We start from the raw sequence: 72,089 nt of genomic DNA, 5'->3' as shown, positions 1-72,089 counted from the left end.
TTTGGGCTCCTAATTCCGTCCCTTTAATATAAATATAATAAAGGGATAAATATAATATATTTATTTTTAGTATTTGTTGTTGTAGAGGCAACAGAATATATAACACAATTCCTGAAAATTTCAGAAGTCTAGCTATAGCGGTTCTCGAGATAGAGCCTGGAGACAGACAGACAGACGGACAGACAACGAAGTTTCAGTAATACGGAACCCCTCAAAAAACATATTTTTCTACAGTTTCAAGCAAAAAGAAGTGATATGAACGTTCGAGATCCATTTACTATTTGAGATCCTAATACCGTCTTGGGGACGATATTAGGAAATTTTAATTTTTTTTGTTCATCTATTTAAACAAAAAACGTGTTTTTTTTTAATGAAATAAGGGGGCAAACGAGCAAACGGGTCACCTGATGGAAAGCAACTTCCGTCGCCCATGGACACTCGCAGCATCAGAAGAGCTGCAAGTGCGTTGCCGGCCTTATAAGAGGGAATAGGGTAATAGGGGAGGGTAGGGAAGGGAAGGGAAGGGAATAGTTGAGGGTAGGGAAGGGAATAGGGTAGGGGTTAGGGGATTGGGCCTCCGGTAAACTCACTCACTCGGCGAAACACAGCGCAAGCGCTGTTTCACGCCGGTTTTCTGTGAGAACGTGGTATTTATCCGGTCGAGCCGGCCCATTCGTGCCGAAGCATGGCTCTCCCACGTATAGACATGACACACATATCGATTAAGTAACACGTGTTTCTCAACATGTTACTTAATCGATTAACATCTGAGGTAATAATAATTAGTTTTACAAACAAATTGTATCAATAAGTCAGGCATCTCAATATTTTATGGTATCCAAGAATATTTCAATGAAAAACTGACTTTGAAAACTTTTTTTGATTTTCCAATTCCTACCGGCACGAAAAGCGTGATGCCCTCACTTCTTCACAATGACCGACTGATGCAACTAGCTCCTAGCTCGTGCCACTTATGGTAGATGGCAGTTTTTAAATAAGTAGATATCGAAGGGGACGGAATTAGGTTTGGGGACGAAATTTTGCGACTGTACCCCTATTATTAAAAAAGCCGATCAAAATTGTACGTAATTGAGAATTAAAACTCTATCTCATAAACTACTTAACCGATTTTGATAAAACTTGCCACATTCCCTAAGTTGAACAATACACAATAAAAAAAGACTTATTTCTGGAGACCTACGAACAAAAACATAAAAACATACATACATACACTTTTGAAATTGGCACATTTATTCAGACGCTGATATAGACTAACATATACAAAAACTGAGCAGTTCTGAACATATTACATACATACGGATCGAATTGATAACCACATTTTTTAAGTCGGTTAAAAAGTACCTTCTATCGACAACCCTACTTCGACAATAGCTGACTTGTAACACGTTGCCATAGTAATAACCAAGTTGAGAATGAGCAAGTTCGAGTCCCCTGGGTCCGCTTCGAGTCTCAATTGTCCGGACTTAGAGATTGTTTTACATACTACAAGCAGGAATTGTATTACCATTCTGATAAATTTCATCGGGTTTATACTAACGAGAAGTGTAGTGTGAATCATATTGTTAAAACTATTTATCGCTACTAGATGTTGGTATATAGACTATATTAGTAGTTGTTGGCAAATAAACGATTTCTATTCTATACTATTCTATTTTATAGTTATTTTCTATCAATTCAGTTAAAGATAAACTTATGATATTCGAAAATGGCAACAATGAAATCTGTATCTTCTATCTAGCTGGTATTCTCTTTAAAAGTAGTTATTTTAAACTAAAATAAAGTTTTTCGTCATACATAGTAAATTTTAATCAGTACAAATAACTAAGCCAATTTGCAGGTCATACAGTACTAGATGACGATAAATAATAGTTTATCGTGCGGGAACTGTACATTTTTCCTGGGTTAAAAGTATCCTTTGTTTTTTCCCGGAATTCAACCTAACTCCATACAAAATTTCAGCAAAATGCGGTAAGTAGTTTGGTCGTGAAGAGGTAACAGATAGACAGACAGACTTACTTTCGCATTTATAATATTAGGTCTGGATGCAGCATGTAATCTTTTCAATTTACCTTTTTATTTAAGAATTCTCTCAAGTCTCGAGCCACATCGGCAGATTGTGTTTTTATGCAAATTATTTTGATTGATCCTCGGGGAAACCAAAAAAAAATCTGAGGACATTTTTCAGAGTAAATTAATGAAGTCGTTAGGAAGGAAAAGTAATTTAAAGTAACTTACGCTGTCAGTTAATAATCGTTACTTTGCTCACCGAATGAAGTTAATAATTATAACATTGTAATATTGTACGCAATAATTACTGTACAATATTATTAACTTACACGCATGAAACAATTAAACTATACAATATGACAATATCTATCCGGTTAGTCGAAATAATCATGAACGCAATTTGAAACTATTACATAATAATTGGATACATTTAATATCCAATAGTCCATCGTATTCAACGGCTGGTGTTGTACAATATTGTTTGCACTAATCACGACCTCGATAAACGTTTTAACCCTCAAAGCAGTTAGTCTGTCTCATTTGTTCCCGTCGATTGAGCGTGAGCGAACTGACGGCCGACAGCCTATTATTGGGAACTAAAACACCGCGATAGCCATCTCGTCAATTCATTATGCAGCCGATTCGTTTGGCTCTCGCTAATTTTTTAAAATATCGACTAAGCCTACTTAGTAAGGATTTTTGACAGTCGAGTATAAAATATATTAATTCGTTAAACGGTTACGCCTTTGAAGTTAACTAATTAAACGAGCTATTTAGTAATTCACCTTCTGTTAATAATAATTTAATTTTTTAAATTATTGTTATTGATCTCACAAGCTGGGATAATGCCTGTTGCAAACATGTGTACTTGCATATTATTATAATCGTTTTAAATACTTTAGAGAGCAGTTTATGCAATAACGAAATATGAACAATTTTAATCTTAACAATTTGCGTTATAGAATCCCAATAAAGCTGAAATGAAAAAGTCACTACAAATAGCAACAGTATAAAGATTTTGATCGTGCAAACTTTATAAGCCCTGTAGTAATCAGGCGAACTTACATGTGTGTTTCCGCAGGGTCTGGCGAACCGCTAATTTCCTCTGAGAAAACAACTTATCGACCTTAGGGGATGTAAGATAAAGAAAAGAGAATTCGTAATGTCGCACGACAATCATGTTTGATAGGAAATCTCGTAAAACTTTATTTGTTTTTCTATTATTTTATCCGACCGCGTCGCAGCGGTGTGCCAAAAATGTTTATAGACTTGAATTATTGTGGTTTATTTATGTTCGTAATGTATTGTTGATGTCTTCATTCTGTTACGAAAATAACTAGGCGTTATGATGGTCTTCTTTCCTTTTTATTTATGTTTGATAATATTATGACGTATTTATAATAAAACATCTCCATTTTGTCAGCTATCCATCATCATCATATCATATCAGCCTATAGTCGTCCACTGCTGGATATAGGCCTCTCTCAATGAACGCCAAGATGACCGATCTCCTGCTACTCGCATCCAACATGGGCCTGCAAATAAGCGAAGATCGTCGTCCCACCTAGTTGGAGGTCGACCTACACCCCGATTTCCCAGCCTTGGTCTCCATTCCAGAGTAAGTTTACTCCAGTCAACATCAAGCGCAGTTAGTCAACCGAAGGATGGCGGTAAAACCATCAACGATAGGGTCAGTGAAGAAATCCATGGTCATCAATGGGCTGCAGCATTGATGGTTGGTTTTTAATGCACTATTGCAGGCAATGATATTCTATGTTACTAGAAACTCATTGATTGCAGGCAATGATATTCTATGTTACTAACGTAACTAGATTGGAAGTTTACGGTAGCAACGCGTTGCCACTTCGAAGATGCCTGCAGGCATATCTCACATACATAATGACATAACGAATATATGACTTGACATTGTCTTTTGAACAAAAAAGTGGTTACGCATTTCTGAGAATCTTTTGTAAGACATTGCTACTCTAGTACGGTATTTTAGAAACTCATTTATTTGCATCATTTCCAAATAAATATTAGGAAATGATGCAAAGTGGGAAAAATATTGGTAAAAATGGGGAAATGGTGAGACAATTCTTGAGTCACGCGCTGTGAAATATTTTGACCAGAGATTCACACAACAGTTGCATACATCAACTTTCATTTTTGCAGCTCAGTCATATAAGAAGACACGAGACGCCCTAGCATACGAGCATATTATAGCATAGCATATTATCCTACGAATATGAGAAGCACAACACCCAATAAGGTCGTAGATGGTACTGTACACAACTATAACGTTTGATTATACAAATGAAACAGCGTTTGAGCAAAGCGCGAGACAGAAAGTCTTACACGAAACAAAACAAAAATAAAAAAGTAATAATAATAATAATAATAATCTTTATTTAAAAACTTTTAGCATATTTGTTACATTGTGTTGTTATAATATGACCTAGGAGTACAATACAGTTGTGAAACAAGTGAAACGAAAAAATAATTGAAATATCTACATCAGTTCTGTCTTTATGTTTGTTCCTAAAATGAAGACACACCTAGATCTTTGCAACTTTCTTTCTAAAACATTTCTTGCAAGAAGGCATTTTTGGTTCTTATAAAAATACTTGTACATCTTGTACTGACAACGTTTTGTGGCGTGTAACAGATAGGTTATTCGGTCGGCCATTATTTCCGAGGCTCGCTTATACGTGATGAGAAAAGGTCGGAAAATATTTCTGACGTTTCAATAAAATCTAGTTACCGTACTTAACAATGCGGATCATGATTTCGGTTTCTATATAACGTCTCTTTGTGGACTTTATCATAATATAAATAATGTATGAATCAGCTCGCTCAAGAGGTTTTACATTGGTTTTTATTATGTTACTCTATTTTCTGCTCTGTGAGTTCTGTGACGAATCTCTTTAAATTTTCAACGAGTAACTTATAATTACAGGGACATTGTCGCGTTACTGAGTTTTATTTCTGTTATACTATTTTATTCTTTTTCCTTTATAATTGTGAGCTATTTTTTTTTATGTATCATTATTAGTGTATAATTTGAATTCAGTACATACAGTAATTTTTTTAATGATATTTTCTTTTTTTAGGATTCATAATCAAATCTGAAGTCATAAAAATTAAAAGTGATCAGATTATGTAGAAGTAGCCAGTTGTATGCGGGTTTGTTGAACGTTTTGCCACATTCTGCCCCACTATTTCAAACTTTGGACAATAAATCGGAAATAAAAAAGGAAAAATCTTATTCAGCAAGCATGAAACCAGTCAACATGATAAATTATGCAATTTGCAAGCTACTCTCGCCCGGGGCGACCGCAAAAATGAAACCACAAATGCGAAGGCAGCGCCACTGAAAAAACTAACGGCCTGATATTGAAATGTTGGTATTTTGAATATGAATATTTTGAACAATATGACGATAACAATGGATACCCATTCTGTTATAGCAGCAACGAAATGTAAAATAAAAACAACTTATTTTCAAACGCAATTTTACTGCCCCGCAAAACTGCAGTGATTAAACTATCGAACTAAGTAAATAATTTTACTTGTTCGATAGTTTTACTTTATTCAATGTGCAAACCTGTACGTACAAGTGCGCAAATGACTATATTTTGGTATCTACCAAAAAAAATTCAGTGACTGATATTTTGTTAAGATTCCGACCCAAAGGGTAAAAATGTGACTCTATTACTAAGATTTCGATGTCTGTCCGTCTGTCTGTCCGTATATGTCTGTCCGTCTGTCTGTCCGTCTGTCTGTCCGTCTGGCTGTCCGTCTGTCTGTGCGTCTGTCTGTCCGTCTGTCTGTCTCCAGGCTGTAACTCAAGAAAGGAGACTAGTGAGTTGATTTTTTTACAGATTATGTATTAATGTTGATGTATGATATAATATACTAAAAAAATAAATAAATAAAATATTTAAGGGGGTTTACATACAATAAACGTGATTTTTTCGGCATTTTATGCTCTATAATCTATATCAATGATGACAACAAGTAGGCACCTAAAATATCCATAAAATGCCTAATTTTATTTACACTTTAATAATATAATAATAAAATTTAAATAAAATTAATAATTAATTATTTCCCATACAAAAAAACAAAATTTGTGCTTCATAATGTTGCGGAACCCCTAGTGCGCGAGTCCAACTCGTACTTGGCTATTTTTTTGTAAATAAACACTTAGAGTTTGGAATTTTAGTATATAGTAATATTAGTAATATATTCATGGTGCAGCTATAGCTGGCAATAAAAATATTTACTGATGAGAGATGACACATATCTTACAAACATAGTCATAATATTATAATATTATGTAGCACACGGCGTAGCTCGCAGCGTAGCTCACGACGTAAAATGCATCGTAGAAGCGGCGTAGATCTTTTATTAACTTAGCTTGTGACGTAGCACGTGGCGAGCAGCAGCGTAGATCTTTTATTACCTTATCTCGTGTCGTAGCACGTGGCGCAGCAGCAGCGTAGATCTTCTATTACCTTAGCTCGTGACGTAGCTCGAGGCGTAGCAGCGGCGCTGCAGCAGCGTAGACATAATATTTTTATTATCTTAGCTCGTGATGTAGCACGTAGCGTAGCAGCGGCGTAGCAGCAACGTAGAACTTTTATTATAGCTTGGCTTATCTAACTACAAGGCTATAAATGCAATTAAAATATTGTGCTAGTATAATTTCACAAATAAAATAATATAGCAGTTTCAGATATTTGAAGCTCATCATTCTGAAATGCCGAAAATTTGAAACGCAATAATTCTTCAATGCAAAAATAATGCGTCATATTACGTCATACAATTCAAGAATATAACATATCTTAATATAACATCGATATATTCTCTCATAGCTTAGCATATTCAATGTGTATAATTAGACATTTCGATTCATTCACTATATGTTAGATGGCTTAATTGCTAGTGACGTCGAAGGACGAATTAACGTCGTACTTATCGTATTTAACTTTGATTACTTATTTAACTAACATAAACATACGTAATGTCTTTGATCCTTTGAGAGTGTAAATACATCCCAATTCTTATGTAATATTGCACTAAACATTTAGTTTCTATAATCCTTACTTCCTCACTAATAATATAAATGCAAAAGTGTGTCTGTTTGTCTCACTCTTAGCTCTTAACGCTTAAACCTGTGAACCGATTTTAATGTAATTCGTTTGGTATGCAGTTACTTTGACTCCCGGTAAAGGACTTAGATGTTCGAATAAAAAATGTACGTTTCGAAGTTCGAGTTCTAATCTCTCTATTTTATATATTATATATCTATTACTAATACTAAGAAAGAAAAGTTAAAAGAAAGTTTGAAACGGTTGTTCTTTCATGAACAACCGTTTTAAATTTATTTTAGGTTGTAGAAATGATATAAATGGAAATTATTAATTATTAAATTATTATCATATCTAATTTTTTTCGCTTCCCTGTGATCTCCTACTTCTCTTCAATATCTTTTGTTTTAGAACCACATAGAGTCCTTGGGTGGCCAACACGCGGCCCGCCGTCTGTTACCTTGTGGCCAGCGGAGCCGAGCACATTATTTTAGAGTAAAAAAGTATTACTAAAATCACCTTATCATACCTACTATGAAAAGCAAACTAAACAGATATTATTTTCTTTTACTTTTAAAATCAACACAATATGCTTTATCTACATAAAGTGGGGCTGACAGCTGACTTTAAAATAACGTACTGAGCGCGTGACTGGGGTGTTTTCTTTTCTTATTACGTTACATTTTTTTGTTCTTAGCTCTAACTAAGTTCTAATAGGAAAAAATAGTATCCCATTTTGACTGTGTGTAGACTTATCTGGCGCACACTTCGAATATACATAAAATTTGGTAGTGCGGCCCGGGGTAAAATTCTAATTCCAAATTTTGGCCCAAGTACCGAAAAGGTTGGCCTCCCTTGACTTAGACCAAAACTAAGGAGAACTTTGTTAAACCGCATATGTCAGCAGGACGATGCACATTATTCTCAAGAAATTAAAGTAATAGTTTAAAAAAAAAATTGTCACAATACTCAGTACAAAACTAGAGGTTCATATTAATTTTGTTTTTTTCTTCAATCTCTTTTAATGAATCGCCGTTTGCTTGGAAAGTCATTTCCTTATCTTGATCAGCCATAGCGAATGTTCCATTCCACTAGCAAAGGCAGGATTGAGATTTTTCCAATTTTTCCAACACTGTAATTAAAACGTTCTAGGAAATCTCCTCGAAAGAATAGCATTTATTTTAATAAAATGGATCCAGCGTTCAAGTAATGAACGCAATATTTAATCTCATAATTGAAGTATGCTATGACTAGTATAAATTACAAGTATTTGCAATTAAAGTATTTGCAATTTTAATTATTTTAATGTAAACAAACATAAGGGCAGATTCACAATATTAAGGTGACGACTAACCAAATTGTCGATTTTATAATTCATTTTTATACTTGAAAATAAGCCCCGAAATGTATCATTTTCTAAACATAGACACTACATTATATTTCCGAGGATTCGACTTAGCGAAAACACGATATGTTAAAATTTTCTCGATAGAAAAAATCACAAAGATGCATCTAATTTTTCATATATTGCCATAACCATGCATTAAACTTAGTTAACATTTTAACACATTGTATAAAATTCTATCATTGAGAAACTGACCTAGCGGATTTTTAAAATGTTGTATATTTATCGAGTTATTGAGAAAAAAACAAACCCTGGCATATGAAACACGGTCATGAGTGTGAAGAGAGGATGATGTTTGATTTTTTGGGTTAGTCGCCCTCTTAATGGTAGCAGTAAAGCTATATATTACTGTGACTCATTAATATTTTTATGATTAATTTTTAGTTTTATCACAAAGCTTGATTCATAAGAAGGTGGCGGACCTGCGTAATTGGTAGCGTTTATGTCAAATCCAACTTTTGATGACGATTAATTATAGTGAATTGAAATGACGTAGATACGCCATCTATCTATGAATCAATTTTATCGATGGTACACTTAAATCGAAGTCGATTGCAATGAACTTCAGTCTTAACTTAAATTGTGATTCCATACTTCTTTGCAAGTTTATTCAACAAAATGAACGAAGAATTTGCTTGCGATTTATAAAGATAATACTTGCGCATAATAATGTATGAGGAGCGAGTCTACACCTCTCATTTTCATATAACTTGACTGAGACAAATTCTCAACCTAATGACTCTCTGCGTTTGACGCTCTCATATTTTCTTAAACTAAATCCTGAACGCTAAAACTAATCATAAATTTATGTTGAACGATAAAACATGCGGTAACAGTTTTCAACAAAAACTTTGTTGCAACGTGTACCTAAAGTTAATGAAAACTCTAAAGTTAAAGTTATGACAAGACTGTTTAATAAGATTTGATTTAAATGCGGTGCTTCTACTTAAATTTATAACTGTACTGTATACTAAAACTTTACTAAAATTAACTGGCTTATAATTTTTGGGAGCTACTCACATAGTAGAAGAAGAGATAGCAGAAGCATACAATATTATTTTGTAACTACGTGTTACCTGCTACCACACCAAATTTAACTTCAGATCTAATGAATGAATGAATCTGTTTAATAATTTAAGCGTAAAGTTATAAGTAAGAATGTGTGCTGTACTCATAAATACCTAGCGGAATAGAGCAACAATCTCGAGCTGTCAAACGAAACCAAAATTGGTTTTCATCTGTGTGAAAAATATGTGTACGTATACACTTACACAAGCTTGATTGAACATGATTTCTATGAGATTAAATTGTCAACGTGCAGCACGTGGCGACTGGACGTCGAAAAAAGACTTTTTTTACCACGCAGTGTTACTGATAGTGACATCTCGCTTGCTCAGGCCTTTGTTTCTCTATTCCACTAGGTATATTAACTTTATGGTTGTACTTGATGCACACAACGCGTGCACTGCTGCGAGCTTAATCTCAATAAGCAGAAAATCACTAGCAATTAGTAACAGAGAATGGTAATGTTGCAGTCTACAAGACCAGTTGATTAATTTGTCTCGGCAAAACTTTGGCGTACACATTAATTTCCCTCGTGTGGTATTTAAAGCTAGTGTGTGTTTGCTAAAACTGATTTAACTTTGGGCGAGATTCTTTACTTATAGTTTATGTGGTCAAAGTTGATTTTGATAACATCATGCATTATACATATTATTATACAGTGGGAGAGCCATGAATGGGCCGGCTCGACCGGAGAAATACCACGGGCTCACAGAAAACCGGCGTGAAACAGCGCTTGCGCTGTATTTCGCCGAGTGAGTGAGTTTACCGGAGGCCCAATAAAAGAATAGGGTAGAGCCCTATTACCCTATTCTTAAAAGGCCGGCAACGCACCTGCAGCTCCTCTGATGTTGCGAGTGTCCATGGGCGACGGAAGTTGCTTTCCATCAGGTGACCCGTTTGCTCGTTTGCTCGTTTGTCAAAGTAGTATTTAATTTATGTTGTATGATGTGTAGAATAAGGTACAATTGGTTCAGGGCCTGTTTCACCACTACCTGATAAGTGCCAAATAGGCTATTCACAACTTTTTTGACAGATTTTCCATACTTTATCTGTCAAGTTAAGTGGTGGATAGCCTATTCGGCACTTATCAGGTAGTGGTGAAAGAGGCCCTTAGGCTGGCCGCATACACACGTTTTCCGCATTTGATTTCCCAATTCGTTTTCCGCATTTGTAAATCCAAACGCATGGAATTCGTAGTATTTTAATCAACTGTTACTTAATGCTTCTTTGTAAAATATTTGTAACACAATTTTGTGATTTGTACAGAATTACATGTTATTTAATTTGTTTGTGTGCGTTTTCCTATAGGAAACGAATATAATAATAATAATATGGGAAGGACTGGTACCTAGATATAGTCTTGATTTAAAGAAGCTCGCTCCTCGTAGTCCACTCAAAGATCTCTTCAGACTTAAAATCTGTTCAGTAATTTTGGAGTCTATTTTCCGCAATGATATTATTGAATAAAAATAGTGAATTTTTTACACGTGTACTATGTGGAAAACGTTGATCATTTAATGAATTCGTATCTTGTATCTTTTTAAGCAATAAAGTGACGCTAACAGCAACCGATTTATAAGATTAAGACTGCATTATTTCGCTTAAGCATGTGTGTCACGTGCCATTAATACACTGAAACCTTGTGAAGGAAACATCAAGGGTTAATTAAAGTAATTAAGTTAAGCGTTACTGTTAGGGCTTCGTGACAAATACACTGAAGGCGCTAAATGCCCTACCCAAGGCGTTAAACGGCAAATACGTTTGTAAGTATTTGAGTCAAATGGTGTTGTGTTAAATACTCGTGACAACAGTATTACTTTGAATATGGTGTATACTAACGGCCATTCCCAATATTTGATCTATCTCTGGTTTTGCCCTACTAGAGATAGGAATAGCTCACAATTGACATAAAATATATGTCTCTAATGTCTAATGTGAGCTATTCCTATCTCTAGTAAGGCATAGATCAAATATTGGGAACGGCCGTTAGAGTAAAGCCAAACGAGCGTAATTTGTGAGTTGTGATTCGTAGAATTTCGGTTGGCTGAAATTCTGCTCCGTTCGTTTAAAAAATATTCACGCGACTGAATTTCTGCGACTCACGACTCACAAAATTACGCTCGTTTAGCCTCATCCTTATGCTTAATACTAATAATAGGTGTTAGATATAATTGCGAAGGTGCAGGTATCTGCTGCTGCCATATAGATGTTTGACAGATTATTATGTGTTTTTGTAACATCCTTACCTCTAAATACAAGACTTTTTACACGCCAGCGTGCTATATTATGATATTGATAAAATATTGACTGTTGGACTAAAAAGTCACGGGAGTTTCCTTCATCAAAGGCAGTTTCTTTACATTTCAATCCAACATAAGAAGAAGCTTAAGAACAAGCCAAAATCAAGTGCATCCGTGACTGCATGTGTACAATTATAGAAAGCATTGTATATAATAATAATATATACTTATGTGGTCGTTTTCACAAAATCGTATTAGTGCGTAAACACGGCTCACAAACATTATAATTTATCGCAGCCTCATTAACAAAAACGTTTCTCCAAGACAAAGAGTAATTAATGATCTTTGTGTATTTAAGTAAGTCTAACATACCTCCGCGTTAGAATTTAATTTGGACACAGGTTGATTTAACGTGTACTTAACAAAATAACAGGTATTTTGGAAATAATAAATGAGCGGATATTTAATTTTCCACAGAAAATTTTGGGAAAGTTATTACATGCTAAATTGTGCTTTAGTAGACAGTAAAGCATGTTTTATGAAGGCAATTATTTAGGTCTGTTTTTGAATAAACACTTTTGATTGATTGAATAATGAAGACATGAGTGGAAGAAGCAGGTAAGTAAATGTAAAAAAACCGTTTTTTTATAAATACCTGTATTATACTGTATACATTCTCAGTATCACCCTTGGTTGGTTGGTAGAGAATGCCACAAGGCGTTAAGGCCGCCTTTGTAAAATGCATAAAGTGTGAATAAATAAATAAATAAATGGAGGCTTTCGGACCGGGAAAATTATTTAAAATAAAAAAAAATGTGGATTTTATGTTTATTCAGATATAATTTGTTTTAATTTACTGTTTGTTTTTTATTTTACTGTTTTACCAAATAAAGTTTCTTTCTTCTTCTTCTTCTTCTTCTTCTTCTTAATTATAAGGGAAAATTTGTCCTTATACTGTGAAATGTTAGTTATCTGGTTCTTCCACTCACGTCTTCCAGTATAAGCTTAAGTCAAAGTTAAATAACGATTATTTCTTCCTCGAGGACGAAATACTAGTCATTACTCTCTACAATTACATTTAATTACAGAACTAGCTTTTCCCGCAACTTCACACATGCAAAGTCGCAACTTCACTCCTGACATAATAGCATAGTATTTTCCCTGACGTCTACGCTATATCTGTATTAATTTCATTCAAATTGATAAAGTTAAATTCCAAAAAAACCAAGCACCATTTTTATGGTATCGGAATTCTAAGAGGGATTCTTTAGTTCTATAAGTCGTTTAATGCCAAGTTGTTTGCTGGCTTAACTTATTAAGAGTAAATGTTTCATTACATTTCAATCTAGTCCCATGAAGATAAAGTTTTATTTCCACTACGTTAAACTAGCGCTGCATCAGGAAGATTGCATCCAATGAATTTCTTGTTAGTACGTACGGCATTTCACTATCAAAGTAAAGTGTTGTTTTATGTTTTCTTGTAAGTACTAAGTCAATATTAAAATTGTAGATATTATACATACTTCTTATGGCAAAACATATTGTTACATTTAAAGGGTTCTGTAGTCAACAAGGAAGGTCTGTCCGTCCGTCTGTCCGTCTGTCTGTCTGTCTGTCCGTGGTTTTGCTTTGGGACTATAAGACCTACAAAGCTATAATTCGGCATGAATGAACATATTAATGATGCCGACAAAATAGTATATATTATAGGTATTATGTACATAATATATTATATCTTATTAAGATCTTAAAAAAAACATTTTTAAAGTACCTCCCCTACACATCAAGCGGGGATGAATTATTTTCGCGTCCACCCCACCGTGTGGGATGGCCTTGGATAGGTTTGTTAAAAATATTACGAGTATTCAAAGATAATTTTCCGATTTAGGTATCCATTTGTGAAATATGAAGTTTTAAAATGGAGAAAATCGTTAGAGTCCAGTGTCCCCCCTTTCTACCAGCTAAACGGTTATTTCTGGAAATGTGAAAAAATCACGGGAGTAGGAAATATACTTAATTTGAAAGGAAAACTATCATGGCTAAGAAGACTTCATACTCGTAAGTTATTGAGTAATAGTCGATCAACTAAATAAAAGATATTCGGCGAAGTATAAAGGAACTTTGCGTTCAATTCCTTTGAACATAACTGATATTATAATGTTGTTAGTAGTGTAATAAACACGTTAAAATAATTGGATGCTCCACACACGAGAGGACATTATTTTCAATTTAATATTATAGTTAACAGTAAAATACACTTGCTTGTTTAATGGAGTTATTATATTAGGTATCCAAAGAAGAATAAAAGAAAAAGTGTGATTGAAGTTTAAGAAACTAAAGCACTTTATTCTCATGAATAAAAACAATAAAAAGTTTTTGAACGAAGAAAACAATTAAGAATCGGGACAAGGTTTCAAAATTTTTGCCTTTGAAATGAACAAGACTGGTTGGCAAGGAAAATGTAATTTACATAATTACTAAAGGTTCTGTTTTCTACGGATGAAATTAAATACACTTGAAATTTGATTGAAATATTTTGTTCTACGAAGTTTAGATATTAATTAGCATATTATTTACAAGTTCGGCCATCTATCAAGTTGTTTCAAAATTACTTCCAACCTTATCTGGAATATAAATTTCAAATAAAGCTATCACGTACCTCAGCTGAAATTCCTTATTTTTATTTCGGACTTCGGAGCTTAGTACACTTTTTTCTCGTCGACGTTCAAATTATAACAATCAATAAGAAAGATCGTTATGTGTGATTATGTAAAAGGTCGGGGCCTAAAAATTAGACCTAAATATCATTTTTAGGGTTCCGTACCCAAAGGGTAAAAACGGGACCCTATTACTGAGATTTCGTTGTCTGTCCATCTGTCTGTCCGTCTGTCTGTCTGTCTCCAGGTTGTATCTTAAGAATCGCTATAGATGGACTTCTGAAATTTACACAGATTGTGTATTTCTAGTGCCGCTACAACAAAAAACACTAAAAACAAAATAAAGTTCATATTTATGGGGGGCTCCCATACAACAAACGTAATTTTGTTGGTCTTTTTGGCTCGTAATACATAATGGCAACACGTAGACACTTGGAATTTTTACAAAATGCTCAATTATACGTGTTCTTTAATATTTCATAATAAAATTAAAATAAATAATAAAGGGTAAGGTAATCCCATCCAAAAAAATAATTTTTCCATACTTTCGCTCTATGGTACGGAACCCTTTGTGCGCGAGTCTGACTCGCACTTGGCCGATTATTTTACATGTGAAATGTACAAAAAAGTTATAAAATGTAAAATAAAATAAATGGAAGACGTTATTATACTGTAAAGAATAATTTATTAAAAATTGATTTATTTCTATTTCCAAATTGCATAATATTTAAATGTTTTTAAAGTAGTTACGTCAATTCGCTTACAAAGAAATTTAAAATATTTACAATTTTTTTTTACTTAATATTTATTTTTAACTAGTTTTATTTACAAAAAGCTTTGGTCTGTCACTTATCTCTTAGGGCAAACCCACACGTCCCATAACCACACCACGTGGTCGGGCGTATAATTCGTATTATAATTTGTAAATGAACTGAACTGAACTGTTCACACGTACCACATTTTACAGTCGTTGTCGACCGCGTGTGTGATAACGACATCGCAACCACGGCCGACCACATCGCAACCACAACTCGGCGTGCGCGCACACTGCCCGCGCTCTTCCCCCCCTCCGTTCCATTGACTTTCGTACGTAACCATATCGCAACTACTGGCGACAACGCAACCACGTCGAAATTTTGTCGGTACCACAACGCAACTACAAAAAGCTGCAGCGACACCATTCACACGTATTGCTTGACGGCATTTTGTCGTTGCGACGTGGTGTGGTTGTGGTACGTGTGGGTTGGCCCTTAAGAGGATACCACAGCGGCTAGAGAAATGAAAAAAAAGTACGTGTAATATCTATAGCTGTCTCCCTTACCTCAAGCCTATACCGCAGAACGCGATAGAGACAACTGCAGAAAATCCAGAAAATCAACGATTCGTTGTCCCCTGATTCCTTCTCCAAAACTTAACCGATTTAAGTACTTTTTTCATTAAAGATTTAAAAAAGGCTTGAGCTGTGTTCCTATGTTTTGCTTTTCTTGTATAATCTATCCAAATCTGTTTTCTGGACGTTTGAACACAGTGGAAAATCTGGCCATTTTTTTGGGTTTTTGAACGTTCATATCTTATTTAATAATTAAATTATGAAAAAAAAGAAAACATAGGGACATTGTATTAGTGGCCGTAGATATTCAGGAAAAAAATTATAACTCTACTAGCATTATCCAGGGAGGAAACAGGGGACAACGTTTGTATGGAAAAAATGGCGGTGTGGAATCCTCTTAATGCTATAACTTAACATAGGTTTCAAAAATGTACTGTCAGAGAATTTGATGCCGAGGCAGATGAGGGACCTACGTAGTTTGGTCGCGTTACGTCAAACCCAGCTGACAGATCACAATTAACATTGATTTAACATGATCCGACCAAATGACGTTAATGATCTGTCAACTGCCTAGGAATAAATTTCCTCGATGATACAATGATAAGTAAATGCGAGTCATGAGTTACTAGAAGACTGACACTAAGTAACAATGAATACCTGATTATAGTAGCTTTTAGAGTACTAAAATAAGTAAAGTACCATCGAGGAAATTGATTCCTAGGCGCTTGAGGGACCTTATTCGGTTGGCTTATTTTAATTCAATGTTAGCTGTGACGGTCGGATGGGTTGACTTCACGCGACCAAATTAAGGGCTTATCCTTTACTAAATTTAAACGTCTAAATTGATTCAGTAACTAAATTTAGTCAAGTGAAATAGCATTTAGAAAGCAAAGATCCTAATAAGCATTAGAAGAAATGTGGCTTCTGATTGGTGGAATCAGAAGCTTCTAATTAGTCTTGTTTTTAGGATCCTAATAAGGACGTCTAAATTTAGTGAGGTGAAATAACTAGATCTTGACTAAGGTCCACAATCTGCCTAGGAATCAACCTCTTTTTTTAATGAAATAAGGGGGCAAACGAGCAAACGGGTCACCTGATGGAAAGCAACTTCCGTCGCCCATGGACACTCGCATCATCAGAAGAGCTGCAGGTGCGTTGCCGGCCTTTTAAGAGGGAATAGGGTAATAGGGGGGGAAGGGAAGGGAATGGGAGAGGGTAGGGAGGGAAAGGAAGGGAATAAGGGAGGGTAGGGAAGGTAATAGGGTCGGGGAAGCGAAAGCGCTCTCTCAGGCCGGTTTTCTGTGAGAACGTGGTATTTCTCCGGTCGAGCTGGCCCATTCATGCCGAAGCACGGCTCTCCCACGTATAAAACTATTCGTAACGTATAAGTATTCTCTGATAGTACAATAATTTATGTGATCATAATATTGTGATCAATTTTTACAAACAATAATATTGTTACTTTTAAATCGAGAATTACTACAAAGATAACAAAAATAACAGAATTATTTTGAATGTAATAAATAAATCTTAGATGACGTGAGACACGTTTATTAAAACGTGAAAAAACCTTCATAACAAGCCTTGCTTCTAAATTTACATGCAAAAATATAAAACGAAATTGGCTTAAAAACAAACTGCTATTTTATAGGCTGGCATGGATAAGAAAATCATTTTTGTTGACGACGTGTTTTCTAAATCAGTGTTGTAAACCAATTTTCTGCTGTCCAATCTTATTAGTTGTTACACCGCATTTTTCAACATAAAATACTCGTCAAAAGCAAAAGAAAGAAACGTTTTTTGTTTCCTTAATAATTTTAATAAGTGAATGTTTCGTAATAATATAATATTAATTATTGGTATTAAAGTTTTTGTTTGTATTTTTTACTGAACAGAAAATTATATTTATGTTGGATTTATTTAAATTTTAATATTTATATAATGACAATGCCTAGTTATAAAAGTATTTTACATAAAATATTTACAAAATTATCGATATCATCCACAACTTTACATCACTAACTTAGACTATATAAAGCCTCCATCATTCACGTGCCATAATGCACATCACTAACAATCGTTGTAAGGAGCGATAGGAAACAAAGTATCGACACCGAAACGTCCAAATACGACGTAGCGCAGCTTTGTTGCATGGCGGCGGGATGTTCACCTGAAAGCGTGTAAATATTTTATGGTTCGCTCATGTAGCTCGCTTGTACGTGGCACATGGTGCCGGTGTCGAAATGCATATCGATATCGATATAAATATTGTACAACACTTTTGACACCTTTTCCTCACTGCTGTATTTTAACTACTGTGTATAAACTTAAACTATTATTGCGTATTATTTATTTATTTAACTACACAGATTAAAATATAAATAGTTTGAAATAAATATGTACGTAATATTATGACAGTTGTATCCATCGAGGAAGTTGATTCTTATGCAATTGACACACCAACGTTATTTGGTCGAATATGTCAATCCAATGTTAATTGTGATCTGTCAGCTGGGTTTGACGTAACGCGACCAAACTACTTAGGTCCCCGATTTGCATAGGAATCCACTTCTCTGATAGTATGTCTTTTGTATACGAACGTTTACAAAAGATTGTGATAGTGTAGTGTGTATTAATAGCTATTATTGAGTGACCTCTTACTTAGGCACTCTTTTGCGATGGATTGCTTTGAATTTTGATGTATCCATACGCCATGACTGGTGTCAGAGTAGTTTCTTACATTTGCTTTCTAAGAAACCAGTTCACACCAGTGCAATTCTCTGGAGCTTATCTAAAGACACTACCTTAAAGTCATCAGTTATAGACATAAATGTGTCTAAAATAATGTTTACCTGATAAAACATGAACTCTTATAGCAGCAACTGGTGCGTTGTTTGGGCCACATGTGTATACTCCGGCGTCGGACCCTCTCGCACGCTGAACAAGAAGGCGACTCGTGCTTTTGAGACCTTTCTCTGTGACTAGAGAGATTCCACCGCGTGCTGAGTCGAAGTTTATTATCTGTACGGAAAAGAATAGACATAAAAATAAGTAATACAACATTGGTACTATATACGAGTAATTATATTAATTAATATATTTAGGTACAGATACAATAATCTATAGCAAATGCGTAGCCGTACTAAACTTTCTCTAAACTAAACTTTCTCTAAACTAGATTAGGTCTCGGTTGAAAATTTTACGGTTTTTTAACCGTTACATAATAAAATCGTAATAAATATTCTTGGACATGAAAACCGTAATTAAAACGTCAGATAAATTGAGTGCCCAGTTAGCTAAATTTCATTTTCAAAGTGACCTTTAAAATCTAATCAAGTCTTTCAATGGAACATTCCAGAATCTGGGCTAAGCGAATATATCGTAATTTATGAACCAGCTTCGAATTCAGACTGTAGAGCTCGGTCAAGGAGGCTTACCGCATAGCAGCTTGATATTCAAAATTTTGTACAGAATTCAATATTATGAAGTTTGAAAGATTTTTCACACTTTCAAAAATATTTTTAAGTTTAGTGTATACTATTATACAAATAATGACTGTATTGTTCTCAGGTTTGTATAATTATCTTGTTTGTACAAATGAAAATTTTGACGACGATAAAATAATTTGTAGTGAATTTAAAATACGCTTCTTACATTTAATAGTAACATGTCGATTGTCGACCCAATGAAAAGTATTAAGATGTTTAAAAAAATATATATTTTTTTTATTATAAATATTATAATATAATAACAATGTTATCAAGGCGAGCGCAGCGAGCCCTAGTATATCCCACAACCTGTACATTCTGTGGTACACTTTACGGAAAAACTATCACGCCTACGGTGAAGAAAAACATCGTGAGGAAACCCGCACCTAGTTGATCCCAGACGTATTGACTAGCTCTTTCCTCTAGACTAGGCCGACTGTGTTGTGAGAATGTCGTATGTGCTTGGGCAACCATACAGACATTTGAACATTTTGTCCCAGGCACTACAGTTTTAATTGAGGAGTGGTTACTTCGCTCTGAAAATATTATATAAAATGTATACAATATTTTCGGAGCGAAGTAGGCAGTTAGTAAAACAGGCAGGTAGTAAAACAAGGCCTTTACTTCCGTTGTGGATGATTTAATCATCCACAACGGATGTAAAGGCCTTGTTTTATCATCAGTCAGTCAAAGTTCGGCTTTAAGCTAGTTTATTATGATTTATATTAATATAATATATTTTTGAGTACTTATAATATATAGAAATAACAAATCGGATCACTCAGCACTCAGTATGTAATTTACAAGCAATATTTTCTGCCCTTTCATCAGAAAAAAGCTATCAAATATAATGGGAACAATAGTTAAAATTGTATATCTTCCAAAAAAACCTTTTGTATGAAATTCAAGTGCTCCTATTGTCCGCTTTCAAATATTTTTATTCATGAATGTTGATAAATAAAATATTTAATATTAAAGTCGCTTATGAATAGGACGATAAAGTATTTGACTTTGAATGAATGAATATGAATTGAATGATTATAATATTATATATTGAATGTTTAAAAATTCTACATAAGTCATAGTATACGGAACCAAAAAAAACTTCCATTTTAATACTACTAAAACTTATCTTATTTTTTTTTGTGTACAATGTATGCGACAGATACTTAAAATAGCGCGGTTCGCAGTAAAATATTATTATAATATGTTTTTGCGTCTACATAAGTTTTTTGCGCAAGGAAAATCTAAAAATAGCAAATTCTATGGGTAGGATCAGGTTATCGGAAGCTCTAGATCAATAAAAGATACAAATTGTGCCGTAGATGCTCTATTTATTGAATTTATCGAAAAGTTTCGAGTATTTCGTTCACGTTTTAGTGTAATTGAAATAATATTTCTCTTCTACAAACGAATTTCGAAGGCATTGCTAATTTACAATTATATTTAATAAGATTAAGATCTTCGACAATGGTATTAGTAAGAAAACTTGAGTTTATATAAATTACAGAGTACACAAGTTTTTCTTTTAACTATAGATCTCTTCGATAGTTTCAACGACATTAGGACTACCTACTACGTTTAATTTGTAAAAAAATATTTCCTTTACCATATTTTTTTAACTCTCGTTGATCTCAGACTGGCCGTGTAAGCATTATCTAATAGTATCTAAGATTCAATAAAAAAAAAATATTCAATTTTCAATATGTCAACTTGTTGTCAACAGACTTCAACCATAAATAAAAGAGTACAATTCGTATGAATAGGTTTGTCACTCAAAAATCTGTCATCTTCTTGAGTGTGCGTATTGTAGTGTGTGTAATGTTTTATTCGTTAAAAAAATTCGATAAAAGCATATTTTCAAAATAATATTAGCTCGATGCACTCCTTCACCATATAAACTCTAAATGTGCAAAATTTCTGCATTTTTCGTCAAAAGGGATACAAAGTTTTTGGCTTGCGTATTAATAAATAGATTTCCTTCTTATTGCGTATTATCGTGTATCAAATGTCAAAATGGTAATCCAGTTTCAGCGATTCTCGTGTGTCACCGACGCGAGCCGAGTAAGTTCGCGAACTTAAAACCCGCGTATTTTAAGTTCGTACGTCTATCAGGCACTTAAGGAAGTCAATTGCTCTATCGAGTTGTGATGCATTGTCGCAACGCAACTCTTGGCAATGTGTGTGGTATTCTCATGAAACAATGGACTCGAGGTATAGTGATTGGTGAGTATTAGTGAGGGGATGTAAGACACGCTGCGCTCTTTCGTTGCGTTGCCGCAACGTAAATGTGGCTCACAATATTGTGTAGGTAACTTATTACCTACACATTGTGTGCCACATTTACGTTGCGGTTATGTATTACTTATAAGCTATAATAACACACTGGCTGTTTGACCAAGCTTTGCTCGGTATTCAATAAAACATGAATAAAATGACATTTTCTAAAAATGATTCCTAGCTAGATCGATTTATCGCCTCCGAAACCCCTTATATATCAAATTTCATGAAAATCGTTGGAGCCGATTCCGATATATATATATATATATATATATATATATATATATATATATATATATATATATATATATATATATATATATATATATATATATATATATATATATATAATAATAGTATAGGCCGGCTCGACCGGAGAAATACCACGTTCTCACAGAAAACCAGCGTGAAACCAGTGAGTGAGTTTACCGGAGCCCCAATCCCCTACCCTAATACCTTCCCTACCCTCCCCTATTCCCTTCCCTTCACATCCCCACCCTCCCCTATTACCCTATTCCCTCTTAAAAGGCCAGTAATGCACCTGCAGCTCTTCTGATGCTGCGAGTGTCCATGGGCGACGGAAGTTGCTTTCCATCAGGTGACTCGTTTGCTCGTTCGCCCCCTTATTTCATTAAAAAAAAAGTAAATACCGTTACGCCGCAACACAACGGAGCAATGTGACTAACTTGCCGCACCTCGCCAATTTCAATTCACGACCTACACATTTCACTTCCAATTTTCCACGAACTCATTTATCAGCCAAGTTAATTATCTGTCGTTGGTTATTTTGATGTACCTGGTCACCGTGAGACCACGTGATGGATGACGGTGGCTCCGGCGTGTGCTGGACCGTGCAAGTCAGATTGATCGTGGATCCCGCCTGTATGAATAATTCAGCTCCACTCGATATTGATGTTTCTGGTTCTGCAATTATGAATTTTGCATTAGCGTATCAGAATATATCAGAGATAATATCTGAATAATTCTAAAAGTGACTCAGGATACGCAAGTCATGGCTTATTTTATACTTTTGGTAGTAGCTTTAATTTCCCCATAGGTGTGGCGTTCAATTGTTGGATATTTTACTCATAATCCTACAATTAAAATTAAGTAGATAATTGTAGATTGACTGACAAAGACAATTTTGAGTCTATTACAGACGGACTGCATTTCAACTGCAATCCAACTGGAAATTGCAGTTGAAGTGTAGTTTGAATGCAGTTGACACGACTGCAATAGAATCCCGCGCATGGAATCAGTAGCAAAAACAGCGGAGCGTGCGGGCGGGTGGGATGGTGCAGTTTGGATGCAGTGGTATGCAGTTCACACGACTGCACGCCAACTGCAATCCGACTGCGCGTTTGGTTTGCAGCTCTATTACAGTCGTGTCAACTGCATCCAAACTGCACTTAAAATGCAATTTGCGGTTGGATTGCAGTTGAAATGCGGTCCGTCTGTATAGACCCTAAGACCCAATTTCACCAACCTCTGTTTGTTAAATCCTAACAAGGCATTACTTAACGGACCTTGGAAAATTAAACAGACTGTTAAAATACTTATGTCCCACAGTAAAAATTTAACAGCGGATTGGTAAATGCAACGTTAAGTGAACAACGAGTGAATAACATTCAATTCGTTCGTTCTTGTTATAAGGCGACGAAATTGCAATGTACAAGTTTAATACGACATGTTAACTGCAATGTGTCATTCTTACCTTATTCGTATAATACGTCATCTGGTAGATAATGCGACCAAATTAAAATATCACTGATCGCATACATTTGTTACACTACAATAGTTCTTTTTAATTTACCAGGTTAATAATTATGATCTGTCAAAGCTGAAAACATGAATCATGATACAAACTTTTATTTACTTATTTCGGCTTGGTAATTTTGATACAAGTCAGTGTATTTGCAATGTCAAGGAAAATCCGAGGGCTGAATTTTTGACAAAATGAAAATAAATAATTATGCATAACATGAAAAATAATAAATAATATGTAAGGATGTGGCGAAACATGGCGGCAACACTCAAAATCAAAACAGATTCTTTTATTGATATTGGATATTGTCTTTAAAAAGTTGTTGTTTTGACTATTATAACGGCCTGTTATATATTTAACGGACCTCCCTAGCAGGAATTAAAATTTAGCACCGTGTTAGGCGATTTGACATGACATTAGCGTATGGTGGAACGCTCGATAGCTCTAACAGGCCGTTAACTGATTTAACAAGTCGTTATTTATTTAACATTGCTTGATGAAACTGGGTCTTAGGCATTTAAAAATATAAAATATGATAATGTAATAAAAAAATGTATTTCTATCACAATATTAGGTATTAGTTTTCGTTCAGAAGTTGAAGTTTTAACAGATATGATATTTATATTTATACGTGGGAGAGCCATGCTTCGGCACGAATGTGCCGGAGAAATACCACGTTCTCACAGAAAACCAGCGTGAAACAGTGCTTGCGCTGTGTTTCGCCGAGTGAGTGAGTTTACCGGAGGCCCAATCCCATTCCCTTCCTACCCTCCTCTATTCCCTTCCCTTCCCATCCCTACCCTTCCCTATTACCCTATTCCCTCTTGAAAGGCCGGTAATGCACCTGCAGCTCTTGTGATGCAGCGAGTGTCCATGGGCGACGGAAGTTGCTTTCCATCAGGTGACCCGTTTGCTCGTTTGCCCCCTTATTTCATAAAAAAAAAATATATGAATCGTTTGACTCACTCCAATGTCATGTTTGAATCGGAGCTGCCGCTGATATTACAAGTGAGGAGCATTGATATTACGTATTGTATAACCACACCCACAGATACAATACAACACCTGAGGGAGACATAAACTCGAACATTCACGTATGCAATATAACTTACATATCATCGCACGCTATCACATTATGCTATCACAATTTTGTACGTGGAAGAGCCATGCTTCGGCACGAATGGGCCGGCTCGACCGGAGAAATACCACGTCCTCACAGAAAACCGGCGTGAAACAGCGCTTGCGCTGTGTTTCGCCGAGTGAGTGAGTTTACCGGAGGCCCAATCCCCTACCCTATTCCCTTCCATACCCTCCCCTATTCCCTTCCCTTCCCTACCCTCTCATATTTCCCTATTCCCTATTAAAAGGCCGGCAACGCACCTGCAGCTCTTCTGATGCTGCGAGTGTCTATGGGCGACGGAATTTGCTTTCCATCAGGTGACCCGTTTGCTCGTTTGCCCCCTTATATCATAAAAAAAAAAAAACAATCATCATCAAACGAGCACCTCTTTCAAAATGAACTTACTTCAACTCTCACGTCTAACCTTAATTTTCATAATCAGAAGACTTGCGACGAGGATTTATTTGATTCTTTATGTCGACCTGTATCTTGTTGATTCCACATACACATATTAAGTAGGATATAGTGCTAAACACATACGCTACTTTTTGTCGTAGGTAACAACGATTTTTTTATCACTAATGATTTTTTTATGTCTGTTTCGTAGCTTTCTTGAGTAAATTAGTCTTTCGTCCCATAAACGTTGGTATTTGCCCATAGTAAAAATCACAATTTTGTAATCAACGAGCTTTTGCCCGCGGCTTCGCTCGCGTTAAGAAGTATTATTATATACAAACTTTCATCCCCTATTTTAACCCCTTGGAGGTGGAATTGATCAAAATCCTTCTTAGCGGATGCCTGCGTCATAATATCTACCTGCATGCCAAATTTCAGCCCGATCGGTCCAGTGGTTTGGGCTGTGCGTTGATAGATCACCATGTCAATCAGTCACCTTTGAGTTTTATATATATATAGATAGATATCATTTGTACCATTGAGGAAGTTGATTCCTATGCAATTGACAGACCAACGTTATTTGGTCGAATATGTCAATTCAATGTTAATTGTGATCTGTCAGCTGGGCTTGACGTAACGCAACCAAACTACTTAGGTCCCCGATTTGCATAGGAATCAACTTCTCTGATAGTACATTTAACCCTCACCAAGCTTCTCTACATTCCACTTTACTAATTTCTCACTCTTCATATTACTTACGTACGTACCAACAATACTCAGAAAAACTGCGTGTCCCACAGGCGGTGTAGTGGATATCTGGCACTCGTACTGTCCGGAGTCCCGGCGCTGCGGGCTCCGTATCCGAAGCGCCCACTCCTCAGAGCGCGGCTTGTGCTGCGCCTCGAACCGCTGGTCCGAGGTGTAGGTGTAGCGGCCCACCGTCAACAAGTGTATGTCGCGGTGACGCACCCATGATACCTTGAAATAACGTTTGTTGAAAAATTGGTTCAAAAAACGAAAACGTTTGGGCAGTATCATACAGGTAATCCTACGAATAATAAAAACTAAGGAAACGTGACTCCCATACTATTATCGTTTTAAATTTGGTTCATTTCGAAGTGTCATGTAACGTCAGCCTGATACCGCTCAAGGCCACCTGAGCTTTTCCTTAGTTTTTATTATTCGTAGTATGTTACGTTATTTTTATACTATAACACGTGAAAAACTATTCTAAAAAGCGTTATATTTTGTACTATTATAATGCCACCTGTACATCGGTTATAATATAGATGGTAGCCATTGAAAGCTCATATAAAAAAACTGGTACACCAGTATTTTTATAGTGCCTAAGTGTGCAGTACATAGACACGATCTGTCTTGACTCTCATAATCCATTGGACCAAATGACTGATACGACTTTTTACATTTCCTTCCGAATAATAATTGATAATTATCTTGTCAGACAATTGATTGACAAGCCTGCGTTGTCTCTAAACTTGAAACAATGTATTTTTCCAAAGCAGGAATAAAAAATAAATAACGACGATCTCCGGGCTAAGAGACTACGCTCTAAATCACTGGGTCACTGAGGTGTCCAATAATTTGTAAACTAAATGTGATTAGCAGACATATTGTCGCTAGTTTCCAACAATGCAACTAATAGCCACACGTCATTATAATGCAAAGTAAGTATTATGAGGACGACCAACATTAATTTCTGTATCCACATTTACTAGGTTCACTGTTTTTGTAAAACGATGCCACAAATTGTTAACATAGTCGGCTATTGATGAGTGCGCTTATCTATAACTAGCTGTTCCCCGCGGTTTAAGTGATACATAATAAAAAACTATGAAAAGTACCAATAATAGGGTTAAAACGGGAAGATAGGTGCTATAATAGTTTATGGTAGTGATGACGATGATGATAATGATGAATGTAATTTTCAATTTGAATGAATGTTCTTAAAACAACGTCGAAACTCCCAAACTTGTATCTTTAAAAAGTCAGGAGTGCTCTCAGCACTTTCCGAACCATGGTATACATTGGTGCAAAATCTTACTTGTTGGTAGCATATGCTTAGAATACTGCTCACGAAACCGAAGTCACCACATATAAATTTTGAGGTGTTCCCTCGACTACTTATGGATCCCTTCATCAAGTCACCACTTTTATGAATATAATACCAAATTGGGATGATAACCTATACACCAAAAGAAACATTTTGAAAATCGGTTTACAAATGACGGAGTAATCGTTGAACATAAAAAAACGAAGATAACACCTCCTCCATTTTGAATGTCGGTCAAAATAATTTGTTAAAGTTTATCAGCCGAAAATCGAGAACACATAATATTAAGCGCTTACACCCACACATGACACACGTGGCTTATTTTATTGATCAGGTGCCACGCAAAGGACGGAACTTATGACAGGAATATATAACATATATTTCCGGAATTCTGTCTTCATACGTTATTAGCACTGTGAGTACACTCATCACATTACATGAACACGGTAATATAAAAACCGGCCAAGTGCGAGTTGGACTCGCCCATGAAGGGTTCCGCAGCAGCGATAAGGTTTATTTTTATGAAATTAAGAGGTTTTTGATTTATTTTCATATTTCAGTTGATTTAATGAAAGTTAAATTATGGTTTACCATTTATGACGTATAAAAGAACTACTGGCTAGATCTCGTTCGAACCAATTTTCGTTGGTAGTTTTTGTAGTAATGTACATCATATATTTTTTTAGACTTATCATGCCCCTACTTTAGAAGTTAGAGGGGGGGGGGGGACATACACACATTTTACCACTTTGGAAGAAAAAAATGATATTAGAAACCTCAATATGATTTTTAAAGACCTATCCATAGATATCCCACACGCATAAGTTAGATGAAAAAAAAAATTTTTTTGTTTCAGTTGTACCTATGGGGTACCCCTAAAATTTTTAATTTTTCCATTTTTGTATTAAAATCTTAAAGCGGTTCACAGTCTACATCTACTTACCAAGTTTCAATAGTATAGCTCTTATAGTTTCGGAGAAAAGTGGCTGTGACATACGGACGGACAGACAGACAGACAGACAGACAGACTTGATGAATCTATAAGGGTTCCGTTTTTGCCATTTGGCTACGGAACCCTAAAAAGAGGAAAAACATTTAATACTTCCATAAATACCAGCGTAGCCTTATTAAGTTCTTAGGAGCGTAGGAGTGTACTATGAGAAGAAAGGCGTTACTTTTTAAAATCGGAATATTTATAGGTTTAATATAATATTATAAGTGACTTAAACAATTGTAAGAGAAATTAAAAGCAAGTAACTAATTTATTACCCTTGAATACACATTACTTACAAGCTTACAATAAACTTTCTCCAAATGTAATTTTAATTGTTATCAAACTATACATTTTGTAGGATGATCATAAAAATAAATTGAGCAAGTTTAAGTGTCCTAGCGAAATGACTGTCACAAAACGAGCTCTAAGTAACTGCAAGTGAAGCGTTTATCGTATAACTGCATACAATTTGAGTTCACTACTAAAGTGCCCTATTATACTTTGCTAAACTGTCTCTGGTCAAAATAGAAATAGAATTTACAAACTTACTTATTTACACACGCTATGTTCATTATTACACTAGTAACTGTTGCATATATAAAGATAACTATATCATGCCCGCAACTTCGTTGCGCCAAAATTCGTTTATCGCGTGGGGACCGTACATTTTTCCGGGACTCAAAGTAACTACATACCAAATTTCAGCTAAATCGGTTCAGCGGTTTGGGCGTGAAGAGGTAACAGACAGACAGGCTGACAGACAGACACACTTCCGCATTTTTAAGTATGGATAGTATGGAAGTATGGATACTTAAGCGTGGGGAGCATCGCTTCGGCACGAATGCTGAATAGTCTGGCTCGAGCAGATCAATATCAAGGTCTCACAGAAAATCGTAAGTCATGGTGAGGTAAGTGGATGCCTAAGAAGGTGGGGTACAGTTGATGATGATGATGGTGGAGTACAGCAGATACAACCAGGGATGTTACTGAATATTATTTATAATAATATCTTTGTCGTTGCTATACTTTATAAGTTGCTATTGTCCATGGGCTCAGGCGAGGGCTTTGCATCAATAAAAATTTTGGATACTATTTTTGAAATATATTCTGCTGTCATTTTAAAAAAATAGAAAAAATGGCAGATTACGCAGTTATTGTAACTAAGCGCCTAACGCCGTCGTAACTTACAAAATGTAAAGTATGCCTAGACTATTTCTAATAGTTAAAATAAATCGTAAAAAAATTATTTAGATATATTAAGAAACATCCCAGAAAGCAGACGAGTAACAGGCAAGCAAAAGGGTAACACAACTTTTTAACCGACTTCCAAAAAGGAGGATATGTTCGGCTGTGGAGATTTTTTTTTATTTTTTTTTATTTTTATTTTTGTATGTTCAACAATTACTCCGCCGTTTGTGAACCGATTTTCAAAATTTTTATTTTGTTGTATTAGGTTTCACTCCAATTTGGTACCATGTTCACAAAAGTGGTGACCTGATGATGGGATCCATGAGTAATTGAGGGAACTCCTCGAAATTTATCATGATAGTGCATTTATATGTACTATCATGATAATATTTTACGATAACTGATCAAATTAAGTGACAACAGTGAGATGAAATATTAAATAATATAACGTGGACATAATCAGTCTCGTGAATTATTTGGCAAAGTGACAAAATACACAAGTTCCCGTAAAATACTCACAATATATCATTCTTATATATTTTTGTGGTATGATTTTCCTCTTGACGTTTATTATGATCTGACACACAAATATTATTAAGATGATTTTGATAACAAGCCATAAAATATGGCTATTGTGTGGTAATGCCATGACGTTATGTTATTCAATACACTATTATTTAACCGTAAAAGTTAATTTCGTAACGAGTTAGGTAGGTTAAAAGATTATACTTTTAGTACCCTATTTAGATTTTAGTATCAGTATCCTTTGTAAGTTTTCTTTCGATCAATCAGGCCCAAAGATATTAAAGGAATATCGCTAAATATTTTGTTAGACAAGGTAATGAAATTAAAAACAGTAGGAGTAGGACACTTTAAAAAGTAGTTCATCTCTCAGCTTTTTAAACTGAAGTTTAAAGGTTTGATCTTACTTATATTAAAAGCACTCACTGTAAATAGAAAACGTATTTTAAAAACATAATAATACTAAAAACCTTTTAACAAAATCTTAAAATGTTTCGTATTTGTGCCATCAATAGAGTTTGAGTGCTCACTTTAAGGCGAAAAGATATTACCTACCAACCTAATCATAAATATAAACCTCCAAAGCCTGGAATACTGAAAATTTTACGTTCCCTGTGAATAAGGGGCTTTTATGAGAAACGTTCTAACGAAATCGAGACACATTCAAGCAAGAACAAAGAGACAACTGAAATTGGATGATTTTGTTTTAAGATGTCTGATGTCAGAACAAATTACATATTATGGAGTTACAATTTTCGTCTTATTTGTTTTGGTGTTATCTTTAATGAATGTTAAGTAAGTTAATGTTGCTGAGCAATGTTTCGATGTAGATAATATTAAAACAAGGTTTGGAATGTTGTGGAGATTCTATGATTAAAAATATTACAAAATTAATATTAAACTTTGGGCATTGTGCATTATTGCCTACAAAATTAAGCTTATCACATTGATTTAAAATTATCCTTATATAGGACTCTGACAATAATAATTTAAAGGTAGATAGGTAATTGGTCGCTGTTAAGCATTAGTGTCCTTATTATTTTTTTTTTTTTTGTCCTAACCCACATTTTATTGTCGTAAAATTTTGAATGCAGTCTTGTTCTAAATCATCTAAAGAACATAACTACATTCATAACTCAATACGTAATTTTGGGTTAGTACACGAATGCTTAACAGCGTCTGCATTATTAGCAGTTAAGTATTAGGTAACATGACATAATAACATAGTAGGTTGTTTATTAAGTTTAAAACATAATATTCTTAAGACGTATTTGTAAGTCTTAACTTTATGAATACCAAAGCGCATATTTTCACTTAGAGTGCACAAACTTTAATGAATGCAATTAACAAAATGCATGAGAACTTAATGAAATAAGGATGAGAATTCTTACGTCTTTTATAAAACCCTTTGAGTTTAAAGAGAGAATTTACAATTTCCAGTGCACGGGAAAGAAAATATTATGTGACATATTCCATTCCGACGAAATGCATTTCCTTTTATGGGACCTGACGAGAGGTAACTTTAACATTCTGATGGTTGCGAGTTATAAAAGTTCGTGTGTCACAAATAAAAATATTAGCCTTACCTAATTTTATATTTCCCAGTAATATATTTTGCAGGTTTTCTTATTGTTATAACAAGCTATTTATTTTTCTTGTATGTATATATATATATATATATATATATATATATATATATATATATATATATATATATATATATATATATATATATATATATATATATATATATATATATATATATATACAAGAATTGCTCGTTTAAAGATATAAGATGTCTAGAAATAGTATCTTTATTGTAAATTAATACGACTTTTAAACTTTTGTTTTATATACAATATATTTTATCCTAAACAAATAGTTTATGAAATATACCCTGAGGTTCATTTGAATATAAAAATGATTATTTAAAAATCTTTTTTATATTTATAAATCCGTCGTTGTTCTAAGGACTTACTTTTTTGGTATATGATTTTAGTATTTAGACTGATTAAGCTTTATAAAAGTAACTATATATGAGTCAAAACTATTCTTTACTTTTTTCTGTAGGTACTTTTTTATTGACGGAATTAACCAATCGTCATTATTCTATGGATCATTTAAGGGCGTTCCGTATAAACCGTCATTTTTCTATGGATAGACGCTGGTTGGATTTGCATATCCGTCGTTATTCGTGGCACACAATTTAACATAGGTCGTTTTTTGATAAAAAATAATAAAGATATAATGACATTTTAAATTGCAATTTGATTTAACCGTTAGCATAACGCTTATTTTAATGATTTTTTTTCATTGATGTTTAAAATTTCTAATATTTATGCTTTTTGAAATTATTTTCAAAACGTACAACTTTGATAAGTTTCATCTTAAGAACCGCATTGCCTTATATCACTCTGCAATCCCAATGTCACTTATGCTTGTCTTGTATAGCATGACATATTCTAAGAGTACACAATATAACAAATTGGCTAAATAATTTTTGCTGCTTGAAGAAAAAAAGTAAGTTCTAGGTAGGCACCTAGCACTTACATATATTTTTTAGCGGAGCAGACTCCTGTAATGCAATGGCGTTATAGGTGTCTGCTCCGCTAAAATTACATACAACAAAAATATTAATAATACAATATTTCAGCAGATCCTTGTGGCAATGACCACAAGGAGCAGCTGAAATATTGTCAACTTAGCAAATGCAAGATGTATGGAATTATGCCTTTTCAGAAGACGTGTGCAAGAACTATCTCATAAAGGTAAATAATATCACCAAGACAAATTAATTTTATAAATTATAAGATGATACACATATTTAATACACATCCATGACCCGGGAACATTGAAAACTTTTTGTTCCGTTGGCGGGATTCGAACCCGCGACCCCGGAGTTGTTGGTGTTATTTAGTAAAGCAGGCCATAAACGCAAGGGTGTACCTGATAGGTTTGCCTGTGCTGTCCTCTCAGGCAAAACCTGTACAGTTCCGTAACATTCCGTAACATGCTCCGGTTTACCTGAACAGTTGTCTTGTTCAGGCGAACCTGTCAGGCACACCCTTGCGTGTAAGGCCTGCTTAAGAAATAAAAAAATACTTACAGTTCTATTCTGAAGGTTCTTAACTCTGCATAATAAACGGACAGGATGACCGACTAATCCTGTAATATTTCTCGGCGTGGTTGGGTCAAAAAAGGGCGCGTCGGCTGATCCTTGCCATTCCTGGAGGTATTCACTACGGAATTTTCTCGAAGATATATCCATCGTTGTTTTATCTAATGGTGCGTCCGTCCCATGTCCAGCTACAACAAAAACATTATTTTTTACCATTTATGTCTTACACAATAAGGTGATTCGGTGAGTTTTTGTTTATAGAGTACCATAATGAGTACCTATAATAGAAATAACTCCAGGTTTAACTATTACGATGTAAATATTGTTTATTTTTCAAAAATTGTGTATATAATGCAGAAGTTGGTTCCCCACACTAGGCAATGCCTGTTCTGTGGGGATGGAACAACAATGTTTTTTTTTTAATCTTTATTTTATAAAGGCCAATCATTAAGATTAAGCCGGCCTTTACAATGATTTTCGTTTACACAATTTTTAAATCATTACTTATTTACCTATTACTAATGTTCGGGCCACACTAACGAGAAACGCCGTTAATTATCGCGTTAATCTGACGACCTCTGTGGCTCAGTGGTGAGCGCGTTGGTAGCTCAAGCCGGGGGTCGCGGGTTCGAATCCCGCCGACGGAACAAAAAGTTTTCAATGTTCCCGGGTCTGGATGTGTATTAAATATGTGTATGATATAATAAAAATCTTATATATATGTATAGTATAAAAGTATTAAATATATTTCCGTTGTCTGGTACCTGTAACACAAGTCCTTTAGGTACTTAGCACGGGGCCAGACTGACGTGGTGTGAAGCGTCCATAGATATTATTATATTATTATAATTCTAAAACATGTTATAGCATTATCGCCTTTAATTAGTGGCTTGTAAAGGCGATAATGCTATAACATGTTTTAGAATTAACGCGATAATTAACGGCGTTTCTCGTTAGTGTGGCCCGAACATAAAACATAATATTATATCTCACTAAATAGACAAAGAAAATAGTTTTATTCAACATAGTATTATGTTAACGGTAAAACTAATAAGTACTTGATATATCCATGGATCCCTAGCAGACGAGTTAAGATAATATTGCACATCTTCAAGTACTTTTCTGCCAAGTATAACTGAGTGCTTCACAATCTCGAAGGATCAGGAAACTTTACGACCGAGTGCAAATAGTTTTCTCCTTCGAAAGGCCGTTACGAAATATATTTTAAAGGTATACACTAAAAGACATTAATACTCTTATTTTTAAAGATGAAACAATTTTCATACAAATATAGAGAGCGCTTTAATGTTTAAATTGATTTAGGTTCTATTTCCTGTCATAAAAAGTCTGTATCTTTCATAAAAATATTATTTAACGGCATTTTAAAATCCCGATCAACAACTTCGTTAGATGTACATTTTTGCCAAAAAAGAAAAATTCGGAAACCAGGCATTGGTAGGTACTCTCAATTCATGAATATCGCAAGAAAGTATGTTATAGATCAGAAAACAGGCCACATGCAAAACAAATGGAACATGACATACTTCGATTCGTTGGCATTCATAACTCTTTCATACAGTTCCGGATGATCCTGATTTGAATATGTTCTTTGTATGATCGTTTCGACCCATTTCTTAGGGAGAATACATTGAATCCGCCATGATAGGTTTTATCTAGGACTCGCGACGTCTTGAATCAGAACACCCTTTAAATATTGTACACGTATCTACTCTGTTTTTGCACCGTTATTAGTTTTTAGACATTTATTATTGATTTTTAGATTTTAGGATTTCATCACATTCAAAATTATTACAATAATTTGAAATGATTGTAATATTGCAAATGTGATATTATAGAAAAGATTGGCTAAGTGGGAGTCAAAATCGCGCACGAAGGGTTCCGTACCGTAGAGCAACAATAGGCAAAAAAGTTGTTTTTTGTATGGGAGCCCCCTACATTTATTTTATTTTTGTTAATAATAATAATTAAAGTACAAATATAATTAGGGATTAAGTAAAATTTTCGAATGCCTAGCTGTTGTCATTATTGATTACGAGCAAAAAAGGGCAACATAATCACGATTCTTGTATGGGAGCCCCTTTTAAATATTATAAACTTTATTTTGTTTTTAGTTTGTTTCTTTAAGCGGTAACAGATATCACAACCTGTGAAAATTTTAGAAGTCTAGCTTTGGCGGTTCCTGAGTTACAGCCTGGAGACAGACGGACAGAAGGACAGACTGACAGACAAGGAATTCTTAATAATAGGATCTTAGTAATAGGATAAGAAACAGTCTTATAAACTATTAAACATAACTTAAATTTTGTAAATTTATAGTGCACTTTAATTGAAACGTTCACAATTTACAAGGAAATATAGCGCCATTAGAGCCGGAGGGAAATTTCACGGGGCGTCGGATTAAGTGGCCGTGAAGGTCATTTGATTTTCATTACAAACCAGTGAATTATCTTACACTTTGTTCCTTTATTCTTCCGCTTCACTTTCATTTTCCCTTAGATTTGCTTTAATTGTATTGCCTCGTTTTTGAGCTAAGTCCGCATTTGCAAAAATATTTTGTACCTTTCTAGTTTATCGTTATGAAAATATTATTTAGGTACTATTACTATTTATAATTACTAAGGGCTACTACAACTTGTCTGACACATACTCTATTTGTCAGATAAATTGTGGATAGCCTATCCGAAACTTATACAGACGGACAGACAACGAAGTCTTAGTAATAGGGTCCCGTTTTACCCTTTGGGTACGGAACTCTAAAAACATACATACGCTTTTGAAATTTGGTACATATTTTGTTCAGACATTTAAATAGACTAACATATACAAAAGCTGGGCAGTTCTGAAAATATTACATACATACGCGTCGAATTGATAGCCTCCTTTTTTTGAAGTCGGTTAAAAATTTGAAATTCTATCTATGTTCTAACACGTATTTTCAAAAGGGCTCCTTCTGTGTAACAATTGTATGTTGTTGTTAAAACATCGTTTGGGGATAATTCTTAATAAAGTCGACTTTATTTTCATCGCGATCGCAGCACGTTAAAGACGCCCCTCGTTAATATTCTAACAAAACGAATAAAGACATTTTATCCTTTCTACGTGAAATAGTATTTAATATTAAAGACATCGCCATAAAGTCAGCTCGGAGTTCGAGACGTTTTGTCCGAATAACTTATATAATGCAAATGAAAAGCACTTAGCGAACAATAGGCGTTTTCGAGCTTGAAGCCCGTGTTTACATCATAATACCGACAGCATTTATAATGCAAAAAATGAAAATGTTAGGAAGTCTTCATATGGCTCTTTAAAAATTAATATCCCCAGAGTCTTATAAAAGAGACAAAAGGCCGCCGACATGCTTCCCTTCACTTTCGCCGTTGCTATACATTTCGAATCGTGGCTATTCAGTAGCAGTGGATCGTGACGAAATAAACATAATATATAAGTACAGTCACAGACAAATATTATAATAATCATAACGATTTATGTGCACAGAAAATGAGAAACTTTTTCTTTCATAAACGTCTTAGTTACATCTTTGCTTACCTACTTGAAACGGACAGTTTGATGTGCTCATTGTACCATCTAGGCAATTGATTCCTAGGCAGTTGACAGACAAACGTCATTTGGTCGGATCATGTCTTCTTCTTCTTCTTTTTAAATATGGCTCCTTGGATCATATCAATTCAATGTTAATTGTGATCTGTCGGCTGGGTTTACGGGTAACGCGACCAAATTACGTAGGTCCCCCATCTGCCTAGGAATCAACTTCTCTGATAGTACATGTGCTTATTCATTTGTAAAAATAGAAACCAATAAAAATTTCATGTTGTATTGTTCAATACTATTAATTAATAATATGAAATACGAAGTTTCAGAGTAATTTTGCGGCACAATACCACAGTAAGTTTCGTGAAACTTCTATGAGGTTATGCGGTTATATTTAGGTTATAGTCATAGTTTTCAATTGCTGAATTTTAGCTCGCTTAGGCTACCTAGGCTGCTCCTAAATTTAGTAATAATGTATAAATATAATAATACATTAATTTTATTACTAAATTTCATAACTAAATATATTATCAGCACGGAAGTAAAAAAATAATAAATAACTATATTATAATATTAACTATTGAATAATTTTGAACGCAATACTTCTAACATCTTTAGTTAATAAAAGTAAACCTATATGTATTACCTCATTAATGCTTTTATGTAACAACATGTGAACATATTTTGTAGACATCAGTCCTTCGGATGATAAAAAAACGTTTTTATTACTTACCGATTAAGAAGAGGCATCCGTGTAGAAAACTCAGCCACAACGCGGATCGCACTCCACTCGCCGCTTGACCCATTTCGACCCTTCAGCCGACAGCCACCGATCAGTTTTCTATAAACAAAAAATAAAAGGTCTCGTCTCAGTACAAAATAACAACAAACACAATTTTACGTTGTATTACCTAAATCGAATGTCCGCAATTTTGTATTTCGGTTATCCGAAATTGAAAACTATAATTTGCCTTTTTCCGGAACTCAAATATTAGCAAATATTTTAAAATCAGTTCAGCGTATAAAAAAGCGTTAAGTTAACAGACATACTTGATATATTAGTATTTATAATAATAGTAGTATGCAATAATAATGAAACTCAGCTAGACCGAGTAACGTTTTGCTAATAAAAAAAATGAAAAATTGATTTCATTTCACAAAGCTAAGAAGTTTTATCAGAGCTTATAGTTGGTAACGAGAAACGACAAATTAATTCCTGTGTTCAACAAAGAGGCAACAAGAAGGTTCAAGATAGTCGAACAATAGAATTTTAATAAGCAATTCTAGTGCAACTTATAACAAAATAATATTAATAAGTTCTCCTAGTAATTGTCAGTAATTTCTTAAGCAAAATCTATAGAAAACTAGCTGTCCCGACAAACGTTTCTTTGCCATATAAAGTATTTCACCCGTATTATTTTATTGAAGTGACTAAATAAATACTTATGTCACCATGGCAACGTCCATCGCTTTCTCATAGCACAAACAATGGTCGCCGTCAGTCTCGAGTTGTAATAATTTACTATTATTTATTCAACAATTGCACGTCTTATCAATATAAAAGTACCCAGTAGCCGATTCTCAGACCCACTGAATATGCATATAAGTACGTGTAAAATTTGGTTAAAATCAGTAAAGCTGTTTCGGAGGAGTACGCGCTATCTAACATTGTGACACGAGAATTTTATATATTAAAGAATAAGATAAATTCTTTAAAGAGATCAACATATTTTATAATTTGTGGCAATGCTATTTACACCATTGTTTTCATGTGCATTAGAAGCAATACCCTGTGTAATTTTAATTTAGGAATGTAAAATGTACAGGGCGTGGTAGTACCTAATAAATAAATAACCATATTATTTATTCCAATAATAAAAATATAGCGGTTATGCTTGTTCGTATATTATAATTATAAACAGTACCCAAAAGTAAGTACATAAAAGCGTATTTCGAATGACTTTAATAAAAAAAGAAAAAACTTAAGAAGTGTAAAATATTTGAAGCCTTATTAGATTACCACCAAAATGTTCTTCGAGAAAATTCTTAGCGTTCATAAAATGCGTGAAAAATAAAAACTGAAAATTGTGTTCAATCTCGTTAGATTCCAAACATGCTACCGTAGCGGAGGAAACAATCTTTCGCATCTGCTTCCTCAAGAAGGCACTTTGCGAAACGTCCAAAAATATTATTTGTAAATTGTATTCATGCTTTGAATTTTTGCACGTAATTTGATTTTTAGCTTTCGTTAGATTTTACGCTTGAAGAAATAAATAAAACGGTCCTGCGTTTTATTTATTCCTCAACTTAGCATTTTCTCACTCCTTATATCTTATTGTTTAAATATTGATTATATTTCAATTAATGATTGAGTTTTAATTATATTTTTCAGGGCACAATTTCATTTGGGCTCTGTAATTGATGCAATAAAGACATTTTTGTTGGCAGAATCAATTTATATTGCCTTTATCAATTTCATTAATTTCAGCATCGCGTCCGGCTTTAATTCAAAGCGATTTAACGAACTCATCCCAATCCGCGTCCGTATTGTTCGAGTTGGATTGTATCTAATTAAATGTAAATAAATTATTTTTACTGTGTAAATTATGAATGAGGTATTAATTAGAATTTAATATTCAATTTGAATAAGAATAATTGTGTGTAAATAAACGTGACGAATTAAGAGGAAAAGGTTTCTGCAGGAACAATTCTATTGTATTTAATTATTATGGCCCACATTTTAACGTAACCTTGTACTAATATGTATTCTGTGGCCTAATCAAGAAAATGAGAAGGAATAATATCCAAAACGAGTAAGAACAATGTAGAAACAAAGAAAACATGTTCAGAACTAGTAGGAACAAAAGCATCCATAGCATAGGTCTGTTATATTTTTAACCGACTTCCAAAAAACGAGGAGGTTATATATTCGGCTGTGAACTTTTGTATGTTCAACGATTACTCCGCCGTTTGTGAACCGATTTTCGAAATTTTTATTTTGTTGTATTAGGTTTCACTCCAATTTGGTACCATGTTCACAAAGTGGTGACCTGATGATGGGATCCATGAGTAATCGAGGGCACTCCTCAAAATTTATATGGAAACATATAGTGATTTTGGTTTTATAAGAAGCAACCTAAGCATATGCTACCAAAACGCAAGATTTTGCACCAAGGTATACTATGGTTCCGAAGATACTAAGAGAACTCCGGATTCCTTATAAATACAAGTTTGGGGGTTTAGGCGCTGTTTTAAGAACTGAAAGCATATGCTACTATGCAAATTACATTCATCATCATCATCATTACCACGTCAGGGTCACCAATGTCACCAAAATTAACCGATTCGTTGCCACCTTCATTTTCACGAATTCTTACCACAGGCCAAGCAGTTTGTTCGTTGACGCGCCATAAGCGTCATCGGCCCTGCTAAGCGATGACGCCCCACGTGCGGCATTGGCCACTGGTTGTGTTTTATGCACATTTTATTGTTAATAGGCGTAAATCAGAGAGAGAAAAGATAAATTTTGTTGTTTTAGTTGTAATTCAAAGCTAATATGGCGTGTAAAAGTAGTAATTCATACTGTTAACAAAATGTATAAGTAGTCGTCAACCTTTGGTACAAATTTTGCCCAGATGTCGGTATCAATAATTTCAATAAGAGATTCAGTGAGGCCGATGACACGCCAGTCGCGGCATATACCTAAGGATTGTTGAAAAACACGTTAAAACTAATATATTATACTGTAATTATAATTAGGGAATTATAATTACAGTATAAGTAATAATGTTAATTTTTGAAATGCTGAGAACTCACAAAAAAAGCCGTCTTCATGAGTTCATATCCAGATCGGCAATTTGTATGGGTATGAAGACGGTATTTTTTGAGTTCCCAGCATTGTTCTCATAGAAAAAGTTGTTCATTTTGACGGGCTCATTTGATGGTTTCAAGTATAGCGGTGTTTACACTAACATCTTATAATAAAAACGCCAATCGTAAAAAAATTGGGATTTTTCGAGTGAACCAATGATTGACGATCTCTGACTAGTAGCCTTTTATTCTAAAATAAACGGCCACGCATAAAATTGAGTTCAACAAAGAAATTGTAATTAAGTACAGTATAATAAATTAGTTTTAACGTGTTTTTTAACAATCCTTGTATGCCGCGACTGGCGCGTCATCGGCCTCACTGAATCGGTTAAACATAACAAGTTCAGCCTTAACTCCAGAGCGTAAGGCACACATTTGACATTACTTCTGAGAAGTAAGCTGCTTCGATAATTATGCAAGTAAGTACATGCATGTCTCACCTCCATACAAAGTAATACAAACGGCGCAAAATCGCCGAGATATTATTTACCTATTATTCTGGAAAACAACCTAATTTCAACCTTATTCATTGCGTTTAGCGTTCATTAGTACAATAACTGTCTGCCGTCTCGCCTGTGGTCTCGCTTCTGTCTGTCAAGCGATCGGCGCGGCGGCGCGGGGCCGGGCGCGCACTAGCGGCCAGGCCGCGGCGGCCATCGAGGTATGCAACCGCCCGCGCCATAGACCACGCGCACCTGGGGCACATTTCTCAGGATGTGAGAAAAGTTCATCTTCGAATAAAATACCGAATTAAGAGATTTTTACGAGCGTAACACAGTTTATAGATGTCCGAATTCGTACACCACATGTGGCCGCTTGGGAGTTGAAGCGTTCGAGACCGGTTTCCTGCACGATATAATTTGTTGCTAATAGTTTGTGTATTCTCAAAACACTTGAAATATTTCGTGTAAAGATCGGTCGAGTCATACAACTTACAAGTGCTAGGGACCTGTAAATGTCCGAATTCGTATACAAATTCACCCTCCCATTGGTGGATATGTAGCAAAGTAGTAGTCAAATAAATAAATTACGAACAAATATTCGTGATTGTGTTTCTTTAACGATATAATTCCCTACTTATAAGTAAATGTGTTTAAAAGAAACTACTTATTTATAATTTTGTTAAGTTAGAGTAGCTTGTACAAATGTGTATTCTGTGGAGTTGCTGAATTAGACTATTAAAATTTTATCAGACCTTTTGTTCTAATATGTAGTTAATATACGTTTTAGGATAATTATTACGTTTATTATATTTATAATATGGGAACAAATTTTTTGAACGGTTATTTAAATATTTGAGATGTTATTATGATCAGTTTAAAAGAATATTGAGCTTAAAATTAAATAACTATTTCATGGCGGTTGATTAATTATTGCGACTGTAAAACATGGAAAGTAATAAAAAAATTATTGAGCAGTCCAATAACTGAATGAGAGATAAAAATGATGGAATGAGCGGTTCGATAACGACTTAACAGAAGGCCTACTTAACCACGGATACCGTGGTTAATATAAATAAGTGCCTTATAATATTAATATTTAATACAATAAATAAGTACATCTTCTTATCTTCATAAATTATTTAAAATCCTCGTGTCCTTACTTACGTGAGCTCATAATAAGATACGTAGAATAATATAGTGTATTAATTATTCTACGTATAGTTCGCGATAGTTTACTAGGTAACTAAAAAGAGTGAAATTATTTTTTTTAACAAAAAATTCAAACCGACTTCCAAGGTAAAAACAATAATAACATCCTTATAATATGAACTAAAAAGTATTAAATAATTTTTCCTATCTAATAGTGCCTTTTTCTGTATTCGGCTAAAACTCAACTAGGAATTTCTGTACTCAATCTTCATCATTTTGAAGACGGTGCCAGTTACAAAAGTTTCAAATATTCTGGCAGATTGAAGATTCAACTATATCTGGTACCGACTTCAAAATTATGAAGATTGAGTACAGAAATAGTTGAGTTAGCAAAAATTATTTAATACTTTTTAGTTCATATTATAAGGATGTTAATATTGTTTTTACCTTGGAAGTCGGTTTTAATTTTTTGTTAAAAATAATAATGCTTAAATTACTACAGCAAAAGAATAGAAAAATCCATAAAACATATTTATCGCTTCAGTATCGACTGTATTTTTTTATGAAGTAAGGGGGCAAACGAGCAAACGGGTCACCTGATGGAAAGCAACTTCCGTCGCCCATGGACACTCGCAGCATCAGAAGAGCTACAAGTGCGTTGCCGGCCTTTTAAGAGGGAATAGGGTAATAGGGGAGGGTAGGGAAGGGAAGGAAATAGGGTAGGGGATTGGGCCTCCGGTAAACTCACTCACTCGGCGAAACACAGCGCAAGCGCTGTTTCACGCCGGTTTTCTGTGAGTACGTGGTATTTCTCCGGTCGAGCCGGCCCATTCGTGCTGAAGCATGGCTCTCCCACGTAAATATATAGAATACATACTATATATAATATAGAATACGTATGTATAGAATACTTAATAGTATCTATGCTAATATTAAAAAACTTAAGAGTTTGTTTGTTTGTTTGAACGCGCTAATCTCAGGAACTGGTCTGATTTGAAAAATTCTTCCAGTGTTAGATAGCCCATTTATCGAGGAAGGCTACAGGCTATACTTTATCGCGCTAAGACTAATAGGAGCGAATAAAATATAGAGGAAAATGGGGAATTTATTTGAAATTGCTTATTATTTTAAAACTACTGGAGCAATTTTTATGTTATTTAGCACACTTGACGAGTTATAGACAACGTGAAGGGACATAGTCATGTTTTTGTGGAAAAATGTACGATTTCTGTGAAATTCCAAAATTATGCGGGTGAAGCCGCGCGGAACGCCTAGTTATACATAATACATACATTCTACGCGAGGGTTATCACTTGACATGCCTTACAACTAAACGTTTTATCACGCATTTGTCGTAAATCTGAAGGCTAGACAGAACAATATTTAACCTTGATTTGACCTCGACACTTTTTTATTAATACCTGCACGTTAGGGGCAGAGGGCGTTGATAGTATTCCTGGGTGTAAATAGATGGCGTTTTTTTAAATAATTTTTGAGTGTATGTATTACAGGTTTTTTGAACATAAGTAAAAACTTCGTTTCATTCGGGTGTCCCTTGACACCTCTCAAGTTTTTTATATTTCTAGTAATTTTCTAAGTACATGGAGATTTGTTTGCTGAAATTAAAAATAAGGATAATAATAGGAACTACAAAAATACTTACAGATCTAAACAATATAAACATTTCAGGCTTGCATGAAAAAAATATAATACTGCAATATTATGTAAACGTTTCTGTCTATATATTCTAATAGGACATGTGCAATCATACCTCGGATTTTGATCATATTATTTATACTGTAGGAAGTGCTAATAGTGCTATCTGCTCCAACCTTTGTGTAAAATTTCCTATTGTTTTACACCAACTAATAAATTTGAACTATAGTGTACTCAGTACAGAGAATTTCGGTATTTGTGGCTAATACTATTACTAGCAGTAACCCATTTCACAACGTCAAAGGCTAATTATCACTAACCTGTCCGAATTTCCTAAATGTGGCAACCCTACCGCTTAAATCGGCGTTCATTGTCAGTAATTTGCGAGATGAACCGGTTACGTGTCCGTCTTTTATTCAATTTGCCTGACGATATAATAATGGCACAATGAAAAAGCTCGTTCGGTTGATCGCCACATTCACTTCGCGGTGTTGAATGGCGTCCGTGGCGTTACAATGAAACGCCACGTCCATCTCATTGAAAGGTCCGACAATACGGCAATTGTCGACTTGACCTTCGTTTTGTCTATTTGTAATCCATCTCTTTTTTTATGTGATAGAATGTAAGCTGAGAGATTGGTCAAATAGCATTCGCTATTTTTGATAGCGATTTTAGAGGTAAAATCTCATACATTTTTAATAAATAACTTCGGCATCGAAACTAGCGAATTTTTGGTTAAGAAATCAAACTCTTTAGCCATGACGTTGTCTTTATCGCTTTTTTATAGAATCATCGAAAATGTATGGGATTGATTTAAGCGTTCGATGTTCACGTTCGACTTGTGTAATGTCAATTTCATACCTTTCGATCGGCGATTCTACAAAGAAGCGATTAAGGGTGAAGCCAAAGGTTGTGAGTCGCAGAATTTAGGCTGGCAGAAATTCTGCTGCATTTAGTTTCATACAAAAGCCCTGTTTGATTTCACACGAGCGTAATTTTGTGAGTCCTGATTTGTATGAAAAGATATTATTTACGTGACCGAAATTCTGCGGCTCCCAATTACTCACAAATAACGCTCGTTTGGCTTCACCCTAAAAAAACGTCTTGGCTAGGGAGTCCGGTCATACTTAGCTTTGGGAAAATTTTAATAGTAAGTGTTACTTATTTTTATAATTATAGTTAAAGTCATTATTAAATTATGTTATTTCCAACCAAAAAATTTAATTACCGATCGCTTTAGGGTGAGGCCAAACGAGTAATTTTGTGAGTCGTGACTCGCGAGTCGCAGAATTTCGGTCGCGTAATTATATATTTTCTTACAAATCATGACTCACAAAATTACGCTCAAACAGGACTTTTGTATGAAACTGAATGCAGCAGAATTTCTGCCAGCCGAAATTCTGCGACTCACAACTCACAAATTACGCTCGTTTGGATTCACCATAAATCGCTTTGCGCCCGTAACAAAACTTAAAACAAAACGATCGTCCCATTAAAGCAGATAAAGGTATTTAAAAGAAAAGATAATGAACAATGAATTCAGTTAGCTTAAGCCAGCATATTTAAAGTTACCTTCAGGGCTTAAGCACGAAAATAAACGCTTATAGCGTCTTTATTTACAAAATTTATGTTGTGTAAATAATGTTTACACTAAATAAAGTCACACCCAATAAGCAGGTGACACCGTTTGGAGTATAAAAATTCAATTTGGCTAATGGAAATTAAATGCGACAATGTGGCTTAAGCAAAATTTCAAGGGGACGCTAATGGTTATAGGCTTAATAAACAGTAGTAGTTTAATTAATATTATAGTTAACAGCATGTTACAGGAAGCCGTTTTAGACAATATCATTATATTAACAGGCACTACTGTCATTCACGCGAATTCACGCGAATAAGCGCGGATGCGCGCGCCTTTTTAAATTCTCAGAAGTAATAAAAACCGGGATAAAAACTATCTCGTGTCTTTCCTGCAGCTCAAATTGTCTCCATACTCATTAAAATTGGCTTAAAGGCTTAGGCGGGAAGCGGTAACAAAAATACACTTTTTTATTGGTATAAGTATGAAGTCTTCGTTCGACTTTCAAAAAGTGTATCATGATACCCATTTTGAATTTTTTTTTTTTTTTATAAATATTACAAACAACATAGAGAAAAGTTGGAACGATGCCAGAGATGTAGAGAAGCATGCTAGGTATAAAGAGACAAGACAGGATCAGAAACACTACAATAAGAGAAAAAACAAAAGTAATAGACATACTTACTCAAATAGACCAAAGAAAGTGGAGATGGGCCGGACACATGCTAAGAGACAAACAAAATAAATGGAGCACAGCCATCACTCACTGGTAAACGATGGTAAACGGAGTAAAGGTCGCCAACAAACCAGATGGGGAGATGATCTAGCATTAACAGCTGGACGCCACTGGAGAAGAGTAGCACTAGACAGAACTGAGTGGAAAAGGCTGGAGGTGGCCTATGCCGAGAGGCACACTGACCTTCGAGACATCCTATAGCTTGAAGGCAGAATAAGAGGCTATCATCATCATCATGAAATATTATAGATGTGACCGTATGTCTAAGTCTCTGGTAGATGTAAGTTTTCCTATACTGCTTCAACTCGATTGTTGCGTCTGTGTAAAATGAAAAGAGGTGACTTTCCCGTTAATCTAATTTTTTCCTGAACGTCAGTCTCTCGGAACAGAGAGATCAGGGCTTGGATGAAGTATTTCAATTATACCGCATTGTTCCTTTGTGTTTGCATCGTTTTGTTTATGCTTCAGTAATCATCATCAACTAGGATACTCATCTATGTGCTTTAGCCGGCTTTTTGTTTATTACAAACGATACAGAAAATAATATCGTGATGTTTAATGTTCTACGTAATAAAGCAAAAATAGAGAGAATGGAATGGAAAATACTGCTACAATTATTTATTTCGTTAAAATTTTTATATTTCTGTGACTTAGTTTTTGGCGGACAAACTTTGACGCCATTTTGTTGTAGTAAATATCGTTAAAAATTGTATTGTGTTAGAAAATTGTTGAATTTTATAAAATAGAAAATAAAAAACCGGCCAAGTGCGAGTTGGACTCGCCCATTAAGGGTTCTGCAGCAGCAATAAGGTTTATTTCTATAAAATTCAAAGGTTTTTGATTTATTTTTTTATTATTTCCTACATTATTTCAGTTGATTTAATGAAAGTTAAATTAAGGTTTACCATTTATGACGCATAAAAAAAACTACTTGCTAGATCTGGTTCAAACCAATTTTAATTGGAAGATTTTATAGTTATGTACATCATATATTTTTTTTTGTAGAATTATCATGCCCCTACTTTAGAAGTTAAGGGCATGATAATTGGAGGGGACACACATTTTGCCACTTTGAAAGAGTCTCTCTCGTAAACTATTCAGGTTAGAAAAAAATTAAATTAGAAATCTTAATATGAATTTTGAAGACCTATCCGTAGATAGTAGATACCCCACACGCATAGGTTAGATGAAAAAAAATTTTCTTGTTTCAGTTGTACCTATGGGAACCCCTAAAATTTTAAATATTTTTTCCATTTTTGTATCAAAATCTGAATGCGGTTCACAGACTACATCTACTTACCAAGTTTCAATAGTATAGCCCTTATAGTTTCGGAGAAAAATGACTGTGACATACGGACAGACAGACAGACAGACATGACGAATCCCTAAAAAGTTCAATAGATTGACGATGAAAAATAAAATGGAAAGGAGGATGATTGGCTATTTTTGGCATCCATCAAAACATATATTTTAAATGCTTAAGTGTATCTGTCTATTACCTCGTCAAGTCGTCACACCAAGACTATTTTGATGAAATTTGGTAAAGATATACTTTGAGTCTATCTTGATAGACTCAAAGTATATATCTAGGATACTTTTTATACCGTAAAGATGTATGGTTCCTACGTGATAAATAAACAAACTCATCTAGTACTAATAATAATACTTGATTCGATAATGTTTTAGGAGGAACCTGGGGGGTGAGCCAAAATCTTTTCGTTTTCGCTTCGTTATAGAATCGCCGATGAAAATGTATAGAATTGACATAAGCGTTCGTTAATATGACGTTGACGTTCGACTCGTCTTATGTCAATTCCATTACATTTTGATCGGCGATTGTATAACGAAGCGAAAACGAAAAAGTTTCGGCTAAATGGCCTGATATGGATGACATATCGCGTTGTCAATGCGTCGACGCAACGCAGCAACGCTTTGTTCCTTTGTGCGTTGCGACGTCGCAACGCAAAATGGGCCGTCGCTCTGACCGTGACATGGTACGTACGTTTCCTGTTATTACGCGCCAGAGCGATTGAAACAGCTTGGTGACTACAACTAGGTATTTCCCGAGGCCCATACGAGAAGATTGAAAGATAAACTAATCATTCAAACTTGTAACAATACTAGTTTTTTTTTCACGGGCTTTGGCCCACCACACATTCCCACTACTGTATCTCCTGTGTCGCCAGGATCGACAGCGGTATCCAACCACGAAAACCATTTGATATGATCTCAGGGAGCCCGAGGGACGTGCTAAAGCTGTCTTGGGACCCGCAACGAAATTAATCAGAAGAAAATAGGAGGAGTAGGAAGAATTCCAGATTCCCTCCCAATAATAAGGCGGGAGACAGCACAAAGTTGCAGTGACCGAAAGTCAAAGAACTGAAGGGGAGAAGCACCGCGGAAATAAACGTTAATAATAATAGTGACTACTAACTACTAACAATACTAGATGGCGGCCGCACACTCCGTTGCGCAAAAATTCGTTAATCGCCGTACATTTTCTTTGATAAAAAGTGTTCTATGTCCTTTCCCGGGACACAATACTTTGTGTAGTAGTATGAAGATTGTCCATGCTAAATTTTAGCTAAATCGGTTTAGCGGTTGAGGCGTGAGTAGGTAACAGAGAGACAGACGCACTTTCGCATAAAATATAATATTAGTATCGATACCTGCTACACTTATAATTTTATCCTACTAAATAATATTTTTACTATACAAGTCGTAAAGTATCATATAGAACAAAGATTTATTGGCTATATTAATAAAGAAAACCTTTAACTATCTTTACAAAATAATATGTAAGTACTCCTTTTCAGATAGGAAAAACCTTAAGTAGGTCATCCACATTCATAGCTTTAAGATTATCAGATTGCATAATCAGCAATACTAATTTACTGTCCTTATCAGCAAGGCAATTATTCGCGAAGTACCCAATTCAATTTTTATTACGCTTCAACGAATAGGAACCGGGATTAAGTACCCAATGCCTTTTCCGTTAATGCTAAGTACTGACCATAATATTTTTTACGATGTTAAATCTTTAAATTTTCACGCAAATAATAAAGAATAAACCCTGTCAGTATAATATAATTCTTCAACGTTTTTTTTTTTATTTTTGTTCTTATAATTAATTGTTACCTTAGCAGTCAGTGATGATTTCACCTTAATGCCGTTAGACTTTTAAGAAAGTAAACTTTCAAAATTATTCAATTATATAAAACCAAAAACTACTACGCTTTAAAATAATGTCACACTTCAAATAATAAGAACACAAGAAGAGCTACCAAAATATAAACACAACCTCCAAAAGTTGCTCCGCGGAACTTTAAGCTGACATAAAGAAAAATAATAATGGATTTATGGATACTCATACTTTCCATACACGAACAGAATCCATTAGGAGCATAAGAGTCATGATGACTCAACGTAAACAACAAAGACCTAATATTTACGATCATTCATCTCTTGTCACTGTCGTGACAGATTGCTCTTAATAAATAAAACTTTACCTACCTAAACACATCACTAACTTCTAAAGTTCCGAGTTCATGCCATATCCAGAGCCGAGGACGTTGAATGATTTAGATATTCTGACATGGGGTACGGAAGATTGACGCGTCGCGAACACGGGCTGTTCCCGTCCTTAGCGTTCAAAACTGCGGGGCACAAAGTAGACACGAGTTGCCAGTGTCCACGCATGCGTCTTCCACTCGCCTATAGCCGCAATTTTTCTCATTGCTCCAACTAAATTACAAAACCGCAATTGAAGGTAACGCTTGGGATTTCCGAGCGATGTAATCATCGGAACGACGTGAATGCATAATCTGAGGGGTGCGAAATAATCGACGTCGATGTAAGAATTAACATAAAACTTATTAAATTTCTCCGTTTATAAGATAATTTTTGGGGAGCTGACAAGATTTTGGATCCTGCAAGACTTATGATTATGCTATATCTGTGCGTATAGCAGAAGATATTACGTAACTAATTTAATTGAAGATAGTACGCAGTATAATATTATTAGCTCTAACTGGCTTACATTCTTAAAAGAAAACTTTTAAAAGTATTTCCAAAACTTACTGCACTATCTGCAATTATATAAGTTATATCATTATACGAGGTATCTCTACATAAAACATGTAACGTGCCTTAGGTGATAGGTACTTTCCAGAAACAGTTAATTTCATTTCTTTGCTCGAACTTTTGTGAACATGATACCAAATTGGAGTGAAACCTAATACAAAAGTCGGTTAAAAATAGCTAATTTTGGCACTGACTCACTCACTCAGTCACTGACCTGTAATCAAAACCTCTAGGCCACTTCCAATTGTCCCGGCGTTATGAAATTTGGCACACAGGTCGTGTGTTATAATAATTATGTAGATCGACAAAAAATTAAGAAATTGTAGAAATCAGTCAAGGGTGAGTCGGCTCACCTAAGAACAGCTTTAGATAAAATTACTTATGTACCCCAGTGATACAATGAGGAGGATGGGAGGAGGAGAGGGAGCGGTATAAAATATTGTATAATGCCCCATTGTATAGCATATTAAATAAATACTGTTTACTTAAAAATTTGGCTTAGCTATTGATAGTTTAACAAATACCACTAGCGCCATCTATCGAAAGTATTGTTTATATCGGGCGTGGCACAAAACAAAAATAATATATTATGTATGATTTCTTGAAAAAAGTATTGAAATCCAACCAAAAACATACCTGTTAAAATGGGGACAAGTTCCTATCGACTAATTTCGAAGAACGAATGATCGATGAAGTGCAGCTGCATCTGAACTTGGCATTGTATTGGATTTCAACTTTTTTTAAGCCCAAATATTTGATAGGAACTTGGCCCCATTTTAACAGGTATGTTTTTGGTGGGATATTCCTTTACTTTCATAACCATAACCAGAGATTTTTTATATTTTTTGCAGGACCGACTTTTTACATGCCCATCCGACGCATGAACGATCTTCCTTGCTAGGCAATTAGATGATAATAAGCCTGCATTGTCCTAACCAAACTTATAAATAACACGTTTTGAACGCGGGAATCGATCGCGCTCTTAACCACTGGACCACGAAGGCTTTATAATGAACAAAATACTAGCTTCATTGTTGAACAGTATTTTGAATAAGAAAATGAAATAAAATAAATTGTTATTGTTAAGGGGATGGGCTGTCACATTATTTTATAGGAACTACCTGGTGACGTAATTACGATATTATAATGGTTCATTATTTTTCATTAATATATAATTATGATATTGTGGCATGCGAATATCTACAAGCTGAATTCGTAATTGTATAATAATTCATTTTGTAATGAACCACGTTAACGAAAGTGCTATGGATTGTTTTTTTTTTTTATTGAAGAGAGCGGTATACCCGCCTTTCACCCTGCGTGTGCAAGTACTGGATAATCACAAATTCTAAAAAATAATGTATAATATTACGTTATCATTTTATGCACTTATCTCTTCTTGTGCTAATTCAAAATATTTTTTTCTCACCTCCAGGCGGAAAACGTCAACTTTCTTCCCGCTGCTTACCGATGTTACCGTTTTCCGCCTCCGTCGATGAGAAAAATAGTATACGCACCATTGGCAGTAAATAAGAAAGCTTCGGATGTAAAAAAAGCCCCTAGATAAGGTTAAAAAAAATTATTGATTGATACAGGTACCACTAAAATAACATAGTTAGTTTTTATTCGCATTTAAAATAGTAAAAAAAGTATTACTTGCAGTCTGAAGTAAAACAAAAAAGGTGCTTAGGATGAACGAAATATTTTCTGTTAAACTAAAGAACTGTACAAAAGCTTGAACAATTTTCACACCTGCTACGGCCAATTTAACTCTCCTTTGCGGCTTACACTTCGAAAGAAGGTTGATTGACTACTTTCAACGAGCAGGACTAGTGGTTTTCAACTTTTTTCCCGATAAAGTGCTCTTTATTCACTGAACCGTGGATCAGTGGACGGGTGGGACTTGCAACTGTGCCATCTAACGAGCGAATTGAAATTTAGCTGCTTTTTACTGTGCCGTTTGATTTGAAAACGATTTTATCTTCGTTAATGGGTTTCTGTGTGCCATTGTTTATCCCATGTTTTATGTAGATTGTTCTTAAATACTAAAGTAAAATAAATATTATTTATCTTTTTCGTTTTTCATAATTATTCTATGATTTTTGGAACTATCTATTAGTGTTTAGATTTTAGAATGAAACTGTCTCGAGCAGCTTCTAACCAAGCTAAAAAAGGTTAAGTTACTGAATTATGTCTTTAAAAATATTTTTAATTTTAATATAATCATAATTTATTTTATTATTATATTTCATTCTTTATTATTGTTATTTAAATATGAAAGAGACAGATTGTAGACAAATCCAACTAATATGTTTTACAGTACAGAAATTTTGTACCACAAAAATTATTTTCTTACAAGTTTATAACAAATTTCTAAGAAATAAATAGATTCTATTTTATTTTTTGAAATGAAAAATAATATGTTTTAAATACTAGAATCAAGATAACAAACAAACTTTACGCGGATGCAGAGAAAACTTACTTATATAGTGATTCTAGTATTTAAAACATATTATTTTTCATTTCAAAAAATAAAATAAAATCTATTTATTTCTTAGAAATTTGTAATAAACTTGTAAGAAAATAATTTTTGTGGTACAAAATTTCTGTCTCTCAGGCAGAGTAGAAAAATAATTTTCCAAATTTAAAATCAAAGAAATAATAATATTATTATTCGTTGTCAGTATGCGTCAGAATCTTTCAAATAAATCTTCAAACATCAAAACGAAATTCGCATAGCAAGCATTTTAATGCTCCTAAAGACGATGAATAGTAAAAATATTTCAGCGGTGGAAACGTGTCACGTACCTGCAGAGCGGCCTCTCTGAAGGGGAAAATACCGAAGCGTGCCCTTGTTCGATATGAGATAGGCACATAGATATAAATTTCATTAGACGAGCCTAATACATTTAGGGACAGAGCTTTTATCGTGTTTTTGCTTGTCCCATCTAAGTCAATTTAGAATATTACTTCATTATGTACGGTAGTTTACTTGATTTAACATAATAGGTGAAGTCAATCTTAATAATGTACGTGGGATGCCTAATCCGGGTCTGCGCCGGTCGATGGCCGAGGTTTCATCAGTTTTCAGAGTCTGAAAACTGATGAAACCTGAGCAAACATTGGACATTCAGATAATTTCATTAAAAATATTCAGACGCTAAGTTGAGGTATCGCTTTGCATTCTAAGGCCCACTTGCGCCAAAACTTTGAGTTAAATAAATAAACCGGGGCGTAATAACTCAGTGTTAACGTTTTTAATTTTTAACTCATACTACATATGGCACCAGAAGAATTTATCCCAGAGTCAACTAACCCGGACTTATGTCATGTTCATTCATTCTTTTTACACCCAGCCAAATATGATAGAGCGAATGCTGAATAATTTAAGTGTACTGCTCTCTCTCGCTCCGCAGTACTTTAAATAAGGCTATCTCTTTATGTCAGATTTGAAATGACACATGGTTCTATGTCGTATTGTGCGTGCGTGTTGTGATATTTTGTGCAAACAAATTAAGCGGAAAATGATAAAAATTGGGAAGAAACACTTGTGTACAATCTAGTCTACCTATTTATAAAGGAGTTCACTAAAGACGCACTAATCCAATGATATTATTATTAAACTTTGGTAGGGACTTACTTTTTATGCTCATATTTTGTATATTGCAATTATTTTCAATTTTATTTAATAAAAAGAGAATAGTCTCTTTTTCTCGGCGAAATCTTCGATGGAAATCTTTGTCTCTTTGTGAGTAAACACGGGAACCTAAACAGATCGATCCGTTCTACAAACCTTCTGTAATACGAGTCCGAACTTATGTATTCGATAATTTCTTCATCATCATCAGATAACAACCACTAATCATTTATCATGGTTAAACACAAAATAAATCCGGTACCTATTACTGAACACAACAAACTACATATTAAGTCATAACCGAAAAATCTCAGTTTTGATAATTCTAACCCAGAGTTAGTTGATTTAACCCTCCGACATCGGTGGGTTAAAAATTTAAAAAATTAACACGAGGTTAACTCCTAACTCTTGGTGGTGCAAGACATGATGTGAATTTAAATTCGAAATATAATTTAATAATAATTTATAATTTAACTCAGAGTTAAGCGTGTTAACCCAGTCTGGCGCAAGTGGGTCTTAGGAACGTAAAATTCAGCTTATATACTTGAGCTGATAAGTGAAGAGACTGGATTATGTAAACAAGAGATCGCAGAATGGTCGAAATTCGATCTTACTTGCAACAACATTAGGACTACTACCTATATTTTTGTATAAAATATTGACTTCATCAAGGTTTTTTCAATTCTTGTCTCTGGGATTCAGCTGATCTCAGACTGGCCGTTTAAGCATTGTCTAATAGTATCTAAAATTAAATTTAAAAAAACAATAATCCATTTTCAATTTGTCAACTTGTTGTCAACAGACTTCAACCATAAATAAAAGAGTATAAGTTTCGTAAGTTAAAATTCGTAAGGTTGTCTGGAAGAAATTGCTATTTAGTAATAAGACCGCCTTTGTGTACTCGTCATTTTATGTGTTTCTGTTATACCTATGTGTGTTGTTATTGTAACTGTGTGCACAATAAAGTATATTCTATTCTATTCTATTCTATAATTCGTATGTATAGGCTTGTCAATCAAAAATCTGTCATTTTTCCTAGTAGTAGTGTCGTAGTGTGTGTAACGATTTATTTTTTAAATATATATATGATAAAAGCATAATAATTATACAATAATATTAGCTCGATGCACTCCTTCACCATATAAACTATAACTGTGCGAAATTCCATGCATCTACGTTTCCCCATTTTTTCGTAAAAAGGTTACAAAGTTTTTCTCTCACGTATTAATATAGATATTTTATAAAATTTGAAATTCTTTCTGAGATGTATAAAAATGTTTTGTTAATTCAGTTTTAAAAATATATACTTATTAAAAAATCTTATTTTTATTTGCGAATAATTTATAAAACGGTCATTTTAAAAAATCATTTCCTTTTGCTAGAAGATGAGGCGCGGAACGCATCATGCTAAAGTGAACAAAAATAGGTTTCATAGACTTGATGAGCTTTGACTCTTTGAGGTTGGCAGCTGACGATTTTTAACCAAATATCTTTAGACGTTAAAGCACTAGAACTTCGATGGATAAAATTACTTTAGACTAGCACTTAACTATGATCGATAAAAAATATATTAAACTTATCTCTATCGAAGTTTGGCATCTCTCTTGGGTTTGCAACAAAGTCAAATTGATCCTGTATTTCATCACCGTATTCACTTGTAATCTAACATTATAGATTCGTTTTTAGGGTTCCGTACCCAGTACGTACCCGGTAAAAACGGGATCCTATTACTAAGTTGTCCGTCCGTCTGTCTGTCTCCAAGCTGTGTCTCAAGAACCGCTATAGCTAGACTTCTGAAATTTTAATAGATTGTATATACCTATATGTTACCGCTATAACAACAAATACTGAAAACAAAATAAAATTAATATTTAAGGGAGGCTCTCATACAGCAAACGTGATTTTTTTTTTGGCTTTTTTCGCTCTATATCAATAATGGCAAGTGGTAGGCACTTGAATTTTTCACACATTCTTTTATTACATGTGTACTTTAATATTAAATAATAATATTAACATATAATCAAAATTTAATGGAGGCCCATACAAAAAACACAATTTTTAGCCTATTTTGACTCTGTATCGGTACGGAACCCTTCGTGCGCGAGTCCGACTCGCTATTGGCGGATTTTATTGAGCATTACATTACCCGTGTAGTTGTAACATTAAAGATTCGACTTTGAGCATTACCATTACAATACTATCTCCCTGACTGACGAGCATTCGCGTGTAATGAAACATTCGGCTTTGAGCATTCCATAGCTAGTTGATGTTGCATCAAGATATTATGTTGTATCAAGATATTACACACTGTATCATTACAAGGTGCGCATTGCGAAAAGTTCCTTTATAAATCTACGAATACATTTTTTTAGTTCACCGACTATTACTCAATAACTTATGAAGTCTTCTTAGCCGTGATAGTTTTTCTTTTAAATTCAGCATATTTCCTACTTCCGTGATTTTTTTCACATTTCCAGAAGTAACTGTTTAGCTGGTAGAAAGGGGGGGTGGGACACTGGACTATCACGATTTTTTTTATATTTAAAACTTCATGTTATTTTTCAAAAGGATCCCTGAATCGGAAAACGATCTTTGAATACTCGTAATATTTTTAAAAAATCTATCCAACGATACCTCAAACGGTGGGGTGGACGCGAAAAAAAGATTGATGTGTCCCCTACACATCAATCTTTTTTTCGCGTCCACTCCCCCTAAAAAATATATTTTGAAGATTCCGTACTTACCCAAAGGGTAAAAACGGGACCCAATTACTGAGTTTTCAATGTTTGCCCGTCTGTCTGTCCGTCTGTCTGTCTGTCTCCAGGCTGTATCTCAAGAACCGTAGAGCTAGAGTTCTGAAATTTTTACAGATTGTGTATTTCCGGTGCCTCAATGACAACAAATACTAAAATCAAAATAAAATCAATATACGGAACCCTTTGTGCGCGAGTCCGACTCGCACTTGGCTGATTTAATTTTTAAGATCTTATGTACCATTTTGTCGGCATCATTAATATAATATTGTACATTAATGCCGAATTACAGCTTTGTCGGTTCTATAGTCTCTGAGCAAAACCGCGGACAGACGGATGGACGGATGGACAGACCGAAACTATAAGGGTTCCTTGTTGACTACGGAACCTTAAAAATGAATCCATATATCCCTTGGTCACGACATCACGCGTAAACGGCTGGACTGATTTTGTTGAAATTTGGTGTAGAGATACTTTGAGTCCCGGGAAAGAACATAAGATACATATTTTTATCCCGGATAAATGTACGATTACTGCACAATATCTTTTATAATTTGCGCGTAAACTATTCAATCGATTTTGATGGAATTTGGTTATGGATATACTTTGAGTCTTGGGAAGGACAAGGGATACTTTGTCCCGGAAAATGTACGATTCCCGCACAATAAACTTTAATTTATGATTTTCTCCTAAACTATTCAATCTATTTTGTTGAAATTTAGTATGGAGATACATTGATTGCAATTCATATTTGAGTAATACTTGATAGCTATTGCCGTCTATATCTTCATCATTTTGTGATCCCTCATTTATCCTCATTCTGCCACCTGTCTGCTCCTTTCCAGATGACCATCCCATTTCCACTTCAGTGTGCTAATTCTATGTAAAATGTGACTTTGATTCTCTGACGAATAATATCGTCTTGGTGCGATATTTTATTCTCTAGACTCTAGAGAATAATTAACCCTTATGAATAAAGTTAGAGGTATACAAATAAAGCCTGAAATAAATAGTGACAAAGAGTAAAGGGCATTATGTAAGGACATTATTTTTCTTCCCGTTAATTTATTGCACTGTTTTATTGCCGTATAGACATTTACTACAAATAGCCATTTTATTGCTTATATAACTTTCCTGCTCACTTTTTAATTGTAAATGGGTAAAAAAATATTTGTGTTATAAAGCTAAGAATTTCTGTATTATTTATACAAACAATTTATTTACATTTTAAATTCGAATTATAGAATCAATAACATGCAAATTTTAAAGTAAATATGAACTAAACTCCAGTTTTAGTGTGAATTCGATATCTACAAAAACAAAAATATAAACACATGGTCAGAAAGACGGACACACCTTCGCATATTTTATAATGACGACCTCTGTGGCTCAGTGGTTGAGCGTGTTGTCCGTGTTCAGCGGGGGGTCGCGTTTTCGAATCCCGCCGATGGAACAAAAAGTTTTCGATGTTCTTGGGTTATGAATGTATATTAAATATGTGTACTATATAATATAAATCTTAAATATTTTATGTATAGTATAAAAGTATTAAATATATTTCCGTTGTCTGGTACCTGTAACACAAGTCCTTCAGGTACTTAGCACGGGACCAGACTGACGTGGTGTGAAGCGTCCATAGATAATATTATTATTATTATATAAAAATATATTATTGTACTTATTACATTTTAATATTTCGGTAAAATGTTATATAATAATAATATAATACAGCAATAATTACAATTACAATAACACTTTTCCGGTATAAAAAGTATATGTCCTTTTCCGGGACTCAAAGTATCTGCCTACAAAATTTCAGCAATATCGGTTCAGCGGTTGGGGTGTGAAGAGGTAACAGACAGACAAACAAAAGGACAGACAGACAGATAGACACACTTTTGCAATTATAACAGACTGAATTTTGGATTTTTAACCAATGAGAATGAGAATTATAAAGTTTAATGGGAAGAGACGCACGGGATGAAAGAAGAACGATACTGCATTAATGTTGCATAAAAATAAATATAGAATCGGGGTATCTACTGATAGGAAGTCTCAATAAGTTTAGACCGCGTTCGAATACCGTATCCAAATACTCGAATTGGCAATATCTTAGCTTTAAGGCTCTGCGAGCTGTTTGTTCCACTTCATAGCTACTTAGAAAGCTCTTTCACGGCGAAAGTCAAACGTAGAAAAGATTCGAAATAATGTACGTAGAACATTATTATTTAGCACTTTAGAATAATACTAATTTTACTGCTCCTTTATTATAATAATAATTAGAACTGGAGGTAATTAACTCTTTTTAAGGTTTTTCGCTGCTCGACATAGCAAGGTTTAATTATTGTATTTTAAGTGCCAGTAAAGGAAATAGGATAATGTTTATCTAAGGTAAATTACTAGTGATTGGACAGTACCAGTCATTGGACAAAGCACAAAAACACAATATTGATTAAGGTTGCTTAAAAAACTGCCTGTTTTTAAAGTAATAGAACAACAGATAGTTTTTAAAGCAACTTTAATAAATATTGTGTTTTTTACTCTGTCCAACGACTAGTACTGTCCAATCACTAGTACAGTCATTTCACCCTAGTGTAGTCTTTCAAATCAAAATCAAATCAAAATTGTTTTATTTCTGAATAAATTTAAAATAAATGTTTTCAGAAAGTCCTACATGATGCCTACCACCGGTTTAAATTTGTAGTTCAAATTGGCACTAGTATGTTAATAAAACCAGCAAAATACCTCATGGGCCTGAATTCCTCAATTCAGACTGATAACGTAATCAAGTTGGCAACGATCTGTCAGATCCAAACATTCCGCCCCACTTGAGTGACGTGCACGTAATAAAAGACAATGGGCTCAGGAAATCCGTTCGTTTCTAGAATTATCCACCTAACTTTTACAATATACTAGAATCTAGATGACGCCCGTAACTCCGTTCTGCCAAAATTCTTTAATCGCGTGGGGACCGTCAATTGCGAAACAAAACTATGCTATGTCATTACTCATTAGTCATTACTCATTACCCTTCTCTCATTGTACTTTTATACCAATATATCTAAATAGATTTAGCCGTTTACGCGTTAAGAGGTATCAGACATACAGACAGATTTTTGCAATTATAATAGTACTTGATGTCCCGCGCGGCTTCGCCTGCGTAAATTAGGATTTTTACGAAAACAGTACAAATGTCTTAAATCTATACTACAGCATTTTTTACGGGAAAATTCCAGCAAAAAATTCTGAAGTATAAATTTTTTTAAACCGCTTAACAAGATAGACTCTCGATCTAAAAGACTATGAGAAGTACCAATAAGAGGGTCATGATAGGCTCATAATGACGATGCATGGTATAATATGGTAGTGATGATGATGATGATGAATGTAATTTTCATAGTAGCATAATTATGCTTTCCGTTCTTTATACAACGTCCAATTTCCCAAACTTGTATGATGTATCTATAAAAAATCAGGAGTTCTCTCAGCACCTCCGAACCATGGTATACCTCGGTGCAAAATCTTACTTCCTGGTAGCATAATAATATTATGCTTAGAATACTTCTCACGAAACTGAAGTCACCACAAATTTCCATATAAATGTTGAGGAGTTCCCTCGATTACTTATGGATTCCTTCATCAGGTCACCACTTTTGTGAATATAATACCAAATTAAGGTATCAAGTTATCAACCCAAAAAAAAAAGTGAAAATCGGTTCACAAACGGCGGAGTAATCGTTGAGTGTAAGAAAACGAACAACACCTCCCCCATTTTGAAAGTCGGTTAAAATTGTAGCATATGTGTTATTCTGATGTATAAGCTATATTATTGTAAAGTTTCATTCAAATCCGTTCAGTGGTTTTTGCGTGAAAGAGTAACTGCAAACATCCATACATCCAAACAAACTTTCGCCTTTATAATATTAGTAGGATGTAGGATAGTAGGTAGTAGGATATTACTGTAAAGTTTCATTAAAATCCGTTTAGTAGTTTTTGCGTGAAAGAGTAACAAACATCCATACATCCAAACAAACTTTCGCCTTTATAATATTAAGTAGGAAGTAGGACTAGCGGTGGCCCGCGCCTCCGCCCGCCTCCGGCTGTGTTCACACGTGCGCGTTTTCTGCGTGCGCGGATTCAGCGCGCGTCGCGTGTTTTCCCAAACGTTAAAGCAGTTTGAGGTTCTATGCTAATTACATAAAGCTTATTTTCAAATATTTCCACAAAAACCACGTACGCGCAGCGAACGTGCAGCGACCGAACAGCGTACGCTCAGCCACCGCACAGCCTACGCGCAGCGACAGAGCAGTCTACGATCAGCGCCCGCGCGGATAGTGTGTCTGTCATTACTCATTCCATTTGAGACCGCGCGACGGATGCCCGTTGCCTTTGTGCGATGTCGTCAGAGTTATTAATTTCGTTAATAGAAGAAAGGGACGTCTTGTGGGACAAGACTCTCGAAACATACAAAGACAAACGTAAAACTTTACAAGCGTGGCATGAAATATGTACTATTTTAATAGAAGGTTTTAAGACAATGCCAGATGCAGAAAAAAATAAACAAGCTATTTTCTTTTGATTTGATGTTCAATCATGCTTGTGTAAGTGTATACGTACACATATTTTTACATACAGATATGAATTTATGGATACCCTAGCAACCGAGTGCACGCTGCGTGGTGGCTGCGCGGTAGCTGCGTACGCGGTGAAAAGACGGTTGCTGCGTGTACGCGGATTGTGCGCGTAGTCATATGAACACGCCCTCCGTCCTCGAGGATACTCCGGAATCCCTCACCGCACTTTATTGTAACAATTCTAAAGTTTATTTTCAAGTGTGTTAATAAAATCCTCTTCGCTGTGCTCCTTTTGGTCTGCACTGACCCTTATTGTACCTGAACGCTTTACGTTCAAACATGTTTCTCAATTTTCGGGAAACAGTGGGTGAAATATTTCGGCATCGTCACAGTTGCCTTGTTGCATTTGCATATTGATTTAAGTACATTTACCCCTTTGTTTCATGTTTGTTTCGAAATTCTATTTTAGGTGCTGGCAAAATGGTTTAGGCACGTGTTCCACGTATTCCAATTCACTGAGCAAAAGAAATTTATGTCTTTACCGAGGCCGGTTTACATTTTGGTGATGGTTTTTTTCATTCTTTCGTAACCGTACCAGCCATACGCATCTTTTTGTGGAAGGCAATTTTTTTTCTACACAAGTACTTAGTTTACGGTACTGTTACTCGAGTACGTACCTAATATAAATAAAAAACTTGAGAGGTGTCAAGGGACACCAGAATGGAACGAAGTTATTTCTTATGTTCAAAAAACTTGTATACAATATACATACCTATTATACATTTGACACCCAGGAATACTAACAACGCGTTGCTATCTATGCTCAAAAACGCCATGTAGTTGACGCACAGGAATACTAACAACGCCCTCTGCCCCTGCTGTGCAGATTGCAGGCACTAATAAAAAAAAGTCTAGGGCAATTAATATCGTTCTGTCTAACCCCCTTTCGCAACGCCGAACGCGCCATAAGGAACTTCGTTCCAATAGTCTGATCAGTAGTTTAGCCGCTGCTAGGGCACTTACATGCTTCTGTGCCTTCTTAACGTAATTTTTAAGCAGTCTATGTATGTTACACATAATACATAGACTGCTAAAATTAAACTACTCTTCCTTTCGTGGTGAAATCATTTCGGCATTTTAAACAGGATCTTACATCTCCTTTGCTAACTGCATGTTCTGTCAACTTCCATTATTCCGGTACAAAGATATCGCGTCGTGATGTAGGACGCAGTACGACGAGTGACAGCTCTACGAGTTTCTCATTAACTTCAGGAAGGAGCCTCTAGTCTTCGTTATTATAATGAAGTTCATACGTTATGTTTGGAATACTCCAGAAACTATATGGCTCGGTCAATACTGCGCTATCTGAAATTGAAATGAGACTGCATATTACTAGCAGGGATTGTTATTTTGAATGTGGAACATGAGATTCATTGAATTTGATTGAGTTGAAAATTCCATTGCGAAAGTTTCTCCTAACATGTGTAAATGCGAGCTAATATTTGTTGGCCTTTTATTTGCCGTCAAATGGTTAAATCAGTCAATTCAATTCATATTCGATTCCATAAAAGAGAACAATATTTTCTTCAGAATAAAAATAACATTTTGAAAAGCTAAGACGTGTAAGCTACGTAGGTTGTTTCTTGTGGAAATAAGTAATAAATAACTTAAGTACGAAGCTTTTTGAGGTACAAATAATATAGGTCATGCGATGGAAAATAAACTTAGCGAGACACAAATGCGTTCGTAGTCTTCGAAGAGTTCTTTTAGCTACCTAAACCTTTTTCTTCAACCAATTTTATATGCTATAAAACTAGAACATTCCTTACTTTGAAATAAAGAATTCTAGATTAAAAAAGTCTAAGAAAAAAGCTGTAAAAGTAAAATATAGCACAAAATGTAGTATGTATGAATATAAAGCATTTTTTTCATTAACGTCAAATAATATACTTATCCCCGAAAAGAATCTACTTTTTATCTGTAAATGAAATTTGCTAAAGTGTAACTATTCCAACGTCTGGATCTGGATTCTGGCCTATCTCGAGTCAAGTGGTCTAGTCAATAAATTTCACTTGCCTTCCCGGTGCAATAGATGAACCTCTATAATTGATCTTATCACGTTAATTTTAAGTTTATATCCCTGTCATTTTGCTTACTATGTATTTTAATAAAATGTATACTATTACAATTATTCGTTTATAAGACCAATGGACTTCAGCGATGACGCAGGAACTGAAAAAAGTGATCAATGGCTCGGCCACTTGGAAAGATTGGACGTGGTCTGACAAAATAAATTTATTGGGTGAATGTGAATGGCAGGGCTGGGAAGGGTCCCGAGAAACTCGCAAGGACCATATTGAATATATTCCCGAAAAAGGTCAAGGAGCACCCGGAAACGACGAGGAAGTATGAAAAGGGCTGGATTCGGATGAAGTGTGAGAAATGTCAGGATGAAATAGCCAGTTAATAGTCACAAGAAAATCTGGTGTAAGTAGATAATATTATATTTATGAGTTCTGATACAAAAGACCCACTTGTTTGGAGCAGAACAACATCAGCAGGTCAAGAATAAATCTTTAGCACTAACAATAGTTTTATTTTTACCTTTTTTAGGGTGCCGAAGACCTAACCTGCTTGGTTGAGATGCTAACATCCTGCCATGAGGCTAACAAGTACATATACACAGCTTTTAGTAATAAGAATTTTAAGATGTTACCTTTTCTCATAATGCTGGATTATTGGAACGTGTTATTTTTTTATGAAATAAGAGGGCAAACGAGCAAACGGGTTACCTGATGGAAATCAACTTCCGTCGCCCATGGACACTCGCAGCATCAGCAGAGCTGCAGGTGCGTTGCCGGTATTTTAAGAGGGAATAGGGTAATAGGGGAGGGTAGGGATGGGAAGGGAAGGGAATAGGGTAGAACCTCCTAAATTGGGCCTCCGGTAAACTCACTCACTCGGCTAAACACAGCGCAAGCGCTGTTTCACGCCGGTTTTCTGTGAGAACGTGGTATTTCTCCGGTCGAGCCAGCCCATTCGTGCCGAATCATGGCTCTCCCACGTCTAAAGAGTTATTATTCCTTATAGAATATAAAATCTCGTATTCTATTTATAGAAATTAAGGTACCATCTACACAGCGGCACAAACGCACGTATTATCTGTCATCTATGTCATATAATTTCTGTCCATTTGTAATCTGAGTAAAACACCATTGAATTAGTGGTTGTAACACGAAATGAGCTCGTGTTAGTGCTTAGTGGGCGATTACGCTGGGAATGGTGCAAGTTTGCGTTCCAACGTCCGAAACGATCGCGTCTACGATCGCAGAATTTCTCGCTCCACTAATTTTGTAGGAAACAAGCTGGAGACTTTCAGGCTTTCACGATACGCGAGCTTCGTGTCAAAACGCTGCGTTAAATACAGTTATAGGAGTTTACCCATGTCGTAGTGTGTGTGAAGATGGTTTAACGGTGCTGACAACTACATGGCATGCCACCATCCATCCATGCCATCTCGTACAGAAGGCAAGATATTATATTGTATCCAAAAGAAACGCGCATATTTTCCGTTCCCGCTCGTCAGTCTGGCTGCACAGTGCACATACAGTACTCCCAAATTAATAATGCGCATGGAAATCTTCGCTAATTGTCGTAATCAAAAAAACAGCGTAACCCTGGTAATGTCCAAGCAACGTCAGGCGCCTAGCTACGTCGCTGCAAGCGCTGTTTTTCTTAAAGTTAAGTTTAAAACAGCGCTTGCAGCGACGTCCTCCGACGCTCGGGAAATACGATCGTTGCCGAAAAATTACGAAAATTTCTATGCGCATTATCACTTTGGGAGCACTGTACATAACATGACAAGACTTCCTACATACTTTCCGTGCAATTTCGCTGAATCTCTGTACAGTGCTAAATTTTGTTTCTTTACCAATTGTTTTCGTAGTACTTTTATGAGAAATGATTGGTTTTTCTTTCTTACGTTCTACTCACAATAAAGTACTTTTAATATTCAGTACTTTGAATGTTGTTACTTATGATTAGCATGTGGCTAATACAATTGAAACATTTTAAATACCAATATGCGATAACCAGCTCATACACATATTTTCTTATGATTTTCGATGTAAGAACATAATAGAAATATTCATTGCTGATATATTTTGGCATGTGATTAGAGAAACCCGCCCATTTCCATATCGGATCCATTCATCTTGTTTCATATTCCGTTGTTTCGCTCGATCGTATCGGCTAAGTTGAAATCTTAATTCCGAAGCCCAGAAAAAGTCAATAGATTCTTTGTTCAATATTTTTTATTAGTACTTCCAGAAAATATTTGTAACGTAACTATTTCGAAAATATCCTACTATCCTACTAATCCTACTAATATTATAAAGGCGCAAGTTTGTTTGAATGTATAGATGTATGGATGTATGGATGTGTGGATGTGTGGATGTATGGATGTTTGTAACTCTTTCACGCAAAAACTACTGAACGGATTTTAATGAATCTTTACAATAATATAGCTTATACATAAGAATAACACATATAATAGGCTACAATTTTAACCGACTTTCAAAATGGGTGAGGTGTTATGTTTGTTTTCTTAATATATTCAACGATTACTCCGCCGTTTGTTAACCGATTTTCAAAATTTTTCTTTTTGTATATAGGGTATCATCCCAATTAGGTATTATATTTACAAAAGCGGTGATCTGATGAAGGATCCATAAGTAATCGAGGGAACTCCTCAAAATTTATTGGGAAACAGGTGGTGACTTCGGTTTCGTGAAAAGTATTCTAAGCATATGCTACCAACAAGTAAGATTTTGCACCGAGGTATACCTTGTATACCGTGGTTCGGAAGGTGCTGAGAGAACTCCTGATTCTTTATAGATACAAGTTTGGGAGTTTCAGCGTTGTTTTAAGAACGGAAAGTAACTATGCAAATTACATTAATCATCATCATCATCATCATCACTACCATATTATACCATGCATCGTCCCATGGTTATGACTTATGACCCTATAATGACCCTGTTATTGGTAATTTTCATAGTCTTTTAGATCGAGACTCGAGTTTGTCAAGCGATAATTAAAAAAAATCTATACCTACCTAATATTATAAACCTGAAGAGTATGTTTGCTTGAACGCACTTATCTCAGGAACTACTGGTCCGATTTAGAAACTTATTCCAGTGTTAGATAGCTAATTTATCGAGTAAGACTATAGGCTATATATTATCACGCTAAGACTAATACGACCGAAGAAACTCAGGAAAATGTGGGAAAAACGGAGGAAATATAAAAAATTACCAACTACTGGAGCAATTTTTATGGCAATATTAAGCACAGATATAGAGTAGACCAAGTGCTATTTTTTATGGGAAAATGTACGGTTTCTGTAAAATTCCTAATTTACGCGGGCGAAGCCGCGCGGGACTTCTAGTAATATTATAATATTATGTGATTTACCTGTATATTGTTATAGATTGTACTATAGTACGGGAGCCTTAGAACATTTTTTTTTATTACTAACAAGCAAATTTTTTGTGAGCAGCTTCATTTTGATAAGACGAACAACATTTTTATTTGCGAAAAATCTCGAAAGGGATAGCTAACAAAGATAGCAAGGAATTCATACTTTGAATTGATGGTCCTCAAGGACTGTTTTATTTGTAGGACAATGGTACTCTGACATACAAAAAATACAAAAAATCTGCTGATTAGGGTTCCGTTTTAGGGTTCTGTAATCAACAAAACTTGATTGACTAATGAACTAGCAGATTTTTTTTATATTGATAGATTAATAGTTATATACTTAATTTAAGTGTATCTCTGTCCTACAAATAAAAAAGTCCATATTTTAGGACCATCAATTCAAAGTATGAAAATATCCTTTCTATCTCTGTTAACTACCACTTAAGAGATTTTTCGCAGATAAAAATGTTGTTCGTCTTATGAAAATGAAGCTAATCCCAAAAAATTAGCTTGATAGTAATAAAAAAAAAATTCTATGGGCTCCCGTGCTATACCTTTTTTTTTTTCGTTGGGGGAATGCTTTTACGCATCCTCGGGGCCTGGGGAGGACCACCGAGGTATGTGGGACTCCCTGGGGCGGACGGAAGACGCACCCGGGACTACCCACTAAAACCCCAACGGTGTTCCTGCTCCTGAAGGTGGGACTACGGGAAATGCGTGATATACCTACTTCCTAAAAGCTGCTTTCTTTGTCATTTCCGTTTCATACAGGTTTCCTAAAAAATAGATTTTAATAAAACTTTAAAAAAGGTAAGTTTTCATTTTCATTACTATTGATTTTTAATTTATGATATTTTATTAATATTTACAGAAAAAAATAACTGAATTTCCATCAATTTACTACCGTAATTTACTACCTCTTGTAAAAAGTTCTATTTATTACTCCTTTTTAGAACTTTATTATTGCGGAGAATGTTCCGATGCGCTATTCAACTATTTAACTGTACTAATAAATTTAACGAAATAGCAAACTTCCTGAAAACCGAACAAATTATAGGTTATTTAAGAAATTCGTGTATTTCATAAGTATCAAAGTTTAATGATTAATTACTCTAGATATCGTTTATAGTTTACAGGGCTTAAGTATTTAGTAGAATAATTTATAAAAAACGTTTTTAAATATATGTTAGTATAACATAATTCAAATTTGATATACTATGTGTATAATAATACTCATAGCATATCAAATTTGAATTATGTCGACTTTTTGAGATTTCAGACTAAAGTAAAACAATCGAAATCGAAATACCAAAATAAATAGAATAAAAATATATCATATCTAAAATAACAATAATCACACTGTCACAATTACTTTTTGTGTAACTAAGTTATGTAATTATTGTGGTGTAGGATTAAAACAAACGTAGAGGCATAACAATTTTAATGGTAGAAGACAAAAGTGTTTGAATAACAGAAACAGAGCTCCAGAACTCTTATCAGGCCATAGGGGAATCGCTAACGACGGCGACTAATTCCACCCCGACTTCACAAACAACACACCTATTTGTTTGTAAAAGAGCACACGAGAGAGTAATTAATTTTTGCAGCGTTTTTACTTTCAAAAGAATATTATGATGATATTAATGTATCAAAGAACAAACTTAAAAGAGTGACGAAGGTCAATATTGTTAAAGCTAACGATGCCTATTAGGTGATAACTTCAAAAGTTTTTTAAATTGGAAATTTTTATACTTCACAAAATCGTTTTGAAAACATATTTGATTAATCACAGCTAAAAGTTTTTATTACTTATTTTGAACTTGTTGTATAAAATATATAATTGATTAAAAATAACCTTACCTTAACTATTAAGACAATACTAGACTAGATTATTAGTATTTTTTTATGTTTAAGTTTAATGTGATGCTAATTTATGATTTTTTTACATTATTGGTCCGTGATACCTGAAATAAACACATTTTATTTTATTTTTTATTATGAAGCGTGCTAAAGCAAAGATAATGTGAGAAGTATTTTTAAGACAAGCAACCTACTTTTTCTGGTTTTTCCCTTGAAATGTATAAACATAAAAATCAAGATTTTTAAAGAAGAAGGATTAAATTCGTATGTAATATGTGAGTCCACAATTATCTTATATCTTTAAATGAACAATTCTTGTATATATATTATAATTGGAATCTCGAAATCGGCTGCGACGATTTTCATGAAATTTAGTATATAGGGGGTTTCGGGGGCGATAAATCGATCTAGCTAGGAATCATTTTTAGAAAATGTCATTACAGCCGAACATATAACCTCCTCCTTTTTGGAAGTCGGTTAAAAATGTCATTTTATTCGTGTTTTATCGAATACCGAGCAAAGCTCGGTCAAATAGCTAGTGTCCATTATTTGCACTAATTCGTGAATTGTATTTCAACTGCGACTGGCCGTGTAATGCGGTAGATTAGTCGTGATAAATGAATAGAAACTTCTTCTGGCTTAAACCGTGATCCACGCTGAAGCGGGTATGAATGTTATGTCATTTATAGTTTAACATTTACATAGCGACTCACGTTGAAACATTCCCCTAATAGTAGAGGAGCCCAGAGTGCTATTCGTGTAGTTACTCGAGCGTCATGGAGACCTAGTGGTTTTTTTTTTTTACATAAGGTAAAACTGATAAAATAATCTGCCAAGTGCGAGTCAAAGCTTTATTTCTTATATTTTAAAATGCTACATGCTCACCTATCCTTTAAAACGTCAGTGCTATAAATAGAAGCTTCTTTGGAGTATACTAAAAATCCCCTATCTTAGCCCCAATTTCACTAACGACTGTTAAAGTTAACGCTCGAATTAGTATCACGTTACCTCTTTCGTTTTTCTTATGAATGAAAGAGAAGACATGACATTTTAACAAGCTGTTAACACTAACAGACGTTGGTGAAATTGGGGCTTAATCTGACAAATCCGATGACATTTCAATATTCGAGAATAACTTTTTTTTAAGCCCACCACGTCAAAAATCTGATTCCGATATCATAATAACTAGACACAGCATGTCGATCCCTTCTTGGGCTCCCCTGCTATAATCATTCGTAACCCTTCGTTAATGTGGAGAGAACATTATCTTATTTAGAAACTAGAAATAATTCCCGGCTTTCTGTGCTTAAATTTAGAGTTTCACGAAACTATTTATATATTCTCTACGTTTTTGTGGTCTACTTGTAAAAAAAATAACCAAGCAGTTTCAAAGCGAATTCAACAAAATATTTTTCTTTATTTCTTTACATTCCAAACAATATTTTTTAAGAGAACATAATATTGTTATGAATATATTTCGTAGAACGGCTCGGCTTATAAAAACATACGTAAAATGTAAATAGAGTAAAAGTAACGTTTATTTAGCGTTACAAACAAGTCAATAACAACACAATGTATTCTGACAAAAAATAAATCGAAACCCGTTTCATTCAACTGGTTGTTAAAAATTTAAGATTTTTACTGAATAGCCAACCTTTTGTACTATTTGCTTTGGTTAACACTGGTTCGTGTTTGCGAAGTATTTAACAGAAGCTCGGAGTGCATGTGAACAAAACTTTATTTACAGAGCTATTGCGGTTTAAACTGAATTTGTCTTTACGGCGCTGGAAACGCGGCATTGCCTTTAGCTTCATGAGATTTTATTGAAAATTCCTTTATTCAATGGTCCACTTCGTTTTTAAAAAAAACAAAGACTCATAATCTCATTATGGACACTACCTATCGGCACTGTGGTCGTGATTATTCGTAAAAGACAATACAAGCCTATCGTTTGAATTAATATGTTTTTACTTCATTTATTCCAGCAATGTCAGGTCACTCAGGACTTATTGGAACGAAGTTCCTTATCGCGCGTTCGGCGTAAAGGCTAAATAGGCTAGACAGAACGATATTTGACCTCGACACTTTTTTATTAGTACCTGCATGGTAGGGGTAGAGGGCGTTGATAGTATTCCTGTGCGTCAACTAGATGGCGTTTTTTGAGAATAAACCAACGCGTTGTTACCTAGTATTCCTGGGCTTTAATAGTATTCCTGAGCGTTATTAAATATTTTTTGAGTGTATAATATGTATACTTACATGTTTTTCGAACAACTACTGTTGTTCAAAAAACATGTTTTTTAAATAACTTCGTTCCATTCGGGTATCCCTTGACACCTCTTATGTTTATTTTCAAATTATTCAAAAATCCTAAGCGTAAACAAAGATTTATTCTAAGTTCAATATTCGTGATGAAAATATCCAATTAATTAATCTAAATCGTTACAACAACCAGCAGTTGATAATAATAGATTGTAACACAGTTCATTTATCATGACCCGTACTTCAAATATCTGGATTATAAATAATGAATCGGCCCTCACCACCCGGGGCTCCGCTAACAAGTGACGTGTTTTCCAACTTTAATATATGACCTGATTACTTATAAGTTATAACTTATAAGCCACGTTTAGTTTGTCTACACTTCGTCCTATTTTGGAGCCAACAATGCTATTTTATTAAGAAAGTATTAGTAGAAGTTATCATAAACTTTTCCATCCTTGTTTCCTTTTTAATTTTATTAATTTATCAATATGCAATACGATACTATTTTATTTTATCATGAGCTTATGCCCGCGGCTTCGCTCGCGTAAAGAAGTATTATTATATACAAACTTTTATCCCCTGTTTGAACCCCTTGGGGTTGGAATTTATCAAAATCCTTTCTTAGCGGATGCCTACGTCATAACATCTACCTGCATGCCAAAATTCAGCCCGATCCGTCCAGTGGTTTGGGATGTGCGTTGATAGATCACTATGTCAATCAGTCAGTCACCTTCGAGTTTTATATATAATATAGATTTCATGAACTAAATAACTACTAAGTACTAGCTTACCTTTTTGAAAGGTCTTGAAACTTCATCATCGTTTAATTATAAACTTCAAAAGTCATTAGGCCATATTGCCACTTCGAACTATATCGAGAAACGCGATGAAGGTTACCTCTACATGGTTTTGTCCCTTTAACCTTTAAGTACACGCGTTGTTTTGGGTAACGTTCCCCAATATAGATATAAAGTACCCCAATATAAATATACATATAAATTCAGAATGCTTTAATAATTTTAAAAACCTGATTTATAATATGAGAAAAGATATTATTTATTTATGAAAAGCATTAATAAATAATAAACTAACCATTATTTAGGCAGTAAAGAATATTTTTATGAGCTAACCAATCTCGTGCATAGAATTTTTAGGGCACATGTTTCATGTACTAAAATTCAATAAAAATGTCTACTTTTGACTAACTTATTTTTTTTTTCTAATAAAATAGGACTTATCAAAATCAAAATCAAAAATATTTTTATTCGGAGTAATTTTTTTACAAAAACTTCACCGAACGTCGATACTACGGTGCCTACCACCGGTTCGGGAACTAACCCGGCGAGAAGAACCGGCGTAAGAATCTCGCACGGGGCCATCTTTTACTAAAAAGATGGAAAATTACAATTTAAAACATATACAGTACAACACGGTCACATTAACCTGACGCACCACTGGAATGTATATGCAAGCTTCGTAATGACGTCATCACCATGCGTCTAGTTAATTTGACTATGTTATATAACAATATTATCACTAAGAGCTATTTACAATAGGAATTATGAAAAATATTCTAGTAGCCTATAAGAACCACCCTATTCCCAAGGTGTGTTGTCGTCGATGAAATCATTGATTTTATAATAAGCTTTAGTACACAAACGTTCTTTTAC

At 34.6% G+C, this 72,089-nt stretch overlaps 1 protein-coding gene across 1 annotated transcript; it reads right to left on the bottom strand.

Moving 5' to 3' along the window:
* Positions 1 to 17,781: 17,781 nt before the first annotated feature.
* LOC121738846 (hemicentin-1-like) lies at positions 17,782 to 49,409 on the bottom strand. The gene is made up of 7 exons (XM_042131103.1): positions 49,280 to 49,409; positions 37,067 to 37,174; positions 32,752 to 32,951; positions 25,638 to 25,848; positions 22,386 to 22,513; positions 18,674 to 18,842; positions 17,782 to 17,991 (listed from the first exon to the last, which is right to left on the bottom strand). Exons 2-7 carry the CDS (start codon positions 37,137 to 37,139, stop codon positions 17,870 to 17,872), a joined length of 903 nt encoding a protein of 300 aa, XP_041987037.1. The 5' UTR covers positions 37,140 to 37,174; positions 49,280 to 49,409; the 3' UTR covers positions 17,782 to 17,869.
* Positions 49,410 to 72,089: the final 22,680 nt, after the last annotated feature.

The sequence above is a fragment of the Aricia agestis genome, chromosome 2 (genome assembly GCF_905147365.1).
Source record: "Aricia agestis chromosome 2, ilAriAges1.1, whole genome shotgun sequence".
NCBI classification, from domain to species: Eukaryota; Metazoa; Arthropoda; class Insecta; order Lepidoptera; family Lycaenidae; genus Aricia; species Aricia agestis.
The sequence above is the reverse complement of the archived record's forward strand: the minus strand, read 5'-3'. Positions and strand labels throughout refer to the sequence as shown.

Bases quoted from the DNA above. Each gene is read 5' to 3' on its own strand.
- LOC121738846 (XM_042131103.1), bottom strand. From the start codon at position 37,139: ATGGGTCAAGCGGCGAGTGGAGTGCGATCCGCGTTGTGGCTGAGTTTT. The intron at 22,514-25,637 runs GTACGTACGTAA...TCATAATTGCAG, and splicing joins AGTTTTTCTGAGTATTGTTG to AACCAGAAACATCAATATCG. The intron at 17,992-18,673 runs GTAAACATTATT...ACACGCTTTCAG, and splicing joins AAGAGTTCATGTTTTATCAG to GTGAACATCCCGCCGCCATG.